The 50,663-nt window shown below is 29.3% G+C and overlaps 3 long non-coding RNA genes across 7 annotated transcripts; all 3 read right to left on the reverse strand.

Annotated features, from left to right (window-relative positions):
- Positions 1–12,548: 12,548 nt before the first annotated feature.
- LOC123205007 lies at positions 12,549–14,655 on the reverse strand. Of its 3 annotated transcripts, none has more exons than XR_006499675.1 (3): positions 14,336–14,655; positions 14,000–14,051; positions 12,549–13,161 (listed from the first exon to the last, which is right to left on the reverse strand). It is a non-coding gene; the product is annotated as an uncharacterized LOC123205007 (long non-coding RNA). The 3 variants fall into 3 exon arrangements; XR_006499677.1 differs by having other exon boundaries at positions 12,549–13,021; positions 13,996–14,051; XR_006499676.1 differs by having other exon boundaries at positions 12,549–13,021; positions 14,336–14,654.
- A 4,632-nt stretch (positions 14,656–19,287) lies between these two features.
- LOC123205008 lies at positions 19,288–23,045 on the reverse strand. Of its 3 annotated transcripts, none has more exons than XR_006499678.1 (4): positions 22,907–23,045; positions 20,782–20,986; positions 19,706–19,840; positions 19,288–19,529 (listed from the first exon to the last, which is right to left on the reverse strand). It is a non-coding gene; the product is annotated as an uncharacterized LOC123205008 (long non-coding RNA). The 3 variants fall into 3 exon arrangements; XR_006499679.1 differs by lacking the exon at positions 22,907–23,045 and adding an exon at positions 21,588–21,690; XR_006499680.1 differs by having other exon boundaries at positions 19,523–19,626.
- An 8,464-nt stretch (positions 23,046–31,509) lies between these two features.
- Positions 31,510–33,352, reverse strand: LOC123205009. Its single transcript, XR_006499681.1, has 2 exons — positions 33,091–33,352; positions 31,510–33,003 (listed from the first exon to the last, which is right to left on the reverse strand). It is a non-coding gene; the product is annotated as an uncharacterized LOC123205009 (long non-coding RNA).
- Between the last annotated feature and the right edge of the window lie 17,311 nt (positions 33,353–50,663).

Consider the following 50,663-nt stretch of genomic DNA (forward strand, 5'->3'; position numbering starts at 1 on the left):
TTCGTGATTTATTAACAAAACAATATTATTTTATTCAAATAATATTCAAAATTACTGATTTAAGCCACCAATTTGAATTATAAATTTAAGTTGAATCGAGTTACGAATTCAAATTACTAATTCGAATTGTGAATTCAAATCAAACACTTCCTAACTCAAGTTTAACTTAGTTTTCAAAACAATCTAAATCTTCTGATTTTAATTCAATTTGAATTTGAGTCAAATTGAATCAAATTAAACTAACTTTTAAGACGATACTGATTCAGATCATATCCAAGCCTAATTACATGTTTATGATTTGAAGTGCTTCTTTCTTGTAACAAGCTATTACATCTGACCTAACATGTTAATGTCATAAACTAACATATGTATAATATATACTCACTCCTAAAACAATGATGAAAACCTAAACTAAGTGTGTACAAGATAAACATCCTAAATTGTATACTTTCTATACATGTCTATTGAACAAAGGAATGACCATCTGGAGACTGATTTCTGAAAAAACATTTAGGGTTTCCTTTAATTAAAATGCAAATTTTCAAATTACAAAAATATCCAAACAATATTACTAAAGATGGAGAAAACACATTAATTAACTATAAAACTCCCTCAAATCACAATTTCACCTTAAATCTCATATTTATTACGACTGGACCATATTTAGGTGAAAATGTCCATTAACTTTCATAGGTGTTGTAGTCTAACAAATATAAAAGTAAACCTATCACGCGTATTATAAAATATTAATTAACCGATGGTTAATATTAGTATTTAGTAACTTACTAAAAAAAAAAATTAGTTTTTAGTAAAATAACATTTCATCATCTCATTTCGTCTACTAAAAAATATCTTTAACGTACTCTTCAAAAACATTAGTGAAAATAATTTAAATATATGAATCAAATTGAATTTAAATATTATCTAATTTAAGTTTAATTTAAATAAAAAATAATTTAATTTAAGCTTAATTTTTTTTATTCATGATGGTAGAAAATAATTTTCACATCCCACTTTCCAACTATTACATATAGGATGGTTTTTCATCAAATAGGAAAGCAATAAATGTAAGGGTGGGTAATTAAATGTGAACACAAAACAAGGTGGGTCAAGAATCTTAGACAATTGACTTTGGAGGAAGCATTTTTTTCCTTGCAGGAAAATTTGCCTGTGTAAAGAAAGCTCCACCACCCACCTATTCATGGTGGTTGGAAATAATTTCCACGACCCACTGTCCAACTGCTACGTAAAGGATGATTTTTCACCGAATAGGAAAGCAATAAATATAAGGATGGATAATTCAATGTGAACACATTTAAACAAGGTGGGCTAAGAATCCTAGACAATTGACTTTGGAGGAAACATTCATTGTCTTGCAGGAAAATTTGACTATTATTTGTAACCGAAATTTACAAAATTATGAATATGGGTTTGAAATAGTAAATATCATTAAAAATTTATTTATATTATAACAATTGTATTTCATTTTTAACCCAAATTTTACAAATTCATGAGAATATATAGACTCGAAATCTCAAATTTCATTAAAATATTTATTTTTTTATTAACTATATTACATTTGTAACTTAAAGTTTACATAAATTATAAAAAATATGGACCCAAAGTTAGAAATACAATCATAATTAAAGTTTTACATACTATAATATTTTGAATATTAATTACAAAACCATAAGTTTGGTAAATATGAAATAATATCTGAACCTAAAGTTTCAAAACTTAATCCCAATATATCTTCTACAAAACTAGTTGTTTTGTAAATATGAGATGAGATCTGAACCTAAATTTTTAAAGATTAATTCTAATATATTCTCTACAAAACCAAAAGTTTTGTGAATATGATAATATTTGAACTTGAAGTTTTTAAAATTTGATGGATAATATTAAATGAGTTTTTACACTATTCTCTGTCTAGAATTTATGAGTTTTGAGAAAGTGATTAAATAAAATACCCAAGAAAGATAAATCCAAGACTACTATTTTTCTGGCATCACATCCCCAAAGATTGTAAGTCGAATATTTGGATATAATAATAGATCTATTAAATTCGTGGAGAAATTTGAAAGATAAAATTCGAATAGCAAATTCAGTAATACTCGCAGTGGCTTTTTAATTTAGTACAATTATGCGCTTTTCAGAAAATTTCCTTGATTGAGATAATGTAGAAGGGAAAATATTTTCCACCCTTCATTTTTTTAATATGCTCTAGTACTACCAATTTTGGGAAAAAATTCTAAATTAACATTTTCACGTTAATGAAAAACTATCAAACTAGCCCCACAAACATTTCATCGTTCCCTGAAGTGAACACAACTACTAGTAGTAGTTATCATGGGTATGAGTAAGGTCATTGATGAAATAATTTTTTATCTGAAAATAGTTATAATAGAAAATCTCAATCATACCACTATAAGTGAACTAAGATTTGACAAATAAAGAATAATGCAAAGTAAACCACAAAATAATAGATGTAATTGTAAATGTCATTAGTTGTATACTCGTAGACTATATATTAGGTGAATCTATATTAAACATCCATAAAAATTAAATTTATTAATGATTTAGATCTTGTTAATATAATGAATCTTGATGTCTCAAAACTTATTTCAAGAATAAAATATGAGTCACTTGATTAGTAATGTGAATGCTCAAGATTTTTGTAATTAGAATTCATCATATATAATTATTTTGGAGTCACAAATGTTATTTTGTGTTTTATCATATTTTCCCTTCTTTCACTATTTTGTGTTTGCTATGACTAATGTAAGTTTTAAATGAAAGGACATGGACTTACAAATTGAAGCCTTGACTTCAAAGACTGATGATGAAAACATGTGTTTAGTGGATAGTACAACAACGCATACAATTTTCAAAAAAAATGAAAATTTTCTTAACTTTAGCACCAATTGAAACGAAAGTAAATACTATATCAGGATCAATAAATCTGATTGAAGGCTTTAAACGAGTGACAATTTTATTGAAAAATATGATCAAATTAAACATCAATGATGTATTATATTCAAATATATCTATAAGAAATATACTTTGTTTTAAAGATATAAAAAATAATGATTATCACATTGAAATCATAAGTGAAAATGGTGCAAAATTTATTTGTATAATTGGTAATACTTTCGAAACAAAGTTTATACTAAAAAATTATCCACTTTATCATTTAAATTGTATTATATAATCATAAAGACAATTGAAACCTATGTAGTATTGAACTAGAAGTTCTCTTATCCGAAAGTCTTTATGTTTTGGCATGATCGTTCAAGTCACTCAGGATCTACAATGATGTGTAGAATTGTTAAAATTCACATAGGCATGCATTAAATCACAAGATTATATTGTACAGTGAAAAATTTTGCACCGCCTGTTCTTAAGGAAAATTAGTAATAAAATCATCTCATTCCAAAATTGGAGGTGAATCCTCATTATTCCTACAAAAAATTTAAAGGGACATATATGGACCATTCATCTATCAAGTGGGTCATTTCGTTATTTTATGATCTTAATTGATGCATCTACATGATGGTCTCATATTTTTTTATTGTCAACTCGAAATATTGCATTTACTAAATTGTTAATATAAATTATCAAATTGAAGATACATTTCATAAATTATTCGATCAAGTCAGCACGATTAGATAACACTAGTGAATTTGCATCCAAGACATTTAATGATTATTGCATGTCTATGAGGATTGATGTTAAACGTCTAGTCTTGTATGTCCATACTTAGAATAAATTAGCTGAGTCTCTTATTAAATGACTTTAGGTAATTGCACGTATTTTATTACTAAGAACTTAATTACTAACTTTTATGTAGGGATATGTTATATTACATGTTGCAATGTTAATTCACTTGTGACCTTTTTCTTATCATCAATATCTTCTCTTACAATTAGTTCTTGGTCATCAACCTAATATATCTCATTTGAGAATATTTGATTGTATTGTATAAGTCTCTATTGCGTCTTTTCAACGTACAAAAATAGGACCCCAATATCATTTGAGAATTTATATTAGATATAATTCACTATCCATTATCAGGTATTTGAAACTATTAACAATTGATCTTTTCATTACATAATTTTCAGATTATCACTTTGATGAGACAACATTTCCACCTTTAGGGGAAAAGAAAATGTCTCTAAAAGTTAGACATAAGCGTAATTGGTACATATCTACCATATTTCATCTAGATCTTTGCACATCCTAAAGTGAAACTAAAGTGCAGAGGATAGTACATTTACAAATTATTGCTAACCAAATACCTGATGCATTTGTAGATATGACAAAAGTGATAAGTTCACATGTACCAGTTGTTATTGCACCAGTAAGAATTAATGTGACTGTTGAATAGTCTATTTGAACCATGATTGATCAATCTACTACATGCTAAAAGGATGGCAGACTTGTTGGATCTATGGACATTATTCCTCAAAAAAGAAAGACAAATAATTAAATAGATATCAATCATGATAATCCTAAAATGAATTAAAAATTCATACTCTTTAATATTCCTCCTGAAGGGGATATGGTTATTAAAGAAACTCAAGCCATTGAAGTGGCACAAATCCCTAAAGTGATACAAATTCCTAAAAAAAGAAAAATAAAAATAGTGAAATATCTTTAAATTATACTTATACACAAGATATGTGGAATTATGAAACGATTAACATTAATGATGTATTCTCGTTTGCAGTAGTTATCAAAATTATGAATGATGATGATTTTGAATCATATACTATGAATGAGTGTAGACAAAGATATTATTAGCCTAAATGGGAAAAAACAATTCAAGTAGAATTAACTTCTTTAGCAAAACGTTAAGTGTTTGGGTCTGTAGTTCCAACCTCTAAGGATATACAATCTGTTGGACATAAATGGGTATTTGTGAGAAAAAGAAATGAGAAAAATGAGATTATTAGATATAAAGTCAGACTTGTAGTCCAAAGCTTTTCCCAAAGGCCAAATATAGACTTTGATGAAACATATGCATATGTCATGGATATAATCACATTCAAATATTTAATCAGTTTAGCAGTTTCTGAATAATTGGATATGTGTCTAATAGACATAATTACTGCTTATTTATATGGAAACTTGAACATTAAAATTTATGTGAAACTCCATGAAAGATTTAAATAACCTGAAGCAAAAAGGATTAATTCAAGAGACATCTATTCAATTAAATTATAAAGACATTGTGCAAGTTAAAATAATATGGAAGAATGTGGTATAATCGCCTCAGTGAATATTTGAAAACAGAAGGTCATGTGAATGATCATATATGCCCATGTGTCTTTATCAAAAGGTCAGAATTGAGATTTGATATTATAATAGTTTATGTTGATGACATGAATTTAATTGAGACTCCTGAAGAGCTCTAAAAAACTGTTGAATATCTAAAAAAAAGAATTAAGATGAAAGATTTCGGAAAAACAAAATATTGTTTCGGCCTATAGATCCAACATAATTCAAATATAATACTTATATATTAATCAACATATATTGAAAAATAATTAAAACACTTTAATATGGGTAAACCTTATCCTTTGAGCACTCAAATGGTTGTTCGGTTTCTTGATAAAAAAAAAAGCTTAGGATGAAGAACTCCCGACGAAATTCTTCGTCTCCCAAGACTTTTTCGACGCCGATCGGACATCCAAATAGGAGGAAAGAGATCATCGGAAGGAGAGGATGCTTCGGGAGGGAGAGGCTGTTGGCAATAGAGTCGGAGATGTCATCGGAGATTTCAAAACAAAACCCTAGGGTGAAACTGCCATTTTTTAAAACTTAGGCTGGGGGGAAATTTTAGTTTTTAAAGTTTAGGGGGGTAAAAAGAGATAAAATTTTTAGGCATTAGGGTTCTGTTAAATTTAACTGGTCATGGGTGAGTGTTTGATATTTTCATAATTAAAAGGTAGATATTTGAGAAAACATCAAACCTTGGATGGGACATAGTCATTTGGCCATTCTAATTTCTTTTTCTTTACCAATTCCCAACTTGCTATTGTGCCATTCCACGGGAGGCAAGTCCTTGCAGCTTTTACATAAATGGGAACAACATTCAACACCTTTCCCCTATGTTTTTTACGCAGTGAAAAGTAAATCTGAAAGAATATTAACTACGTGAAAAATGGATAAATTTGCCTCCAGCATCAAACTTACTTGATCAAATGGAGGCATTTTAGAAACGAATTCGTGAGAATTGAAAACCAAAGAAACGTCTTTTTGTTTCTCAAAATGTCCTGTGAAATTTTTTTAATGTATATGGATGATTTTTCTAAGACACGTTAACATGAACCTTACCGTTCAATTTAGAAGACATTATAATATCACTAAATCTATAATAATAATAGTAATGCAAAGAAATTTACCAAAAAGTATTTTAACAGTCCAATTTAGGAGTAAGGATTTTTTTTTTAACTTTAGTGCTAACTGGTTCGAGCTTAAAACTGACTTGACTCGATTTAATTTGATTAAAATTCATTTAGTTTGAATTTAAATTAAGTTCGAATTAAGAGGTTTAACTCATTTTGAAATCAAACCAAATTTAAGATAGAGAGAGTTCGGTTTGGTTTGGCTGATAAACTAGTTAAAGACTCGATTCAGATTGAATTTAGGTTATGACTTAATTTAAATTATATTAAGTAATTGTTAAACGTCATCGTTTTGTCAATGAGTCATAAATTTGAACTATGAATATAAGTCACATATACATATTCGAGTCATGGATTTAAATTATAAATTTGAATCAAAGTTGAACCAAACTCAAGTCATCCTTAAGGTTGGTCAACAAACTCGAATCAAATTATTTTTTCTTCAAGTCAAGCTCGAGCTAAAGGATATTTAGACTTGATTCGGTTCATATCCGCCCTTATTTATGATAGCAAGAAATAATTTCCACAACCCATTTTCTAACTAATATATCCAAGTCTTTTAAATTCATTATAGTAGAGAGTGAAACTAAAGAAGCTATATATTTTAGCAACCTTAGGTATGTTTAAGGGTAAATTGGTTTTATGGCACAATCTAAATTTTTCGAGAGGTTTTGAACTTGTTGAATTTTCAAAGTCAACATAAAAGTCAAACCTATAGGATGCCCTTCCCTATGAACTGGCAATTTCAAATTATGCTTACGCAATTTTTGCGATGAACATCTTTGGGGAAGCTTGTCTCATTTGAGGGGACAATCGTCCTAGACGTGTTTTCCAGTGGTTATAAAACCCCTTTATGCGTTTTGTTTAAGGTTATGTGTTATTAACCTTACCTTCTTGTATCAGAAAATGAAGAGAGGATTTGAGAGTCTTGGAAAGCTATCAGAGCAGTAGATTGTCATCGAATTTTTGCCACTCGAAGACTAAGCATCGTCAGAAGAGAGGTAGGTGAACTTTTTTCCTTCTTTTTAATGTCATGCTCTATCAACATTGAATATATAATTTGTTGTAGAATAGTTGAATTTGTAATGATTGCAAGATGTATGTGTATACGAATGCAACTGATCTGTATGAGTATGATTATGATGATGGTAGAATGTTAAGATTATGCATGAATTGAATCCTATTCGTTTTTAGTTGTGTTGATCGTTAGGTTTATGAGTGTTGTGGAAAGGTTTTGGTGAATGAAATAGGTTTGAGGCAGTTCTTGTTTAATTTAAGATATTTTAACAACTTTAATTATTTTTTAATTAAACAATTTTTGATTGAATAACACGCACACACTCCAATTTTTGATTCAAAGTTGAGTAAGACAACAATAAAAAAATCAAAATTGAACCACCAAAAGTCTTCCTTGGGAGTCACAACAAGACTTGCGCGCTCATCGGTTGAAGTTGAAGATTCCACAAAGGAGGCGTGCTGATGTCTCTTTTTTTTAATAAAAGCAAATGTTGGATACAGTCACGTATAAAATACGCTGTGAATACGCAATATACGGTTCTGTCAGACTAGACGTTTTCCTACCTTTTGTTTATTTTGGAGCCACTCTTCAACTACCCATTGTCGCGTCTTCTTTTTCTCTTTAATTAAAGTAATAAGCATATTAAATTAATTACAAGAAAAAAATTAGAGAAATTCTATTGTAAATTTTAGTGAGCGTGAGATGGAGAAGAGTAAAGTGGGGTCACTGCCACTATGGCAGAACAACAGCGACATTTGCGTTTCTGATATGTCAGCTTTTGTCTCACTCCTGTTGCTTTAATTTATTCTCATTGACTCCACGCTTCTTTATCTGGCGTGATATTCACTCACTCACAAAAGTCTTGCTAACTGGCGCCCAATCCTTGCTAAAATATGCCGCATGGCATTAATTAGCTTTACTCCACACCAAAACCTCCAATTCAGTAAAAATAAATAAATTAATAAATAAATAAAATTACTAAAAAATGGGATGAATTTGTCTGCAGCCTCAAACTAAGTTGATCAAACGGACGCATTTTAGAAATGAATTCATGAGAATTAAAAACGAAAGAAATGTTTTTTTTGTTTCTCGAAACGTTTTGTGAATTTTTTTTTCTAATGTATATAAATGATTTTATTACGACATGTTAACATGAACACTACCGTTGAATTTAGTTCTATTAGAATTTATTTATTTCAAATTTAAATTAAATTTGAGTTGAGATATTTAACTTATTTTGAAACCAAACTGAATTTGAGATTAAAAAAATTCGATTTAGTTTACCTTACAAATTAGATAGATGAGTCAATTTAGTTTAAATATGACTCATGATTTAATTTAAATTATGTTAGAATAATTATTAAACGATATTATTTTTTCAATGAGTTACGAATTTGAATCATAAATATGAGTCACATATATATTTGAGTCATGAATTTAAATTATAAATTTAAGTCAAAATTGAACTAAACTTAAATCACTTTTAATATTGATTTAATAAATTTGAATCAAATTATTTTTTATTCAAACCAAATTAGAGATAAAAGATGCCTAAATTTGATTCGATTTATATCTATTCTTATTCATGATAGCAGAAAATAATTTATATAACCCACTTTTTAACTAATATATCCAAGTTTTTTAAATTTATTATGGCAAAGAGTGAAACTAAAGAAGTTGTTTACAAAAAAAAAATTAAGTCAAGAATTCTGAACATAAAGCTTGTTAAATTTACAATTGAGTATACCTATCATGTTTGAAATAAGTTTCGGAGTAAAAAATACTATAGATCAAATGTTCAATATTGAAATGTGTTTTTGTTTTATTTTTTCTTTTTTCTAAAGTTTAATCCACTTAGCTAAAAGGACGGACCATTGAAAGCAACATGCTATTATCACGAACATATGCAAAAAAACAAATAAATAAAATAAAATAAAAGGTTGAATCCGCAATCAAGAATAAAAAATGGATTTGTCCAAATTTTTTAATAATTCGTTGGTAGTCTTGTCTTTGTATGATCAATAATTGTTCGGAGCAAGTTTTTAAAGATGCCCTCTTGCTATATATTATATTTGCATTTATGAATGTAAAACAATGTGCATGTACAAATGAATATTGATTTGTGGTTAACACATTTATTTTCACCCCAAGTTTATTGAATTTTTAAATTGATATCTATTAAATATTAAAAATTTAAACTTCGATTTATGAGATATTAAAATTAACAAAGTTAATTAAATTTAAAAATGAAATTATTTCTTTTAATTTAACAACTAATTATTTCTCCCCATTTAATAGTTTGAAAGATTATATTTTTCACCTTATTAGGGTTTACTTTCCCCTCTCCCATTTTTTGGCCACCTTTTCTGTCTTCGACTAACAACCCATGCCCAGTCTCTCTCCCTCTTGACAATTTCTCTTTTGACCTTATCATTTGTTAAAAACAAACATCTGTTTCATTGGGAGAGAAATCATTTGATTTATCTGATTTGAATATGAGGGTTTATGATTCATCTTTTTTGAGAATCTCTTGGCTCTATTGTCCAATTTGTCAAAAACGATAATTTGTTTTTCGATTTCAATAATGCTAATGTCTATTTCGATGGGGACACTTGCATAAGATGTTTGCTAACACTAATCTACCATTCAATTAGAGACATGAGTTGAAGACATAGACGATGATAGATGTAATCAACATTGAATTGGGAGTAAGAGAGAGTGTCAGAACCATGGAGGAACAATAATTGGGTTGAAGAAGCGGTCGAAGATAGTTTTGGTAATCGGAAAAGGGAGGAAATAAAACTATAAGCTCTAAAGAGAAAATATAACTTTTTAAAGCTTAATTATGTAAAAAAATTATTAATTTTTTAAATTAAAAAAATAAAATACAAATTTATTATTTTTAATATATCACAAATTAAATAACAAATTTACTCTTGAAACTAACTTGATTTTATGAATTTTAACAACGCACGAATGAAAATTTAGATTTTTAATATTTGGTGAATATTAGTTTGAGGATTCAACAAAACGTAATGAATACTATGTTATTATTTTATTTTTTATTTAAAATTATTAAATAATATGATAACCATCCAATCACAAATTAATATTCATATTTAATTCACATAATAATATTATTATTATTTTATATATACACACCTCACTTATACGCTATAGTGGAGCACAGCTAGATGCTGACAATAATTTAGAGTGAGAAAAAGCTATAGCAAGTACCTTTTTCTTTACTGATTCCTAGTTTCTCCCTTCAGTGTTAATCCACCAAGTTTTATGTTATAGTGGAGTACAGCTATATATATATATATATATTTGCTTCACTTTTACGTTACAGTGGAGTACAACTGGACTGTGGAAGAGATGCTAACAATAATCTAGAGTGAGTAACGTCACAGAAGAGCGGATGAAATAGATAACAATAGTGTCACAATTGGTAGATTATGTAAAAATTATGAGTTTTCAGTCTACATCTGTTTAAATGGTAATTCAATTATTAAAAGAATTAGCTTAAAATAAACTTATGATTCAATTCAAATAAATTGATTTTTAATTAAAATTTTAATTTAATAATATAATTTAAAAATAATTTATTTATTTGTTTAATGATACCTTATCAATGTCATTATTTAATTTAACGATAACTCTGTAATGATAATTTACACCGATTTCAATAAACTTGAATCGGACATTATTTAGTTTTGATTTTAGCGGGGGCCAACCTTGTGCTTAATTGGACTGAGATTCCACCACTAAACTAAGAATCAAACGACATAATCTAGAGTGTTCCAAAGCCCACTATCAGCCAACACCTGGAGGCAGAGGTGGAAATCAGAGCAATGCACCAAGAAAACAACTTTATACCTTCTCCAACGAAACCCACTATCACGAAATAAAGTTAGGAATCAAAATACTCTTTATTTTGTCGTTTTGCTGAGCGTTATATCCAGAATGGCTCTTATGGATTGGTTTATCTCGAGAAATAGAGACCCGCATGGCTAGCCTTGCTAATCCCCAGCTTATTCCTTGTAGTCCTATTTGATTTGAGTAATATTTTATTATCAAAATAAAAAAATTACGTTAAAGATATATTACTTAAAAGATTACTAGATATAAATATAATTACTATATTTAATAAAATTTGATAAATATAAATAATTATTGTGTTTGATTAAAGATAATAAAATATTACTAATAAATTATTTTACTTAAATACTCTTGAATATAATTATTTTTAAATATTTTTATATTATTTGTCATATTAATTAAAAATAAATTTATTTTTATCTCAAAAAATTAATAAATAATAATATAATTATAATAAAATCAAAATTACCTTGGTAATCTTTAAATACTTAAGATGAAAGTAGTAATCAGATTACCGCCTATATTACCTGCTACGTCAGTATTGGTAATAAAAAATTACTGTAATATTTTATTACTGACAAATTAAACAAAAGAATAAAAGATAGATTACCAAGATAATCTTTGATAACTTGAACCAAACGCCCCTGAGTGTTATCCAACATGTTTTTGTATCATTCTACCCAAGGTAAAGTCCTTCCAGCTTTTGCAACAATGTTACCAATTTTTTTAATAATCCATTTCAAGTGGTAGTCTTGTCTCACATGATCAATAATTGATGAGAGCAAACTGTTTAAGATGCTCTCTTGTTGAATGTATATATATTCGCTTCACTTTCACATTCAAAGTTGAGTAAGACAACAATGATTCAATGAACAAACCAAAAGTAAGGTAATTTTAAAAAATTATTCATGATTACAGCTAGATTCTGGAAGAGATACGAGACAATAATGTAAAATAAGAAAAAACTACCTAGGTCCACCAATAGCTAATATCTTTTATTTTACTAGTTCTCAACTTGTTCCTTCATATTCACCATTCTACAGCTACTACAACAATGGAAACAACATTCAACACCATCTTTTCCTTATTTTTTCGGTTGTGAAAAGTAAATAAGAAAGAACATTAACTAAATGAAAATAAAATAAGATAACAATGAAACAGCCAGGGAGTAAATTTAGAATTACTTAATAGATTTATGGTAATGACTACTAAGAGTATGTTTGATGCACAACATTGTATAGTATAAAAATATTGTATAGTATTATTTCAAGTATCAAACAAATTTATGATCAATAAGTTTCACAAAATTTTAGAACTGACATATTGAATTTTCAATTTTCATAGGGCTAAAATTTAATTTGGAAAGATCCAATCGGTAGCATTCCTTGGCAGAAGCCCTGTGAGAAAACAAAAATGATACACATGTTCAGAACCATAACATCTTAGGAAGGTTATCTAAGTACCTTGAAGATAGAACAACAGAAGAAATTGATAAAATCGAAGTTCCTTTGGTATTTCTTGAAGCTTGTTGGATAGAAATTTCTTGTATTTTCTTGAAGATTCCCACCTAAGAACAATTCATCTGATACCCTGTTGGTAACAGAGAAATGTCTTGGTAACAGAAGTTAAAGGGAGGGATTGTACCATTGGGCTCAAACAGTCAATTTTTTTTTTGTAAGGTTTGATTGTGCCAAGGCCTGAAGATCATTGCCTAGAAAGCGACAAATGGAAAAATTGTCCTGAAGATAAACCCTTAACACAATGCATCAAGATACAAGAACTTCACGTCATGGTTCAAGTGAAAAACAATCATTGTTGAGATTCATAAGATTATATAGAAGAAATGCAACCCTACCAAATCAAGAAATAAAGAGTTAAAGCAGAGTTCCTTAAATGAGTGATTGTTTACATGCGCAAAATGGCAAAGAAATCAAACATTATTCACAAAAAACAATGTATTTCATTTGAATTATGATCAGCTAATATAATCTATGTAGCACAGAAATGGAGACAAACGTCAAAATGTATTTTCTAAAAAATATAGGAAACAAAAACATGGGGAAATGTGTAAATATTAAAAATATAAGAGTTATTTTTTTAAATATCAATTTTTTTTTATAAAAATATACAATAACCTGTATTTAAAAAAAAAAAATACAACAATTGCATTACATCACAATTGAAAAAGCAACATCTATGATATTAAACTATACAATGAACTATTAAACTCTAAACTCAAATTTGTGTATAGGTAAACAACATCAGTACACCATCACCAGAAAACTGTATTGGAAATTATCAAGCTATTAACACTTTCCAACTTCCAGAAAGTCAAATCAGTGAAGCTAAGACAAAAACCAAGTTCTGTAATTTTCAAACTGTAAAAATTTGACCTGCATAAACCCAGAATTCAAACTGGAAAAATCATTCAACCCACTTGATCACAAAGAAACTTTCATCTTAAAACAACATTCAAATCAAACCAGAAGCTCTAAATTGAAGAAAAAAACTATTCATACATGAGACATCAAATCCTCAAAGTAACATAATGCAGAATAGATAAAGAATTCTAAAACAAAACACAAAGTCACAACTTTCAAAACCCAAATCTCATAAACAAGCCAAGAGTCAAACAATCTAAAAAACAACTCATCAGATCACAAAGATATAAGCTTTGAAGCATACCCACCAAGCAATTGAGGTCCGTCACTCACACTACATTCGAGCTGCTCAGCAAGATTCTGAAACGACAAGAATTACAGGTTTACATAATAAGAAGATGGCTAAAGAATTACAGCTTTACATAATTGAATTACAGATTTTCATAAGCCATGTATTATGTAGCTAAAAATGTATTAATGTTAAAAGAATTACAGATTACATAATTAATAATTTACATGTGTGCACTGCAGAGATGAATATTGATGGCTAAGGAATCAGTTGCAGCAGTGTGGATTTTCATAATACATGGGATAAAGTAGAATAAGCAACGTGGATTTTCGTAAATTGTGTAGAATAAACTAACCTAAAGCATAAAGCTACCAAGCCGGAGACAGAACAGAGTGTCAAAGTCAAGGATGCACTCTGATGAAGCCGGAGATACATTCACTGAGACTTCAAGATGCCTGCGAAGGTCAAAATTTTAGACACCGGAGATGGAGAGATTCATGACAGGCTGACAAACATGGAGAGGAGACGATTAAGTTTTTTTGTTGCATAAGATCGAAAGAGTATTCCGCAGAAACGCATTTCCCTTTTCTCCCAAATTACCAAAACTGCCCCAAAACGTTTCGTCTCCTTTCAGGCAGTTTCGAAAACCGAAACGTTTCCGAAGCATGGAACGCACCGCATGCTTCCTAGAATACAATAATAGTAGAAAACAAGCCTCATAAGCTGAGCCAAAACAAGCCCTTGAAAAAATGTCTCACAAACAAAGTAAAGATCAGCATAGTAGGTCTTCTTGATATGCATATATTATACCTAGTGTCCATTCTCCAAATTTCTTAATAGCAGGAAAAATAATAAAAAGCCATACTCCAAATGAAAGTGGAAAATATAATCATATCATTTTATGTGATGCATGGAAAAATAAGAGAAACGAGTGCAACAACTTTCCTCTTCTGATAAGAACCACCCATCTTAAACACTATATATAACATTCATAATTATTGATTCAAAATAATTTGTTACATCCGAAAATAAACTACGCTCAATAGATAAAATTTTTTCTACTAGTTATACTTGTTTCTCTTTTTTTTAACATTAAATAGGAAGGATATGATCTGGTGGTCTTTCAACTATAGTAACAAAATAGGAAGATAATTAGCATCTAGTAGATGTGAATGGAAAACAAAACTATAGATTGAAATTGATTTTAAAACTTGGTTCTGATATTTGACTTTGGACAGAAATGCCTTCACAAGTTCCAATAAATAGAAGGAAACTTGCTGTATGTGGGCAGAAACTTCCCATTTGATGGCCAGCCAAGAAATGATAAGCAGCTTGGCCAGGAGAGAGCTTTGCAACAGGAGGCTCTTATACCCCTTACCCACATCCCTGTAAATCTGAGGTTGCAATAGGAAAAGATTTCATGAAATAAGTTTAAGTGTTAAACTTCAATGTTTCCTTTGTCCTTAGTTTAGGTTTATGCATTAGAAGCAAGGGTTTAATTGAAAATGAATGTTTTCTGCTAGTTAAATCTCAATTCATGAGGTAAATATCACAAAGAACGAAACGATAACTCTGCTTAGCAGCATATGTAATCCAACTAGACAAGCTAGCCTTCGTTTTCTCATATTCAAAATATTGTTTCAAACCGCTGATTAACAAATAAAGCTTAGATGGATACTCAATGTTGATTAAAGTACATGTCTTGCATGTGAAAATGTACTGTTTATAATCCATGAATTTTATGAATGCATGAAACCATGAAGCACAGCAATTTTATTAGCTTCTTTTATCTGGAAGGACGGTAGGTATGTTACTACAATAATATCCCATAAATATATTTATTTAGGCAAGCATTTTGAAAGTTCAAAATTTTTCCCCTCAATGTCATATAACTAAAGCTGAATAAAATTCAAAGTTTAAATGATGGTACATTTATCAGAGAACACGTTAATATATAAACCATATGCATATTATATATTATTATTATTATAACAAAATCAACATTTATATATTTCTGATTCATCAACATTGACTTTAAATGTAACAAATTGTACTATTTTTACTAGGAGGTTTTTTCTCATTAATTAATATTATATATATTTATATTAAATATATATAATTTATATTATTAGAAAATTTAAAATTATTTAATTATTTAATAATATATCTCAAATATATTTTTATTTATATATTTAAAATGAATATCATAATTTATTATTTTTTAATTATTCAGTATCTCCCACTATCTTACTACAATCGGTTCACAATTTCCTACATAATCTTGTTGGATTTTGTAATCTCTCTTAACTAATAGGCGTGTTACAGAAAAACGACAAAGATTTCCCTATTTTAAAGGGCTCGGGAAATATTTTTTTTCTTTTTTTAATTATGCCCTGTAACACTCCTTTTGAACAATTCACACAAACCAGTCCTACCAACCGATTAGATTTTTATTATCTTAATCACAATTAATAAAATAAGTACATAATAATACCTATCATATAAATTATCACCCACAGAAACTTTATAACCAATTTTCATAACTACCCATATATATATATATATATATATATATATATATATATATATATATATATATATATATATATATATATAGATATAGCTATACAAAATCACCCATATACATATAGGAAACAAAATATATACATATCCACCAATATCTACATCAAGTATATATATATATATATATATGCATATATTCACATATACATCAAAATAAATAAATCAACAAAAATATGGTGCTTTCCTCCCTCAGCCTCATGTCTCACTAATGCTCCCCGGAAACCTTTACTGTAACTCTTTACCTGTAAAATATTAAATTAAACGAAGTGAGTGACCATGATTCAGTAAGAAGATCATACTCAATACTCAAAATATTTCATACCAGTACTAATCTCTTCCATACTCAGTGTGTCTGGGCTATTCATATATAAAATAATTGACATGAACACGCATTAAACACATATCATAATTCTCTTCTTTCACCAATTTATTCATTTTCTTACAATACAAATATGATTCATTCGTTATGATTTATGCATGTATGAGTGTCATAACTTTTCTATTTTCTGCTCATACATCTTTCTCAACTCTTTATCAACCACATAAGCTTGCATGCATGATTCTGATGCAAATGACTTTGCTAATTCTCTCTTTTTTTTTTCAAATATTTTCATTGATCGGTTTAGAGTACATATGATAGTACTTGTAGTCACCATACAAGGTACAATTCTCTCTTACACGTATATTTTACTATTTTTTTTCTTTGCTGTCCACACAGTATAACTCGCGTGTAAGGAATTTTAAGCATGTTTTCTGCTTTCCTGTATCATATGAGTCATTATAAAACCAAAAACACTTGTTTTCCATTTTTCGAAAACATGCATAACTTAGAAAATGTTTTTCCTCTTTTTTTAATTTTTTCTGAAACCATACATATGCTATGAGCCCTTATGTATACATGTATAACCATAATATGAAATATGCCCATTCATTGTGATCTCTTATTCTTTTCATTCCTTATCAAATATCATATTATTTTCTCATGCGTTTATATATATATATCTCATGCATCAAATTAATTTCAAATATACAATATAGGCTTAATATAAGGGTTATTCCACATATCATGCACATAATTAATTAAAAAATAACCTACATCACATAAAATGACACTTTTGCCCTTAATGCAAATTCTTTCATCAATTCATCATTTCTCATATATTCAACACACAAAATCCATTGAACTAACCCTAGGAATATGAAATGTTTAAAATACCCTTATGGCCAAAAATTACATCATGAATCCTAATGAATTTCTTTATCCTTTTAAGCATAAATCACCTTAATTCTAGTATCTTACACACTTATATAAGTAAAGGTTATTTAAATAACCTAACTCAAATTACTTCAAGTATACAAAGTATGAAATTCTTCTTTGCTAATTAGGTGATTTAAGCTTATTCTCTTTCTTTTCTTCTTCTTAGCAACCTTAATCAACCAAAAATATAATCATCCATCAAAACCCTAAACTTGACATCTCTTAAAAATTAAATTTTTTACCTTAAAACTTACTAGAATTGATAGATCTACACTTTTTATAACTGGAGACTCTGGAAATTAGGTGGTTTAGTTAGGTTTTTTTGATGAATTTTGATTGAAGGAAAGCTTTAGCTAAAAATCATGGAGACTCTCGGCTAAGGAAGAAGAAAATCAATAGTTAATGGGTTTTATAAGCCTTTTGGACCAATTTGCCCTTAACCTTTTCCAAAAATGACTATTTTATCTTTAGCCAATTACCAAAAACCCTTAGCACCACCATATAATTTCAAGTGTCATTCAATTTTCATTCCCACTTTGTCTCTTAAATCCTTCTAAAATAATAGTCTTTATATCTTCCACCATTCTCTGGGTTAACTTAGGCCCAAGAACTTGACTCAAATCATCTCGCTTTCCTATGTCATCCTAATGTAATGGAGATCTACACTTTCTTCCATAAAGAGCCTCATATGGTGCCATTTTAATGGTGGACTGGTAACTATTATTATATGCAAATTTTATCAATGGAACCATTTCATGCCAACTCATTTTGTAATCTAAGCAACAGACCCTCAACATATCCTCTAGTATTTGATTCACCCTTTCTGTCTGGCCATCTGTTTGAGGATGATATGTTGTGCTAAATGTCAGCCTAGTATCCAATGCCCTTTGTAAGCTACCCCAAAAAGCTGAAACAAATCTGGGGTCTCTATCTGATACAATAGTTTTGGGTATCCCATGTAATCTCACAATCTAATTTGGGGGCCTAGCTAACTCATTCTTAGCTCAACCATCCTTGCCTTACAGGGTATCATCTATCAAGGCAATGTTGCCTTGCTAAACATATATGTTGCAAGAATTTGAGCCACGAATAACTAAGAAATCCAATTGATACTATAGGATATTATTTACTTGCAATAATGCTTTTGTAAAAGAGATATTAATTGAATATGTAGTTCCTTATTCATAACCAATAATAATTTTATTTGATATTTGAAATCACCTTAATTTAATTTTACCCACTCTCCAAAACAAATTTTGTTTAACAACGTATTCCAGTTTGGATTACCATATACATCCACATTACTGTACAAAGAAAAGCACAAAGTGCTTTTATTATCTATCGCAGGATGCAAGGATTGAAACAACTTGATTTATAATTTTGGTTAGAAATAATATGGAAACTAGAAAATTAAGTAGAGCAACTAAAGTTTTAGCAGCACTGTTCTAAACAGTCAATGGTAAAGCTTTTGAAACAACTCCATTGATTAAAATAACATAATATGCATCTATAGTGTGAGGAACATCTTGCCTGACAGGGCCTAAAAAGAAAAGCCATAATCCAATGCATATTACTGTCAAAGAAATGTGATGTGTGAGGTACATTTACCAATTAGAAGATGCAAGGACAATAACAGCTGGCAATTTGAACATATCTGGCCAACCAGAATTTCCAGTTTGGAACAATGGTGAAAGACTTGCACGGGCAACTGCAGACACCCATACATTGGCACAGCTCAGAATGGTTTCTTCAGGTGCAAATAGAAATATCACAGTATCAGCCAACACTAACAGCCTGTTTGCATCCTTCAAATATAAATACAGATCACATACTTGTCAAATGTCAATTTTTTACTCAATAATGGTGAAGACCAAAATATCTTACCTTCCAGAAAAAAGAAGGTCCTCTCATGCAGATATAATAGGCACATAAAAAATGAGCGAAGAACACTAAATATCAGCAGCTATAAACCCATTACTTCCTTGAGCTCCAAGACCAACTGCGTCCACGACAACTACACTATCGCCACAAATAAAAAAAAAAAAATAACACTACTAATCAGTGTCTGCAATCATATTTTATTTATCAGGAGTTCTCCCACCATAATCTTATGTAGCATGATCAAGTGAGGCATGTAAGAATAGATAGAAACTTAATCAAGGCAGAAATTGAATGAGGAATTGAGCTATCATACATTCCATCCACAAAACAATAAGTAGACATTTTGACCAAAGTCATGCTAAAACCAGGTTTTGAATCATTGATATGCAAGCTAGGAATGGTTGACATCTTTCACCTACATGAGGGGGAAGATTTGGTCCATTTCAAGTTTAGGAAATAGAAGATGTGATCCCTTTTTTTAGAAAGTTTTGATTAAGTTTTTGGATTAGGGAAAAAATTATTGTAATAGGGAAAAAATTATTGTAATATAGTTTTTTTATTTTCTTTTTTATTCATTTCCTCTTTGTATGGTTTGAATTTTCTTAAATTGATGTAACATATGTGTATAAATTCTCTCAGATGAATGAATAAAAAATTATTGTAATAACATATCCATTTTAGATAAGAAATTACCTCTATTATAGACCACATAATTAAAGGAATGAAAACGCAAGGCCATTATCCAAAAGATCCACCTGATCATCCCTACTTTCGTTCAAAAATGCCTAGAAGTACTAGCTAGGCCAAGCACTGTCTCTACACAGGAAAATCAACCTATTTACAAAGTGGAAATTCCACCTCTCTAAATTGTTTGTCTCTCTCAAGGGAAACCCACGCAACTTACAAAGTACTTAGCTCAATGAAAATTAGTTTCCTACTTTCCAAAAGTAGTTAGCCATATCAAAACACTCACTGAAGACACAAAAAGATATGTTCATAAATGTAAAGAGCTCCATACTTTTAGTAGATAAAATCTACAAGAGGAACTACATAAATGACCGAATAAAAATCAACAGTACCTTATATATGTGGTAAAATAAACTATCGAAAGACAAGGAATCATGGGAAACAACATGAGTAGGTCTTCAAGAGAATGCTTGAAAATTTCAACATGGCAGAAGGTTGATCACTTATCACATTAACTTTTGCATCACATTCTGATGGTGAACCAATTACCTTATCTTCAACGAAAACATCTGAGATGGGTGACAAATGAGTTGTGCCCTGTTAAAATAAAAACAAAAATCCAAAAAAAAAAAAAACCACAATCAGCTGAATCAGAAATTATTTGTGGATGAATATATAACATGGTAAGCATAAGACTACATTCCAACGAAATAGGTTGGAATGAATAAAAATAAAATAGCTGTGTAAAGTATTTTTAACATCCAACACTGCCCAAATTATTACAACATCATTCATCAAAATTATTTATTATAGCCAAAGTATTCTACTTATGTTTCCTATGTTTCTGTAAGGCTAGTTATCCATGCTCATCCATCACACCACTCTTCACACACTTCCAATACATGACAGAATAAGAATTCCACCCATTGAAATTAAGAAATTCCACCTCTAATCTCTCATAAATGACTAACCATGAAATAATAGTGCAGAAAGCTTAGCCAAATACATGCATGTTTCAGTAGTTTAGTGTATTGTGACTTAGAAATATCAGGAGTTCCTCCAGGAACATTTCCTCTAACAAGAACTGGAAGTCTTGATAAGGATGCTAACAAGTAGGGGAAAATCAAACCAACAAATTAAAAGAAAAAACTGAATTAGAACGAGTCAAATTGATATCTCATGTCTATAATCATTGCACCTTTTTGTTGTAGCTAAGATGATGTCAAATTTTGTAAAGCTTTATCCTTCACAATTACACCTTTTCCAGCAAAAGCCTAGTTTAAGATCATAAGAAACCCAACATTTCCCCGTTTTAAGGAAAATATGAGGAACAGCTAAAACAAGAGCAACTCTTAAGAAAGACAAAAGGCATAGTATGAAGGATAAGGTTATTTGCAGAATATACTATTACTAATATCGTAATAATTGATCAAGCAAAGGATAAGATATGAATAGACACAAATTCATCACAAAGTTTAAAGTTACCAAAAAGCAAAAACAATAGTGGTTAATACTGCTTAATAAAAGACTAGAATCAAAATAAGGTTTTTATACAAACACACACACACATGACTCTTTGGTGTAAGGGCATTGTTGTCGAATAAACATTCACCTAGACAACACAACTCTTTCAACTTCCTAAAGTATGGGGCTGAAACACATTTTGCAGAAGTCCATAAATTGAGCAAATTTTTTAGATCATGCATGGGATGTGTACTGTTTTGTTAAAGTCTCCTTACACGTTGAAAAGAAAAAGGCCAAGGTAAGTAAAATTACATAGTGAATGCAGTCAAATGCAAGTGGTACAGCAACGATACACCTAGCAACATTTTCACCAAAGGAACAAAATTTTATTCAAGAAAATTCTATCACACTAGAATGCTAAATATTGCTTAAGAGATTCGAAATTAGCAAATTACAAATTTATAGATACAACAGAAAATAATGACAGTGTGGTAACTTAATTATCAACAGCTTAAAGATGGTCCTGATTAAATATGTTACAGTAAATAACAAAACTATTTCACTCTTCTAGTCAAACAAGCCATCCGCATATAAATTCACAATAAGTTGGATAGAAGTAATATAAGGCCAAACATATGAATATAAGTAAATGAACTGAGGAATCTATTCTGCTCCTAAAATACTTTTCACTTTCTGTTAGGTCATTTTGTTAATTTTGGTTGCTCAGGGCCGTTGTTTGCAATAACTTCGCTAGGTGTTTATATAATTATAACAGCCGTTCGATCACCTATGAGACTAGGGCCAATTGGTAAAAAATGGGTTTGTGCCTTTCAAAGTTCTAAGCAATGTAGAGACATATTTCTCTATACATGCAGGTACTTTTCAAGAAAAATACTAAACCAGGTACTGACCTCCGTCAAACCAATTTTAGCACAGAAAGTGTTAAAAATAAACTCAAAAACGACATTAAAGATTCCACATTTCAAAGAAATTGAAGTAAGCTAAAGCCTTCATCAAGTAAGAATATACATAGAGAAAAGAGAGAGAAATTACGCGTTGGATGGAGGGAAAGAAAGGATGCAAGAGTGAACAAGGTCTCCATTAATCGCTTCAATACCACCTTCATTTTCTTTCTTAGTAGTTGGCTGCCACAATGACACCAGATTGCAGCTCAAGCGGACCGAAAAACGATTAGACACACTCTAGCCAAAGGACAAACTGCATGCCTGAAACCCAATAGCTTATAGTAAACAGGCCCATTAATACGCCTGTCCTAATTTCGCTCTAGATTATAGTAAAGGGCCATTTGGTATAAATCATTTGATGGAGGAAAAGACTATTGGCATAGATTATTATTATTGTTATTATTTTGGAAAAACTTGTTCGATGTGTCAGCGATGAAATTAACACTAATGAAGGATTATGAAATTAGTGTAAAAAGATAGAGAGATTCAGGAAATAATATGATTTTCAACATAGTTTGACTAAGAAATCAATAATATATGTCCACGAAAGTGATATTAATTGAGTATTTGAAATAAAATTGGTATACTATAGTGCTAGAATACTAGTAAGCTGTTACCAGTGTTTATCCATTAGTTTAACCATTATCTTGAACTTATGCTAGTGTTGTAAAGAATGCAGTTCCAAAGTGAAGGTACTCAACAGCTTTGGAGATAACTCTATTTTTTTATTTAACAAACTTAGGCATAAATAGCCTTTTACAATCTTAATAGAATGAGAAAAACTTGCTCACGTTTTCAACTACTCAACGTGATGAGTGCAACAATGAGAACACAGATAACAAATATCCTAATGATTAGAACTTATTCAAACAGAAAGTCTTAACTAAATTCCTAAACTTTCTCTTCATTCCCTCCCTTAAATTAGTTATCAACTAGTTTAATTCAGGAACTTGACAAACTCCCAATCGACTTCGAAACTTCTGTAATGCATCCACTGTGAGGGGCTTTGTCATCATATCTGCCAGCTGATCTTGTGTTGCACAATAAACTAATTCAATTGTTCCTTCTCGTGCAAGATCACAAAGAAAGTGAAAACGCACATCAATGTGCTTGCTTCGACCATGTAACACAGGATTTTTTGACAACTTAATGATGGAGCTGTTATCACAAAAAATTGTTGTACACTAACTTTCCTCCAGACTCAGCTTCTCAATTATTCTCTTCATCCAAATAGCTTGACTAGCACAAGCAGCCACGACCACAAATTCTACTTCCGTGGTTGAGATAGTGACTATAGGTTGCTTTCTTGAATACCAGGCAACAGCTCCAAATCCTAGCATGAAAACATAGCCTGATGTACTTTTTCTGTCTTCTATATCTCTTGCATAGTCACTATCTACATATCCAACCAGACCTTCACACCCTCCATTCTTGTAAAAAATTCCAAGTTCAATAGTTCCTTTCAAGTACCTCAGTATCTTCTTAGCTACCATTAAATGCAATTTAGATGGTTTGGCCATATACCTGCTAATCAAGCTTACTGCAAATATCAAATCTGGCCTTGTAACTATTAAGTACATGAGACATCCTACCATTTGCTTAAATAAAGTTTCATCAATATGGACCTCATTTTCATCTTTAAAAAGGTTACAACCTGGAACGATAGGATTATGAACTGAGTTGTTGTTTTCCATCCCAAACCTCTTCAACACCTTTAAAGCATATTTTCTTTGACAAATATAAATCCCATCTGACCTTCACAAAACTTTTATGCCTAAAAAAAATCTCATTCTTCCCAAATTAGTCATATCAAATTCCCTCAAAATGCCTAAACATTAATTCATCATTACTAGTAAATATTAAATCATCAACGTATAAACTGACAATAAGAATCTTACCTCCCTCATTTGTTTTAATGAATAAAGTATGCTTACTATAACACTTCTCAAACCCTTCATTTATAAAGTGTGCTTCAATACGATTGAACCATGCTCGTGGAGCTTGTTTCAGTCCATATAGGGCTTTCTTCAACTTGTAAACTTTCTGAGGATTGTTCTTCAGTTCATAACCCTTCGACTGCTCCACATACACTTCTTCTTTAAGTTCTCCATGCAAGAAAGCAGATTTAACATCAAGTTGATAGAGAGTCCAATTTTTTTGAGCTGTTAGAGCCACAATCATTCTCATTGTGTCCATTCTCGCAACTGCTGCAAATACTTCTGTGTAATCTACCCTTGCTGTTGCACATATCCTTTTGCCACCAAACGAGCCTTCAATTTGTCCACTTCTCCATTCTCTTTGAATTTAGTTTTATAAACCCACTTCACTCCAATCTTCTTTCCACCTTTAGAGAGATTAGTAAGTTCCCATGTGTTGTTTCTCTCTATAGCTTGTATCTTTATATCCATAGCTATCCTCCATTTGTCATGTTTCACTGCCTCTTCAAAATGTACTAGATCTGTTGAAGCAAACAGAGCCGGATTGACATTTGCATCTTCCTTTTCTGAAAGTCCTTCCCTAGTTACATAATCTCTCATCCACCCTAGAGGCCTTCTATTTCTTCCCTCATTAGGACTGGATAATTCTCTTTCATTTTCATCATTTTGAAAACCTTCAACTAGTTTAGCGACTTCTTCTTCTTCTCTACTCACTGCTTCCTAATTTTCTTCGTTTGTTGCCTCATTATCATCCCATTCCAAATCAGCCATTATGTGCTCTTCATAATTCTTATCCCAGCTCCATGATTTTTCTTCCTCAAACACTACATCTCTGCTAATTACAACATTCCTTGCAATTGGATCATAAAGTCTATATGCTTTGGACTTTTCACTTACTCCCAATAGCATGCAAGCAAGACTTTTTGCATCTAGCTTTTTCCTTGTCACATCAGGTACATGCACATGTGCCACACAATTGAAAACTCTAAAGTAATCAATTGAGGGTCTGTTTCCACTCCAAGCCTCTTCAGGTGTTTGATTTTTCACAGCCAATGTAGGACTTCGATTCAAAACATATATTGTCCAGTTCACCACCTCTGGCCAAAAGGTCTTCGGCATCCTTCTTTCAGATAGCATGCATCGAACCATGTTCATTATAGTTCAATTCTTCCTTTCTGTTACTCCGTTCTGCTGTGGAGTGTACGTTGTAGTCAATTGCCTTTTGATGCCATGCTCTGTACAAAACTCATTAAACTTGAGTGACGTGAACTCTCCTCCTCGATCTGTTCTCAAGCATTTAATATATACTCCTACTTCTTTCTCTACACTGTTCTTAAATCGTTTGAACATACTTAATGCTTCATATTTTTCTACTAAAAAATAAGCCTATGCTTTTCTAGTGAGATCATCAATAAAGCATAGAATGTACCTCTTCTTACTGTTAGCAATAGGAGAAATTGGTCTACAGATATCTGTATGAACAAGCTAGAGTTTTTCTATGGCCCTCAAATTGCTTGACTTGGGAATTGGATCTCTATGTTGTTTTCCAATCATACAATTTGCACATACTGTTGTTGGAGTTTTGAACTGAGGTAACCCATGTACCATCTTCTTAAACTGGAGAGTCATCAACCCCTTATAACTTAAATGTCTATAACGATGATGCCATAAGTGTGCCATATCCTGTGTGGAGGTGTAGAAACATGTTGGCTTTTGTGACAGTGGCTCTGCTAGCAACACAAACATCCGATTTGTTGGCATCTCAATTTATATTATAAGCCCTTTCTCTGGATGATAAATCTTGAGCAGCCTATGTTGGATGAGAATCGCCAACCCTTTTTCTTGTAATTGGCCAATGCTCAACAAATTGTTTTTTAGTTTAGGCACAAAAAATATTTCACTAATAACATGTGTAAAGCCACTTACTTTCAATCTCACATTGCCTTTACCTAGCACATCCATCATTGTGTTGTTTCCCAACGTTACCTTCTACTTGAAGTTCTCATCCAGATCAATAAACAAACTCTTGTCACGACACATGTGGTTGCTATATCCAGAATCTAAAAAATAGACATTTCTTCTTTGTGCACCGTTCATCTCCATATATGACATTAGCAACATCTCTTCTTGTTCTCCTAATTCAACATAGTTGACTTCCTTAACCAAGCTTGGACATTCAACTTGAAAATGTCCAAGTTTGTGGCACTTGAAGCATTCCACTGTAGCTTTATTGAAGGGTTGGCGTCTCCCTCTTCTTCTGCCTTTGTACGTACCTCGACCTCATCCTTTTGCATCAAAGCTGTCTTTATGACTGATCTTGAGTGCTTGTTCTTCTCTTGTATGTCACTGGAGTTTTTGCTCATGAACAATTAGTGAGCTCTGCAGTTCATCAATGGAAAGTTGATCAATGTCTTTGGACTCCTCAATCTAGCAAACAATAAAATTAAACTTTTCACTCAGTGATATGAGAATCTTCTCCACAACTGTGACATCTTGCATCTGCTCCCCATATGTTCTCATTTTGTTGGCTACTGTCAACACTCTTGAAAAATACTCAGAGACTTCTTCTCCAACCTTTATTTCCAGAGTCTCAAAATCTCTACAGAGAGCTTGTAGATGTGACTTCTTGACTCTAGCATTCCCTTCAAACTTTCTTTTCATAGACTCCCAAATTTGGTTGGAAGTGTTCTTCACAAGAATGGTCTCCAGTATAGTCCGATCTATAGTCTGGAAGAAACTTTCATATCTTTCAGCTTCAATTCTTCTAGCTTCTTTTGTTATGCTTCTGTCTGCACTGATCCATTTATTGGCTCTTTATAGCCAATTTCCACCAACCCCTATAATTCCTTAGATTGTAGGAAATTTTCCATCAACATGCTCCAATGGTCATAGTGACCATTAAAGTGAGGAATGGATGGTTGCACAAAATTTCCTTCAGTAGTCATTTGTTTTGTTGCTACAAGAATTTCAAAGGCTCTAATACCAGAATGTAAAGAATGCAGTTCCAAAGTGAAGGTACTTAACAACTTTGGAGATAACTCTCTTTTTTTATTTAACAAACTTAGGCATAAATAGCCTTTTACAATCTTAACAGAATGAGAAAAACTTGCTCACATTTTCAACTACTCAACGTGATGAATGCAACAATGAGAACACAGATAACAAATATCCTAATCATTAGGACTTATTCAAATAGAAAGTCTTAACTAAATTTCTAAACTTTCTCTTCAAGTGTAGGTTAAGATTATATATAACTGAATAAGTGTGAAATCATATGATTTGATAGGTGTCAAAACGTCATTATGTACACTTGATATAGTATAAGAGTGATTGCACTCTTATTGCAATTATTGAAATTGTAGGAAGTGGTTCCATGATAATAGGAACTTGTTATTTAATATGTTTGAGAGATTACGAGAATTATAGCCCATATTAATCTATGTTTACTTGTTTGATGTGATCATGTTTTATTTAATTCTCATCTTGACTTATGCACTAGGTTGACATATGTTTGCTAGTCGTTGTTCATATTATAAATGTTGCATCTGTGAGTTTAACTGAGAATGAGTTTTGATCACATAATAATTCTATATTTTTTTATATTTCGTCTTATCTTGAGAGAGATTTTTGTGTGTATATAGTTTTAGAGAGCTTTTCTAATGGTTTAACGGCAGTTTCCAATGAGTTGAAAGGAAAAGATAAACTAGCATTAAACTCTTCACATTAGGCATCTAGATAACTAGGATGGACTCTTTAAGTGTTGTAATGGTGATGATTTGTAGTTCTGACAATATGTTAGGATATGACTCTTAAGTTACATATTGATTGGTTTTGTTCATTTTATTAATAAGATGTGTATTGCTTTGTTAAAGTCTCCTTACATGTTGAAAAGAAAAGGCCAAAGCAAAATTACATAGTGAATGCAGTCAAATGCAAGAGATGCAACAACGATACACCCAACAACATCTTCACCAAAGAAACCAAATTTTATTATAGAAAATTCTTTCACACTAGAATGCTAAATATTGTTTTAAGAGATTCAAAATTAGTAAATAATAAATTTATTCACACAACAGAAAATAATCACATAAGTGAATTGAGGAATCTATTCTGCTCTTAAAATACTTTTCTCTTTCTGTTTGGTTATTTTGTTAAGTTTGGTCACTCTAGCTGTTGTTTGCAATATCTTCACTGGGTGTTTATGGAATTATAATAGTTGGTCAGTCTAGTAATTAGAGAATCACCTATAAGACTAGAGGCAATTGGAGAAAAAGTAGTTTGTGCCTTTCAAAGTTTTGAGTAATGCAGAGACATATTTCTCCATACATACAAGTACTTTTGAAGATAAAAAGTAGCCCAAGTATTGTTCTCCTTCAAACAAATTTTAATACACTAAGAGTGTTAAAAATAAACTTAAAAGAGATATTAAAGAAGAAATTGAAGTAAAGGTTTCATGAAGCAAGAATATAAACAGAGAAAAAGAGTGAGAAGTCACTTGTTGAAAGGACAACAAGAAAGGATGCAAGAGAGACTGAGGTCTCCATTAATTGCTCCAACACCACCTTTTTTTCTTGGTAGCCATTACAACTCCAGACTACAGCTCAAGCAAGCGAAAAAACAATACGGCATATTCAAACCGATTTTCCAGATGGACAAACCATGGGTTTTAAGCCAACGACTTATATTAAGTCCCATTAATAGGCCTATGACAAATTCTATTTAGAAGTAATATTATATATTCAAACAAATTTTATAAACTTATCTATATAAATTAAGATAATAACATCTGATTTAGTGATTTTGAAGTTAGAAAAAATATAAATAGTCACATGAGTTAATCAAAAGTTGTCATCTCAGTTTGTAAAGATAAATTTATATAATTTATTTGTATGTATAGTTTTACTTTTTTTTTAATATTATAATAGCATGGTTTTTACCATTGTTTGATTGAGAAATAAAGAGATCATGACCACAGAGGTGATATTAGTTGAGTGCTTTAAATGAACTGGATATATTACAATGTTGGAATGTCAAATTGATTATGAGCATAAATTAGAGTTTGTGTGTTCATTTGAGTTCTTGGAGTGTTATTGACAATATTGTGAACAACTCTGGTATATTTTAGTATGTTTTGAAAGCATGTTAATGTTTAAATTATATGTTATTTGTGGAACAATGTGTATGTTGTGATTGATATGAGAAAATAGTGTATTTTTATGTTTCTAGACATCATGGACGATCATTTATCAAATTTGAACAATTGCCCATGCTCAGAATGAAATTTTTATGCATCAAGAATGCTCATTTGTATGATAGCAAACACCCGTTCATGACATGTAAATTTTTCGAATAATGTTGGATGAATGTGTATGCATGTTGTTTGTTGTTCATAAACATCAGAAAAAGACATCACGAATGATTGTTCATCAAATATGAATGGTTGTGCATAAAGTAAAAAGACAAAAATACCTTTAGGACTGGGAATAACCATGATGAAGAAGGGTGATTGTTCATGGAAAGATGATGAACACTTATTCATCAGAGTATGAATGCCCATTCATCACGCATCAGAAGTGAACAATCGTTCAATAGATACAAATGGACGTGTGTAATGCAATTGATAAGATATGAAACAAAGACATGAATCTTGAAAACTCTAGTGATATAACAATAGATTTATGGTATAGAATAATACCTCAAGAGTCTAAGATGTCAAGTAAATAAGGGTGAAAGCATTATAAGCTCATAATTAGGTAGCTCAGGTTAGCATGCATGTATAGTATGACTGTACCATAGGGAGCAGTATGCATCTTATGGTTATTACGAGGACACACCTATGAGATACTCCTTTTACCACCCATATTAAGGCATTGTCTATAGCAAGACATTTGATTCATAATAGAACCTGATTACCCGCAATTAGGTGTTGTAAGCCGCAATAGACTTAAGTTAGATCAAAGTCAAATAATGGTGTAAGGAGTGGAATATATAGTTAAGATACTCATGTGGCCAAGGTGTTAACTCCTTATTTTGACTCGGTTTGATCAACAAGTCAGTTACAGTTCAGTTTTAAGTTAAGTGAGTTTTCACTTGTAATGTGTCAAGTGGAATTAGGATGTTGAAGGATTATTAGATATGTGACACAAGGATCAACTCATTGAGACAATCATGAGGGACTTAGTAGATTATGAGATACAGATAGTCAAGCGAAAGTTCACACCACCCAAGTTGAGTAAACAATTTACTCTTGATTACTAGTTTAGTGTGAATCTAATCCATGGACAAAATAGGAATTTAGAAAAGTTTACAATATGTTTCTACTTATTAAGTGTTTATCACTCACGTTTTCCTGTTTTGTTTATTTTGCAACAGATAAAACAAAATTTATGTTGTTAAGCAAACTATGTAATGGAATTTTCTACCATGAACTATTTGTATTTTATTTTTCATGTATTTAGGACATCTTTTGCACACTTTTGCCAATTGTTTTCAATACAGAGTTTTAAAGTTTATTTTATTTGTGTAGTTGTCAAACATCTCTTATATTTATTTAAGATTATATAAGATTATAGTTAATATTAGTAATACTTTCCTCTGAAAGACAATACTTCATTTTTTTGTTTCGATAATCTTATTCAGAATAACTCATAAATACATAATTGTGCCAGAGTTCCCATCTTGATAACTCGTAAATGCAAAATTGTGAAAGTTACTTTACTGCATCTTCGTCTATAGTTATTGTAAGAATGTTGTATTATCTGGTGTAAACACTATTTCATATGCTTCAAAAATACAAACAGGTCAACAGTCTTCAACTATACAGACAAATCAATGATAGTTGTATAACTGATCTCCAATTATAATTACATGTCAACAATCTTCAAAAGAATTATGTAAATGGTAAAAATACTACCTAGAGAATAGTCATTAGTTTGAATAAAAATAAATAAATAAATATAATACTTGTCCAAACAAATCACTCGGTCATTTGTTGCCTTGACGATGGAAACATGATCATTGTCTTCTAACCAGCCATGATTCTTCCAGTCCCAAAAATTGCGGTATACCAAATTATTTTCATCAAGTAGGTTGAGTAGCTGATTATCTTGCTTCGAAAGTGATGCTTGCTTGAAAGATGAAATCATCTGAAAACGCATTTAGTATATGGGGAGAAAAGTTAATTATCCTCAAAGTTCCATGCTTTTGGGGTTCTTACCTTTCCAACTAGTTCTTTCACCTCTTTCAATGTCATGTTCGAGGAACCTAAGATAGCTGATATCAAAGTAAAAATTAAAAAAAAAAAAACTAACAACTTGCATTAGTATACTTACTGGGGATAACCCAAAAATAAGAACAAGCACAAAGCGTTGGATGAAAGTGATTACAGTTGTTCACAAGCAGATGCAAACAACATAATACAATCTCTCTCTTTGTCAAAACTAATATCATTCCTTCCGATTCAGAAAATCAAATCATGGCTACCAAAGTGCAAGGTCTAAAGACTTATCCAACAACTAGATCTATAAGAGCAAGGATTCAAAAAAAAAAAAAAAGGAACAAAAGCAATAATAAAATCTGGCATACGAGATTCAAGCTGAGAAGAGCGAACCAGGCAGATGTGTTTCAAGTATTGCTATGTTAGAGAAACAATTTTTCATTCTCTAGCAACATAGTTCTTCGGTAAATTTCATTCTTCACTCATCAAATTCTTTCCGCTAAAACATTTCCACCCATCAATCAGACTGATTGTGAAGTAGTAATATTAGATCAACCGATTTTTCTCATGCAAAAACTAATCTGATAATGCTTCAAAAACAAAATAATAACCTTCTGACAAACAAAGGGACTAATAATGATGCTCGTATGAAGTGTTTCCCAATTAAAAAAAAAAAAAATTCCTTCAATAAAACATGAAGGAATTCTAAGAAGAATTCACATATATCAGCCCACTATTTAAATTCAATTTCAAAATAGTGTCTTTATCTCCTCTTTGTCTACGAAGCTCTCAAAGCATGAGGGAAATTCAAAATTAAATATTTGAATTACGTAATTGCTTTTAACCATCATAGAAAAATTAGGGAAATAAAATAGAGAAAGAGAAGAAATTAAGTTGAAATAAAAGTAAAAAATAACCCAAAAAACTATATCTCTTCCATAATTTTCCTAAGTCCATCTCTGCTCCTTCGTCTTCATATTTCCACTTTGCTTCATTTTAATCCAATTTTTTCTTCTCCACACTTCTCCAGTCCTAGTGCAAAACAAAAAATTTCAAAGATTTGTTAACCAAAATCAAACATCAATAGAGAGAAATTCTAGCGAAGGCTAAAGAACGTACCAGGGAGAGAATCAAGAAATTTAACCAGTGTCTAACCAACATCGGCGAGAATATCAATATCCAGCTGCAGCCTTGATTGAAATTTGTGTTAACAAGACTCTTTCTTATGGATTGTGATTTAGGGCTTGACATTGTGGCTTGTGGTTTTGGGGAAAATGCTCGGGGATGATTTATAAATCATTATGTGATTTATTTTCTTTTTAATTTTGGCGCTGATGCGGCAGAGTAATGATGTGGCACAATAAGTGGACCTACCGCATAAATTTTCATGTCAGTCGGCATAGGTTTCTATACCAAATAGTCGGCTCACATAGCATTACCGTGTTTTATTATGAGTAGAACTATAGGTATAATTTTTGTATATAATTTTATATATAAATAATAATATATTATTATATAATTAAATAATTAAAAATAGAATTATATATTATTATTTTTATATAAAAATTATATATATAATTTTATTATTTTATTACTTCTCTAGCAGGCAGAATTTTTTTCTTTTTTAAATAGAAAGAAAGACCATTTTGTATTGAAGGATAAAAATTAAAAAAATCAAGAGTTTTGCTCCCCATTTTTTTTAAGAAATAATTATATAAAAAGAGTAAAATAAATAACAATGAAGAGTGTTTTGGAATTTGAATTTATCTTATCTTATCTTATCTTAAGGTTATTTTACAGGGTTCACATCAATAGGAGATGTTTATATTATTTAATTGTAATTATATTGATTAACAGGCATTGAACTTTTGTATGAATGTTTTTATTTTGTTCATATATATGTTTTAACTATGTACATTAAAAAAAAATGTTTATTCAAGTCTAGTGTAGTCAATTTAGTATTTAAATAATGTATTATTATATAATTGAATAATTTTAAATTAAGATTAAGTTAATATCTAATCATATTATAATAGATCATTTGATTACGTAATTTAATCCTTAAAATTGGATACTCATACCATTATTTATAAAAATAAATAAATAAACAAACAACTTAAAAGAAACGTGTTAGAATGATGCAAAATGTGCAATTAATATATATTATCTTATTAAATTTTAAATAATAGAAAGAAAAAATTAATATAATTTTTAAAACTATTCAAAATCGTTTTCTTTTCTCTATCTGCGTCATTTGTGAAGGGAATTGAATCTTAAGAAATTGAATATAAGATTTTTAAAGTATTTTATAAGTTTATAATAGGGATATTAAATTAATTATCTTAAATATCCGGGGTTTAAGAAAATTATCCTATCTTTTGGACTTAAGAAAAATATCTCATTTACCTAAAATGACTGAAATGCCCTCACATATAAACCCAAAAAAATTTATATCATCACCCATATTTTCCCTACTCAATTGTGCACAAATTTCTCATTTCTACGAGTTCTTCCACGAGTCTGCCACGGAGTGACAAAATTTCAACTTTTGGATAGAATATTTGATGTTTTCCAACGACGAAAATGATAAAGAAGATAAGTAAATCATCTTTTATCTTATTTGAATCATTTTCATGTTTCGATTTGATAGATTAAAGTAAGATTTAGAGCATTTCTAGTTTAGGGTTTTTGGATTTGAACGATTGATTTTGTGGCTTGATTCTTGATTGTTTTGGAAGAATTAGTTTAAGGCTATTATGTTTAAGTGTACAATCATTTGTTATTCAAATGGTAGTCGAAAAATATGATTTTGGTCAAAAAATTGACCCATTTTGAAGTCAACACTTCACCTCAGGGGATATTCGCAAACCCATGAGAAATATCCCTTGAGTTGAATCGATGACACAAGGGAGGAGGCAAATACGGTTTTTAAAATAGTAATTATACTGGGGAGTCTATAAGGGAACCTCGAGGGATGGGGAAAATTGCTAGTTTTAGAATAGTATTCCACAGAGGCGCACAGGGGAGGGGGAAATGTTTATTTTTTGAACAGTGATACTAGTGGGATCTGCTGGGGGAGAATTGCGAGTTTTTAAACATTTTGGACCTATGGGAGAAATAGAAATTGATAAGGGGCAAATTGATGTTTCTAAACATTTAAGACATGTGGGAGAGTGAGAAAATGTTAAGGGGGCAAATTATATTTTGTATAAATCTATGGTTTTTTAATAGTTTTTTAATTTTATTTTTGTTTTTCACATGCTAAGCTTTTTCGACATGTGATTTCCAATTTCAAGTTCGTTTTTCAATTTTTATGAATCCTAGGTTTTTCGACATGTTGTTTTCTAATTTTAGATCGGTTTTTTGATATTTGTCATTCTTAGATTTTCTAACTAGTAGTTTTCAAATTTTATATCAATTTTTGGGTTTTTGTGATTCTAGGATAATTGAACATGTAGTTTTGAAATTTCATATTAGTTTTTTGATATTTGTTATTATAGGGTTTTTTAACGTGTAGTTTTTAAATTTTTTATTCTTTTTTTCATATTTGTTATTTTAGAGTTTTTCAACATGTAGTTTTCAAATTTTAAATCGATTTTTCTATTTTTGTCATTTTATGATTTTTTAACATGTAGTTTTCAAATCTCAACTTCATTTTTTGTTTTTTTGTCATTTTAAGGTTTTTTAACAAATAGTTTTTGAATTTTCGATTTTTTTAACTTTTGTGATTCCTAAGTTGTTCGATGTCTAGTTTTCAAATTTCAGGTTAGTTTTTCGATATTTGTCATTCTTGGGTTTTCTAATGTGTAATTTTTGAAGTTTAGATCAATTTTTCAATTTTTATGATTCTAGGGCAATTGGACGTGTAGTTTTAAAATTTTAGATTGATTTTTTTATTTTTGTCATTTTAAGGTTTTTTGACATGTAATTTTCAAATTTTCAATTCGTTTTTTTATATTTGTCATTTTAAGGTTTTTTTTATATGTAGTTTTCGAATTTCAAGTCAGTTGTTTTATTTTTATCATATTAGGATTTTTTGACATGTAGTTTTCAAATTTCAAATCCGTTTTTTGATTTTTATCATTTTAAGATATTTTTGTGATTCCTAGGTTTTTTTTACGTATAGTTTTCAAATTTCAACTCACTTTTTCAGTGTTTATCATTCTTGAGTTTTCTAATGTGTAATTTTATAATTTAAGGTCAATTTTTTGATTTTTCTGATTCTAAGATAATTAGATGTGTAGTTTTGGAATTTCAAGTTGATTTTTACATGTTTGTCATTCTAGGGTTTTTCAATGTGTAACCTTTTAATTTTTGGTCTTTTTTTCAATATTTTATCATTTAAGGGTTTTTCGATGTGTAGTTTCGAATTTCAAGTCAACTTTTTGATTTTTGTCATTTTAGAGTTTTTTGATATATAGTTTTCAAACTTTATATTTGTTTTTCAATTTTTATTATTTTAAAGTTTTTCAACATGTAGTTTTCGAATTTTAGGTTAGTTTCTGATTTTTGTCATTTAGGGTTTTCTGACTTGTGGTTTTCAAATTTCTGTTTTTTTAATTTTTGTCTCCAATTTTGTGTCTGTTTTTTATGAAATTCTTATCAACTTTGACATGAAAATAATTTTTTTATAGGATATTTCTCATAAAATAAAACGCAAGAAAAGTGAATTAAGAATTCTCGATGAGGCACAACACTTTTTAGTAGAGGTTATCTTTTGTGTTCAATGAATCACAGTCTCCAAGAATAAATCTATATTGACATAGACACAATTGCGGTTGTTTAAAAGGACTTGCTTTAGGCATCTCCTCTAATTACCGAATACTCGATTTAGCAAAGTGTTGGTGCACTCATTCATGTTACAATAGTTGTATCAAGGAATAGGAAGAAATGAGTTTTCATTTAGGATTAATGCGGTTGACGTGAGATTCAGCCCATTCGAGTTTACACTTCTAATTGGGCTACCATTCAATCGGATCACTACTCTTTCATTATATAATGATCTCTTTAGGCCAATAAATACAATCAATAAACACAAATTTTGAGTTCATTAATTGATGTAAAGTCAAGCCCCAACTTATCTGTGATATAACTTTATCTGATCTACTGAACATGTATGAATGAGATTCATTTTACGGATTTGAAAGACTGGACTGAGTTTTACTCTTCTTCTCAATAAAAACCATTTGCATTTCTCATCATAACACTAAATGTTTTATCTCCCCATGTCTGACTTAAACACTTTGTACTGAAATCTTCTCTCCAAGGCAAATTGGTCTACAACATCTTTCAAGTATTTTTTTATCATTAAAAATATCATTGAATTTTATAATATTCTCCTCTTAGATCGATCCTAAACCACTTAATGATGTTAAAGGCTATGGAGAAAAATCAGGTAGCACTTAAATGGATCAGTAAGGACATTATCGAAAAATGGTCTAGAAGAATTTCCACCACCTATAATAGGATTTTCAAGCTGAAGACTATTTATATTATAGTTAACAGGTGACATATCCTTGAAATCTACCTTATCAAGAGGAACATCAGTCATCTCGTTCCTCTCAAAGTCACCCTAATCTAGAACCCTCTCTTTGTCTCTACAAACCCATTCAACAGTAATATAAAATACATCATTACGGAAATCAATCAAGTCTTCCTCAGAAGATTCCTTTTTCACTTCACTATCATCATTGCCACCAATTTCTTCTTCTTCTTGTTTATGGATTGTGGTACATGTAACAAAAACGTAAATACATTCCTTGAAGTATTGTGACATGTCAATAAGGTCTTACACATCTTCATCATTTTTGATCTTTCTAGAGGAGTCGAGCTCGATTCTTTTTAGTTTCATCAATAGTTGAATATAGTTTCAAATTAGAGCGATATCATACTGTTCACTCAAAAGTTGGATAAATTTCTCAAGTGTTGTTCTAGAGAAAATTTTAATCAATTTTTTAAAACCTCTAATATACTTCATTGTGTTTTGATTACATTGGATCTATTTTCCTTCGAAACAAACAACAACATAACTAACCATTTTAATTATTAATCCTATAATGAAAAATTTTGGTAAAAAAATTAAACATTTATTTTAAAAAATCCACAATAAACATTTATCAATATCAAAATAACCATTATATTTTTCTACAATTTCATTAATCCCCTTATATATGTCAAATATCAATATGTCATCTCTAAATTTTCGACATTTCATTAAACACCCCCATACATTATCTAAAACCAAAATGTTTATTCCATATATTGGTTAATATCTAAATGACCCTTATATTTTTCTACTATTTTTTTACTCCCTAATATATTATACAATATCAATTTGCACTCTATATTTTCATAACATATACGAACTTAATATTCTTATAATATCAAAATGCCCTCTCTTTGTCTACATATTTTATTTAGCACCCTCATATTTTGTTTAATTTTAAAATACCCTTTATATTTATCTAACATTTTTTTAACACCCTCAAGTATTATCTTGTATCAAAATACCCTATAGTTTATCAAAATGTCTCTATATATTTCTAACATTTTATTTAACACCCTTCTTACATTGTTTAATATTAAAAATGCCTCCATATTTTTCTAATATTTCATTAACCCCTATATTTATTTAACATTTCATTTAACACCCTCATAAATTGTCTTGCATCAAAATGCCCCTATATTTTTTTAACACTTCATTTACAACGTTCATACATGGTTTATTATCAAAATACCTTCCATATTTTCCAACATTTCATTTCACTATCTATATTTATCTAACATTTTGTTTAACACCCTTATATGTTGTTTTCTATCGAAATGCCCTTACATTTTCCTAAAATTTCATTTAAAACCTTCATACATGATTTAATATCAAAATGTCTCTATATTTTTCTAACATTTTTAACCTCTTAATATATTATCAAATATCCAAATGCCCCATTTATATAATATAAGAACTTGATTTAACAAATAAAATTAAATTTTGGGTTAAAATTGTATAAATATTTTTTTCTTACGAATTGATTTGTTTCGACTCAAATTCACAAGCACGAATTTTTTTTCTTTTGAATAAACCCACAATATCAAATATTGAATAAAAATAAAAGTAAAAGTCAGAGTTTGAATAATATTAGAAAAGTATAAGAGTGAGAGTTTATATAAAAGTAATGAATAGTAGTTTTGGTATTTTAAAAATTTTTGGGGCATTTTCACTTAAGACTTTGAAAATGGGGTATTTTTGCTCAGGAGATGAAAAATGAAGTATTTTTGCTTATATTAAAGTAGAATGGGGCATTTAATTTAATTTTCCTTTATAATATGATAGAGTAAGTTTCAGGCTGTGAATTATAATATTAGTAGGAGATATGACATGTGGGTATCATATAAAATATTAAGATAGAGAATTATAATTTATTGATATTAAATTAAAGATCAAATAACTTTTAATCACGTAATGATACATATAAATATGTATTTTTTAAACTCAAAATAGATATACATAATATTAATCAATTTATTGATTCTTGTTGCTTTGTTTATAAATTCTACTATGATCACCATCATTTGTTAGTTTGTTTTATAAAGGATCATAACAATTCTCATTTAACTTATTTTGACAATTATTTTGCACTAATTAATTATTTTTCAACAAGTACAACTTTAATATGTCATTTACATTTTGGAAGCTGAATGAATGTTTTTAGAATCAAATCAACGTCAACCCAATAAGAGAGGCAATTTGGTCTAATTAGTAATTGAATTGATTGACTAGTGATTGGATCGATTCACTATTTAAAAATAATATTTAAAATAATTTTATATAATTTATTATTAAATATATAACATAAAATATTTCGATATTAAAATAAACGTAGTTTGATGCTATTCAAAATTGATAAATGAGGTATTGAGTTTAATTAATAATGAATTTTTTACAAAAGAAATTATTTATTATATTGACTAAATCAAACATGATTTTTTGTATAATCTAATTGAGTAGTTCAAACAATTTAATTTGGTCTAAAGTGATTTAACTTTAAAAATGATTTTTAAATAAATCAAAATCATTTTAGTTACCATGTCTTTGGTTTTCAAAACCATGATTAACATTATTATTTTGATAACAATAAAATTACATATACTTATAATTAGTATTAATTTAGGTAGGGAATCAATTAATATAATGAAATATTAGGGTTTTTTTTTTTTTAAAAGAACCAATTCACTGACTTTTATATCTATATAACCATCAAATTGTGGTTCAACGAAAGTATCCCATATATAAAACAAATTTTTACTCAATTTCTCCCCTTTTCAAAAGTTTATGCCAATGTCTTCAATGCTCTTTTTGGCCAAATCCGGTAATGACCAACCATATCCAGTATTGTCTCTTTATTCTCTCATGTCGTCGTTCTCTCCTTTGTCGTGATTGGCATTCATTGTTGTTTCTTCATCATGGTTATAGAAATTTGAGATACATTTTTAACTCTGCAAATTGGAAAAAATGGTTACTCGTACTTGTTTCTTGACTTCATTCTACATATTTTATGATAAATTCTTATTGATCACTTATAGTTTGAAGGTTTTTTAGCAAAATTTGAGTTCCAGAGTTTTCAGCTTGAATTTAATGTATTTGATTGTCATTTTGGATGATTGGATTGTGAATGTTTTTTAGATTTATTAAATTTGGATTGTTTTAAAAATGAGGTTGAATCAAATTTTAGACAAATTGGGAAACGTCTAACATTTTTTGCTAATTTTTAAAAAATCTACTAAAGTATTACGCTAAAAGTTTTTTGGGGGCATAACCACAAACTTTACAAGGGGGTTTGTTGGAAAAATGTTTTATTATCAAAAATGAAAGTTTATCTTAAAAATAAATTATCTAGAAAATTATTAGATATAAATTACTACTATACTTAATAAAATTTAACAAATAATTATTGTATTTTGTTAGAGGTAATAAAAAAATATTAAAATATTATTTTACTTAAATGTTTTTGATATAATTATTCTAAAATATTTTTCATATTACTTATTGTATTAATTAAAAATAAAGTTATTTTTGTCATAATAAATTAATAAATAAGGTTATAATTATAATAAATCAAGATTATCTTGATAATTTTTTAATACCTAAAGTAAATATGGTAATAAGATTATCTCCTGTATTATTTATCACATCATTATTGATAATAAAAGATTATCAGAATATTATATTACTTAATAATAAAATAAAGTAATATAAATAATAAAAGATAGATAATTAGAGTAATCTGTCTACCCTTGAACCAAAAGCCCATCTATATTATATCGGTGTTAACAAATTTTTCTTAAGCTAAAAGTTAAGGATTTAGGCATGAATTTGATGGAATTAATTGTTATTTTAGTCATTGAGTTGTGAAAGTATTGGGGATTCATTGAGTTTGGATTGCATTTACCGTTTATCTACTCTTGTTAATAAATTTTATTTGGTTTTTTCAAAAATAATAATTTTATCCGTTCATTGAAATTACAAAACTTCTATTAATATTTAATATAAATATCAAAATAACAATATATTTTTATCAATTTAAAAATTTATCGCTTAGAGTTCTACAAAATTTCAAAACTTTAACTAATTTTAAAATATTATGTTTTGTTCAATTTTCTAGAGATATAAAACTATCATTTTTGGAACCATCAAAAGACATACAAAGAATTTTAAAATACCCCTAATTTTTTTCAAAATTTTAAAAAACCCTAGCATTCTTTCAAAAATTATAATTCACCTTTAACATGCCTCAATTTGAAAAAAAAAAAAATAGAACAGAAAAATTTATATAAAATAGCATTTTGTCTATTCACTAACTTCTTGTAACTTAATAACAGTAAATTTGTTGTTCAACAAACTTTGCTGAGAATCTTTTATTCTATAATTAAGACAAAAAGTTTTATTAAATAAATTAGAAATTACTGATCAAGCTAATACTTAATCATTCAATTGAGATAATATAATAATTGATTTTTGTGCCAAAATGCAAAGAGATTTAGTGGAAAGAACATGAAACAAGTGAGCAATTTCTCTTCAAGGGGTTTTGAATTTGTGACTAAAGCTCATGGATTATTGACAAAAAAACATTATTTTATTCAATAATATATAAAATGACATCGTTTTGATAATTGTTTAATATAACTCGAATCGAATCACAAGTCAAGCTTGAACCATATCAAGTTATAGCTTGGCTTAAGAACTAGACTGAGTCAGACTCTCACTAGCTCAAATTTAACTCAATTTCATAATAATTTAACCTTACTAGACCAAGTTCAACTAAGTTCTATCTAAATAAATTTAAACTAGATTAAACTGAGCTTGACTAAGCCAGTATGATTCAGATGCAACCGTAGGTCCAGTTATTATTTTATATTTAGAAAACGTAACTTATATTCAATGTGAAACTTTACAAACCTTACAAAATAAATAATGAGTAATACATATTAACAAACAGTTAATACTAACAATACAAACAAATTGACATATCATTATTATTATTTGATTTGATGATTATTTGTTTATTTTATTTTTGATTTAAAAGCATCTCATCACATTATAACACATTATTTTTTTTATATTCATTAATACCCAATTGTTTGTACGTAATTGATAAATCATTTATAAAGCTTGTAAATTTTATTTATTTATTTACCAATCAAATTTGAAGAAATTGTTAACCATTTTAAGTAGCGAGGTGGGTAAATTTTGATAAATGGTGAAAAAGTATAGACTTGTTGAAATTAACGACAAATTTATTGAAGCTCCACTTTAAACTAGTGATTATTCTATCAATTTATTTTTAATTTTTCAGTAACTATAAATATAAAACATTAAATTAAAAGTATGAATGAAAAAAAATACTTTTTTTTTATATTCAACAAAACAATTCCATCCTCACTAAAAATTTAAAGGAGGGTTATAGAGAAAATAAGTAATACTATGCGAACACACTTTGAGTACACAAATAGATACACACTTATGTGTGTCATCATATAATTGGATACATACTTATGTGTTATATAATGATACACATAAGTGTATATTGATTTAGAAAGACTATATAAAACATTAAGCTGCAACAAACTAGTACAAATACAAAAATTAGCTAAATGTTTGGTTATAGAATACTGGCAGAAGATTTTTTAAATGCACTATCAAATGGCTCATATAGAACTGATATTTCATGTTAATTCATTAGGACAAATATAGGACACTTGACATTATCATATGGTGGAATTTACATAATAGAGATTCAACCATAGGTGATGTTAGCAAAAATATATCAATCACAAGAATTAGATGCAGGCCTGATGATGATGGTATCTGTGTAGAAAAGTTTGAGAAAGAACTTGTTGTTGCCAAAAATTGGACTTTCGCTTGTACTAATTATGGTGTTCCAATCAAAACTTGGCCTCTTTTGTAAACTCTGCATTGAGGACATTAATTAACATGGTTAATGTTAGCAATCCTATCCTCATGAATACGAAAGATATTCAAGAAATCTAGCAGTATTCCCAAGAAGAAACTTGCGTTATAGATTTATGTTAAATCACAGCTAAAATACAAATATGAATATGTTAAATCTTCTTGATAATTATAGCTACTGTCCATTCCCAAAATCATAGGTGTTAGAAATTTTCTAATATGTACTAACATTAATGATATTTTTGATTTAATAAAATTGGATAATTAGATAATTCAATATCAATTTACAGATAGACTTGAGTAATCAATAAAAATAAATTCAATATATACTCTGGGTTGATAACATAAGTATAAGCTTTAGATTTATTAGATTTTGATAGAGGGTCAATTAACCTATTATAAATTGACTAAATCTTTTTTCTAAAATCTAATGCAGTATGACTACAACATAACTTACTTATAAAAAATTGTCATTCAGGGAGGTTTCTAGAGTAGAACGACAAGTTACGTTAAGAGGTGATCTCAACAAGTAATTTCAGGTGATTCATAAACGGTTTACGTATTCAGATTGCATGGTAATTCAGGTAATTCTAAAACTCTAAAGTTTAATTCAGTATTTTATATTTTGTGAGTAGATCCTGTGAAATATAATTGATTGATTGATTTATTTAAGTTTTAAGTTTATGTAAATAAATCTTACATTTAGCATAAGAGCGAAACGCATTAGGTTATAGAATATGGATATTTATGATTTTAAATCAGAAAATTTTAATTCTGAAATTAGGGTTCTTGAATCAAAATTATGGCTTAAAATTTTAAATTAGGGATTGGGTCAATTTCAATTTTAGGGTTTTGATTGATGAATCAAATCTTGATCTTTGAATTATGCAATCCCAAATTACAGAAATTGAAAAACGAATTTCAGGTTGATGCATTAAATTTTTGTATAAATCAAACTCTAGAAATTAGGAATTATGGTATTGGTTTATTTTGAAATTACGGTTTTATATTAGGGTTCTTATTTGAAATTAGGATTTTAAATTGATCAATTGAACTTTGAAATCAAAGTTTGATAATCTATGAGTTTGTTTTTCAAAAGTTGAATTTCAGTTTGGTTAATTTGATTTTTTGAATTTAGCATTGTTTTTAGCTAAAATTAGATCTGAAATTTCTGAATTAAAATTTAAAGAAAAAATTCCTGCTCACTCGCCATGGTAGTAGCTGGGTAATGTATTCTTAATCGTTGTCGTAATTCTTGACAGAATTAAAGGCAACTAACCACTCCAATGTCAGTCCTGCCCTTGCTTCCCTCCTCCTTCGGCCGATAAACCAATCGAGGATGTGATTGTGCAAAAAATCTGTAATCGATGATTGAATATGGCTGGCTTCTTTCACGTTTTGTCAAGCAATAATCGGAGTTGGAGACACCTAATGACACGTCAATTAGCGTCAACAGTGATGAACTATAGCCTGGGGTTTCTTTCAGTATGTGGGTCAAAATCGAGTTAGGAAAACCCGCCAGACCAACCCGCAAAGCCAAAAGAATTAAATCGACCCAAATGGTTTGAACCTGTGTCTATGCGCCTCACATGATCTTTTATGGAAATGAATCGCGTGTGAAGTGCGTGCAATCACTATTCAAGCTCATGGAAACATGTGTTCCAGTTATATTAATAATATAACTGAAATAATCCAAAATTTGCTTACACAATCAATACAATAATAATATAAAAAGTGTGAAATTCATCGCTAGTTACAGTCACAATTTCTTACAAAAATACTCAAAAGTTAATCACAATTTTATGACCCCCTATCAAAAAGTTTCTTGGACAATATGTACAAAGTTAATTCATCCGCCCCGACCACTGGTTAATTATAAAAGCAAACAAATTTCAAATTGCACAATGAAAGACATTCAAAATTTACAAGTTTATCTCTAGATGAAAATTGCAAAGACAATAAAAGTGAAGAGTCCACAATAGCCAGTCCTTGTGCCAAGAGATGAGTGCAACGAAGAGGTAAAAAAGAAAGTAGAGAGAGAGATCAAATGACAAAGGGGAAAAAAATAACAGTAAAGGAAAAATAAATTTGGATTGATGAATTGATTAACAAGTTTTAAATTAGGAAATTTTAATTAAGGAATATGCAAAATTTTTAAAAAAGTTTTTCAAAAAATTATAATATTAAGAATAAAAATCATTTAAGCCATTTTTTAAATAAATTGAGATTTAAGTTGAAATTCTTCCCACTAAAAATTTTATAGGTAGGAAAAAAATACCAATTATAAAATATAAAGTTGATAATTTTCAATATGACTTGTTTACCCAATATAACACAAAAAATTGGGTTAGGGTTACGGTTGGATTTGAATCAAGATGACTCGGTCTCGAAATTTGGCCAACTTGGTTCAACTAGGCTTAAATTCGTTTGTTTTGAATTCAAATTGAAAGATTTGACTCATTTTTAAAACCAAACCAAATTTGAGTTAGAAGGTGTTTGACTCAACTTGATTCAAATTCATAGCTTAAACCAATAGTTTGTATAGTGGCCCGATTTGGTTTAAATTTGTTGTTCAGATTAGTTTACATTCATAATTCGAATTCGTGGCTTAGTTCAATTTGAATGGATGATTTTATATCTTATTAAGGTAAAACAATATTATTTTGTTAATAAGACACGAACTCGAATCACAAATTTGAACTATCAATTAGAAAAATGAAATCGAGTCAAATCAATTCACAAATTTGAACCATTAATTCAAGCAAAATCGAGCCAAATCATTTTGTATTTGAATTAAACTTGAGTTACCTTTAATTTTAACTTGACAAATTCAAGCTAGACTATTTTATATTTGAGTCAACTCAAGCCAAGGGATACTTGAGCTCAGCTCAATTCATATCCACCCAAGTTTGAGTTCGATTTTTTTATACAAAATTTACTTTAAGTCAACCTAAAATGACTCAAAACTAAGATGGGTAGGATTATGATTGAAAATTTTTATACAATTTTATTTCAAGTTAAGTTAAGATTGAAGGTCTATAACTTAAAACATAAACATAATACAAACACGTTTTGATGAGAAGAAATGTTTGGTCTAGTAAAACCAAAAAAATGATCACCATTAAAATTTCTATTAGGGGCAATTCTTATAAATGTCACAATACATTTTAAATATTTCTAACTTTTCATAATTTTCATGGTTTTTAATATAAATGTCGTAACAAATATGTCACTAAATATATTTATAAGGTTAATTATTATAAATCTCACAATAAGTTTTTCATTTTTTTGACTTCCAATTATTTTTAGTGGCTTTTAATATAAATGTTATAACAAAAATGTCATCAAATATTGTTATAGTGTCAATTATAATAAATATCATAATATGTTATTAATTTTTTTAATTTCTAATTATTTGTAGTGACTTTTGATTAAATATCATAAAAAATTGCCACTAAATATTTCTATGATGTCAATTATATTAAATATCATAATATGTTATCAATTTGTTTACTTCACATAATTTTTAGTGGCTTTTTAATTAAATGCTATAAAAAATACCACTAAATATTTGTATAGTGTCAATTATAATAAATGTCATAATACATTATTAATTTTTGGACTTTTCCTACTTTGTAGTGGCTTTTGATTAAATGTCATAAAAAAATATCATTAAATATTTCTATAACATCAATCATAATAAATGTCATAATACATTATTAGTTTTTTAACTTCTCATAATTTTTTGTGGTTTTTGATTAAATACCATAGAAAAAATCACTAAATATTGTCTTTCTTATAGTGTATGTATGACAAGGTAAATCACCAATGAAAATAAGAACACAGAGGATGTTGCAAATGACGGAAACGATAGTAATGTTTTTTATGAGTAACAGTTAAAATCTTTATCCACGTCTGCTAATTGTTTGGTAATTGGGCTGCAATAGTCGGTACTTGTGATTGCAGTAGTCAATACTTGTGGCGAAGTTCTAGTTGGGTAAAAGTTCTTTATCATTTCAGCCAAGAATGGATAATGATTTTGTATAGAATCATATACATCTTATTTAATTCATCAATTTATGATATTGTTTACATCTCGAGGCTTGAATTAGTATATTTATTGTTAATAAAATTATATGTACACACTTTTAAATATATAAATAATATATGATTATATGATTGAGTGATTTTAAATTAAAGAAAAAGTAATTCTTAATCACATAATGATATATTATATATTTAAAATTATATGCATATAGCATTTAAATAAAAACAAAAATACCATTGTATTTATAAACCGATTTAGAATTCCATTAAAATCCATGTTCACTATTTTGACCTTGCATTTGTTGAAGGAAAAGAAGATGTACCTATGTATTGAGCGTGAAAGTTTGAGCAACAAACCAGTCAACATTTCATCTTTCATCACAATAGGCTTGATTTAATGTCGTACTGACTAGTTGCACACTTCTACAGACAACCAGGGTTGAGGAGGTTGGCTATTAAAGATGGGTCGTATGTAGGTGGGATTGAAAATAGTCTATCATCATATAAACAATAAAGAAAAAGATCGAAATTTATCATAAACAATACATTAATCATAATTTATAAAGATATTCGCGGGCATGCTATTAACATAATTTCGCCAATAGTTGACAAAATATATATGTTATTTGAAGCTTTTAAATTAAATTGTCGTGGCGTCTAAAGTTATAACATTCGGCTACATATACCATGCGCATTATCATTATCAACATTCCAAATATGTATATATAGATGATGTGATATTATATAATTGAATAATTTTAAATTAAATATAAAATAACATTTAATCATAAGATGATACATTATCTATATATCCAATTATATATTTAAAATTGTGTGTATATAACATTACTCTTCAAAATATGTCATCACTTGACTTCAGATTTAATACTACACTTCCAGTAACTAATGATACTTATTAGTGTTTAACATAAACCCATCAATTTATACACGTAACTTTGTATGGGTAGAGATATACAGACTCCAACAGCATGCATCTCATCTGTCAATCAACATTTTAGCCCCCTATATTTCTAACGAGCAATGTTATACGTATATATACTTTCTGTATATAATTTAAATACAAAAGAGATATATTATTATGTGATTGAGTGTTAATTTATCTTTAATTCAAAATTGTTTAATTATGTGATATCATATAATCTATTTACTCAAATTGTGTATCAAAAATATCTACATTTAATTTTATTGATTTTTTATTTATGTAGTATGAGCAAACATAAAATTGTCCAGTCGTTCGTCTTCTTTTTCCTTTAAACTATGATTAAAATAAAGCAACCCTTGAGTATTTATCATTACATATTTTATCAATTGTTTTACTCTTTCTGAACAATTGATAGAATCTCATAAATGTTCAAATCAGCTAACCATAACTTGGTTGGAAATTGGCTCAACAAAATTAAGTAAAATTTCAACTTAATTACCATTTCATTACAATATTTACTAATGTGTTACAAGCTTTTGAAATTAAACAGAGAGCTCAAGCAAATCTCGGTTCACCAATTAAAGAGAACTTCATTAAAACATTCATACCACTTAAGAAATAAAAACATTTATAAATTATGACAAGGTAAAACGTATAATCAATCCACCAACAATTATTGCTACCACCAGTTCTCTGACAAAAGTCAAGGAGATATTTAGAGAAGAAAGGCTAATATTTGCTTAATTTCTGTATAAACATATAACCAGCAAGAAACATAGTGTAATTACAATGGAAAATTCCCGTTTTCAAGCACCCTCTCTCTAGAATAGAAGGCAATTGCAAATGGAAGCAGCATGAGAAGCCTGCAAAGTGTCGGGATCCAAATTAGGGATTTATTTGGAAGAGCACAACCAACAAATACATAAAAGGATAACAGGATCAAGGCTACTCCAAAGAGCTCAATCCACTTGGAAGCACTAGGATAGGTCTTATGAGGTAGAATCCCATTCCAAATGGTGGCCACACCTACTGATAGAGCAACAACAATGAGACAAAAAACAATGGGTGCTTGAACTGGATTGAACAAAGGAACCAAAGTGATAATCATGGGAATGGTAAGAACTAGCTAATATCTTCCTAGTTCCTGTTGTCAGAGGATTACAATTATAGGATGTAGCATGTCTTGTTGGTGTGGTTTCCCATCCAGTAGAGCTTAAGAGTTCCCCTGATTGTTAGACAGTTGTAGAGGTAAACTTGTTGGCCTTGCATATATAAGACTTAACATTCTTGGCTTGCCGCTCAATAACGTAGGCATCATCATGCATGAAGGATGATTTGATGGAGCTTCAATGGAATCGGTCACCATAGGATCGATGATGTTGATTAAGCAATGTACTCTCGCAGCCGCCATAGACTAACATGGAATTTTAATAAAAACTTACAACAATCTAAAAGTTACCGATATTGAGAAAGATGATCAAAGAATTGGTGTTTGACTCTATAGGGCACTAGAGTTTACAATATTTTCACTAGTCAAATAACAAAGTATTGTCTACATCTAGATGGAATGGTAGAGATAATAAAATGATTGTGAAAATTCTTTAAATTTGTTTTTAACATAATAAATTCTTCAATTTTAGACTGGATTCTTTAATAAGTTTTTTTGGTTCTAGATTGAAACCTAGCAGATTTTTTATCTTTCTGGTTATTTTTCTTTTCTAACCTATCTCTTACTTGAAGACCTTCACTAATTGACTTCTTTTCAAATTTTATTTTTAAATCTTTAAATTTTAATGCACCCAATACCTCATCTAATGACAGTGACTCTCTACCATATTTTATGACTACTTTAACATTTTTAAAAGATTCAAGTAAAATGTTCAAAATTATTATAATTTGATTCTCATCATATATTTTCTCATCTATGCTATTCAAATCAATAACAATTTTGTTCAACTCATCAAGAGTATCATCCAAAGACTTTATAGAATCCATTTTAAACCCAAATAACTATTCTTTCAAATAGATTTTGTTAGTAAGAGATTTTGTCATACATAAGGATTTGAAAATCAACCATATTTTAGCAGCAGTGTCTACATCATCAACTTTTCTCAAGACATTATAAGACAAATGCAATATAAGCAAGCTATCGGTAGTTTTCATTATCTCTACTTTCTCTGTATCAATCATACCTTCAGGGAAGTCAGACTGACTCTTGAGAACTTTGACACACTTTTG

Source organism: Mangifera indica, unplaced genomic scaffold, assembly GCF_011075055.1.
Source record: "Mangifera indica cultivar Alphonso unplaced genomic scaffold, CATAS_Mindica_2.1 Un_0001, whole genome shotgun sequence".
NCBI lineage: Eukaryota > Viridiplantae > Streptophyta > Magnoliopsida > Sapindales > Anacardiaceae > Mangifera > Mangifera indica.